The following is a 72,089-nucleotide window of genomic DNA, read 5'->3' as shown; positions in this document are numbered from 1 at the left end:
TTGGGCATTTTATCTTGTGCCCCACAAGATTTTTAAGGTCCCCAGCAATAGCGTCAGAAGATTTTGTTTTTCTGCTGGAGACCTTTCCCTGCAAAAGAGAGTTAAGCTTTCTTAACCACGCACATCTTCAAGGGTGGCTTAGAAGCAATAAGTCTAAGTGCAGCATCTGGGAATTTTGGCTTTGAAGCCTTAGCAAACAGTCTTGCAGGTGGACAATAATACTCATAAGAATAAGCAGAATAATGTTTGGTGATATGAGCATGACGGTTCGATGAACCGCTCTCATATTCATATGCCTGAATATGGTTTCCCTGCAAAACATTTGCGTTAGTGTGACTCAGGTGAGTCCTCTGTTTGTATGAAGCCTTTGGACCGTGTGAAGCCTTTGGTCTGAGGTTTGTTTTCTTCAAGTGAGGTGTCATAAAGACATTCACAGGAAGATTTTCCAGACACTTTTTCGGAACCCAGATCTTCTTCATAGGCGGTACATTCCTGCAGTTAGTACCAATGTACCTGGAAAACACTTCACCATTCTGATCCTTAAACAGTTTATAGTTTGCATCAAAGGATTCATCAATGATAATGGGGTTAGCACAAGTGAAGCCAGATAAATTGGATGAATCTGCTGAAAGTTCCTTTGCAGCAACCCATGTGGTTTTGGGGTACTGCTCAGGTTTCCAGTAAGAGCCATCTGCATTTATATTCCTTACAAACCCAACACCCTCTTTCCTAGGGTTTCGGTTCAGAATCTGCTTCTTGAGGACATCACATAGTGTCTGATGTCCTTTAAGACTTTTGTACATCCCTGTTTCAAGCAATGTCTTCAACCTGGCATTCTCATCAGCAATAGCAGTGGTATCCTCAGCAGATGGGTTAGTTACCACATCAACAGTTGAAGATATTGCAACAGCAGTAGCAGTGGAACATTCAGCAACAGAATTAGCATTATCACGCTCAATGCATTTAAGACATGGTGGTTCAAATCCTTCCTGGGCGGAACTGATCTGTTCGGCGTGAAATGACTCGTTTTCCTTTTGAAGATCTTCATGAGCCACTCTCAATTTCTCAAGTTCTTGCTTCCTTTGAAGATAATCATAGGAAAGCTTTTCATGAGTTGTTGAGAGAGTATCAAGACGATCTTCAAGTTCCTGATACTTAACGTGAAGATTTTTTATGTCTTCAATTAAGGATTCAGATCGAGTCATTTCAGCACCCTACAGATCATCGCTTCTGTCTAACAGTTTTTGAATATGTTCCATAGCTTTCTGTTGCTCAGTTGCAATTTTAGCAAGTGTTTTAGCTGGGTTTTGAATCACAGTCAGAGTCATCGTCACTAGATGTTTGATAGCGAGTAGTGCGTGTGTTTACCTTGGCACCGCGTGCCATGAAGCAGTAGGTAGGAGTGGAGTCGTTCTTGTCATTTGCATCGGTGTCGGTGATGAAGTCATTGTCTTGAGTGTTGAAGATGAACTTGGCGAAAAATGCTGTAGCCAGACTCGCAATGCCAGAATCAGACTCCTCCTCAGAATCCACCTCTGCCTCCTCAGAAGAGGACTCCTCCTCTGAATCCATTTCCTTGCCAACAAACGCACGTGCCTTGCCAGATGAGCTCTTCTTGTGTGATGAAGACTTTGAGGAAGACTTGGAAGAAGACTTTGAGTATTTCTTCTTCTTCTTGTCGTCAGAATCATATTCCTTGCTCTTCTTCTTTCTTCTGTTCTCATTGTCCCACTGTGGACACTCAGAGATGAAGTGTCCAGTTTTCTTGCACTTGTGACATGTTTTTTTCTTGTAGTCATGAGCAGAAGCTTCATTGTTTCTTGAGCTTGATCGTGAAGATTTTCTGAAGCCTTTCTTCTTGGTGAATTTTTGGAACTTCTTCACTAGCATTGCAAGTTCCCTTCCAATGTCTTCAGGATCATCAGAACTGCTGTCAGATTCTTCTTCAGATGAGGAAACAGCTTTTGCCTTCAAGGCACGAGTTCGCCCATAGTTTGGACCGTAGATATCTCTTTTCTCAGAAAGCTGAAACTCATGTGTGTTGAGCCTCTCAAGTATGTCAGACGGATCGAGTGTCTTGAAATCAGGACGTTCTTGAATCATCAGTGCTAGAATGTCAAATGAACTATCAAGTGATCTCAGCAGCGTCTTGACGATTTCATGTTTGGTGATCTCAGTGGCGCCGAGGGCTTGAAGCTCATTTGTGATGTCACTGAGCCGATCAAATGTGTGCTGGACATTCTCATTGTCATTTCGCTTGAAGCGGTTGAAGAGGTTGCGAAGAACACTGATTCTCTGATCTCTCTGGGTTGAGACGCCTTCATTGACCTTGGAGAGCCAGTCCCAGACAAGCTTGGATGTCTTCAAGGCACTCACACGGCCATACTGTCCTTTTGTCAGATGACCACAGATGATATTTTTGGCAGTAGAGTCCAGTTGAGTGAACTTCTTGACATCAGCAGCAGTGACACCTTCTCCAGCCTTGGGAACGCCGTTCTCGATGACATACCATAGGTCGACGTCAATAGCTTCAAGATGCATGCGCATCTTATTCTACCAGTAGGGATATTCAGTTCCATCGAAGACGGGGCACGCAGCGGAGACTTTGATTATCCCTGCAGTCGACATAGCTAAAACTCCAGGTGGTTAAACCGAATCACACAGAACAAGGGAGCACCTTGCTCTGATACCAATTGAAAGTGCGTTATATCGACTAGAGGGGGGTGAATAGGCGATTTTTATGAAAGTCTTCAAAACATGGAAGTTATGAAGACAAACAGCGAAGATTATGCCTATTACTATGCAGCGGAAGTTAGATTACACTAGGCCAGCCATGGTCAAGTATTCAATAGAGTGAAAGCACAATGACAAACATCTGCAGTGTAATAAGGATCAGGTAGGAAGAAGTTATGAAGCCAAACAGATCATGCATACACGTTGTGAAGACAAAAGATAGAGCAAGCATGCAATGGCTTCACAATGAGTAACAGTAAGAAGAGGGAATGAAGATGAAACTAGTGACTCATTGAAGACAATGATATGTTGGACCAGTTCGAGTTGCTGTGACAACTGTATGTCTGGTTGGAGCGGCTAGGTATTTAAACCTTAGGACACACAGTCCCGGACACCCAGTCCTGAACACACAGTTCAGGACACCAAGTCCTCACCGTATTCTCCCTTGATCTAAGGTCACTTAGTCCTTGCCCAATCACTCTGGTAAGTCTTCAAGGTAGACTCCCAAACCTTCACATACTTCGTTCACTGGCAATCCACAATGTCTCTTGGATGCTCTGAACGCGACGCCTAACCGTCTAGAGGATTCACAGTCCTCAAGTGTAATAAGTCTTCAGATCACACAGACAAGAAGACTTAAGTGATGCCCAATTTACTCTAGCTCTGGGTGGTTAGGGCTTTTCTCCTCACTAGGAATTTTCTCTCAAGGGCTTCGAGGTGGGTTGCTCTCAAACGACAAAAGCCGTGTACTAAAATCTGAGCAGCCAACCATTTAAGGTTGTAGGGGGTGGGCTATTTATAGCCACTTGGCAACCCGACCTGATTTGTCCGAAATGACCCTGGGTCACTAAGGAACTGACACGTGTCTCAACGGTCAGATTTCAAACTCTCATGGCAACTTTACTTGGGCTACAAGCAAAGCTGACTTGTCCGGCTCTGGACAAGATTCGCTCTCATTGTCTTCACTCGAAGACATAGGTTTTTGATTAGGCATCACTTCAGTCATTCTGACTTGTTCTCCTGGACCCCACTTAACAGTAAGGTGGTTCCTATGACTCAACACAAAATAAAAAGAACTACGAAAGATCTAAGTCTTCGAGCTCCATAGGCTTCATAACGTGTCTTCTGTTGTCATAGTCTTCAATGTGAATATCTTCATGTACCACCTTTGTCTTCAATGTCTTCATACATTTTTAGGGGTCATCTCTGGTAGTAAAACCGAATCAATGAGGGACTTCTACCTGTGTTTTCCTGCAATTCTCACAAACACATTAGTCCCTCAACTAGGTTTGTCGTCAATACTCCAAAACCAACTAGGGGTGGCACTAGATGCACTTACAATCTCCCCCTTTTTGGTGATTGATGACAAACTAGTTGAAGTTTTCAACGGGGAATATAATGTGTGAAATTTGTAAAGGATAGGGAATTGTCTTCATAAGTTGCAAGGGCACCCCCTGAAGATTTGCATATAAGTTAATTTGCTTTTGGAATGCAAATGCACATGGCAGGTTGTACTTGTGGAGATCCACTTCAGCTTATGATGACAATCCACAATGCATGTGAAAGTATATGAAGATAATGACATGCATAATGGAAAATGGACGTCTGCAGAATGAGATAAGTGCGGAATTTATCGTCGCACATGCGGAATTTATCTTCGCAATATATAAACCGGAGGGTTTTAGTCCGTAGGACAACATACAATCATACCATAGGCTAGCTTCTAGGGTTTACCCTCTCCGATCTCGTGGTAGATCAACCCTTGTAATACTCATATCATGAAGAATAAATCAAGCAGGATGTAGGGTTTTACCTCCATCAAGAGGGCCCGAACCTGGGTAAAACATCGTGTCCCTTGCCTCCTCTTACCATCCGCCTTAGACGCACAGTTCGGGACCCCTAACCGAGATCCGTCGGTTTTGACACCGACATTGGTGCTTTCATTGAGAGTTCCTTTGTGTCATCGTCATTAGGCTTGATGGCTCCTACGATCATCGATAGCGATGCAGTCCAGGGTGAAACTTTTCTCCCCGGACAAATCTTTTTGTTCGACGGCTTCGCACTACGGGCCAACTCGCTTGGCCATCTGGAGCAGATTGAAAGTTACACCCCTGGCCACCAGGTCAGGTTTGGAAGCTTAAACTACACGGACGATATCCACGGAGACCTGATCTTCGATGGATTCGAGCCCCTGCCTTGTGCGCCACGCGGTCACGATGAGTACGATTTAGCTCTACCATCGGACCATATTCAGGAGATCGCACCGGCAGCCGCTCTGACCCTCAATTCGGAGCCAGTTTCTCCATCCGTGGACGGGTGTATAGACGCCGTCACAGAGGCCGTATCCTCTGCGGCGATCGAGCCGAATATCGACCTTACCCTTCACGAGAGCCGTGTTGCCAAACTGTCGGATCCTTCTCCCGCCACGGACTCCGAACCGCCTGCGCCCGTTCCTATCGAATCCGATTGGGCACCGATCATGGAGTTTACCTCCGCAGATATTTTTCAGCACTCGCCAAGGTTGTCAGAATCGTGATTTTGAATTGGATCAGAGCTCTAATGGTAGAATCGTAAATCATAGAATCTTCACTACCAGGATCGTAGAAACATAGATTTTATGAACTAAAATCATAGAATCAGATGGGTAAGTTTGGATCGTAAAGTCATAGAATCGTATAACAAAACCGCGATTCTAACAACCTTGGCACTCACCCTTCGGCGACATATTGAACTCATTAAGGTCTCTCTCCTTGTCAGGAGGATCCTGGCCGAACTACATCCGGCATGAGTGGGATGTGGATGATGAAGAAATTCACCGCCCACCCACCACCCACTTAGTAGCCATTGTCGATGACTTAACCGACATGCTCGACTTCGACTCCGAAGACATCAATGGTATGGACGACGATGCGGGAGTCGAAGGGGAACCACTACCCACAGGGCACTGGACAGCCACCTCATCATACGATATATACATGGTGGACACACCCAAAGAAGGCAATGGCGACGAGACAATGGAGGATGACCCCTCCAAGAAGCACACCCAAAGAAGGCAATGGCAACGAGACAATGGAGGATGAACCCTCCAAGAAGCAACCCAAGCGCCGGCGTCAGTGGTGCCGCTCTAAGTCTTGCCAAGGCAAAAATGGTGATACCAGCAACGGAGATAATAGCACTCTGGATAGTGCCGAAGACAACAACAATCCCCTCCAGTAAGATTTAGAGAAGGAGGATGGAGGAGCCAGCCCTCCTGAGAGAGCGGCAGATGGAGAGACGGAGGATGATAATTACATGCCTCCCTCTGAAGACGAGGCAAGCCTCGGCGATGACGAATTCATCATGCCAGAGGATCCCGTCAAACAAGAGCGCTTCAAGTGCCGGCTTATAGCCACGGCAAATAGCCTTAAGAAAAAGCGGCAGCAGCTTCAAGCTGATCAAGATTTGCTAGCTGACAGATGGACTGAAGTCCTGGTGGCCGAGGAGTATAAACTCGAACGCCCCTCCCAAGAGTTACCCAAAGTGCAGGTTGCTACCCCGACTGGAGGAGGAAGCACCGAAACCTACATCCCCGGTGTATGACGCGGCTGATCGGCCACCTCGTGGCCGCAACAGAGAAACATTCCAGCCAAAAGCTCAGCCTGCACCCCGACGCCATTCAAATAAAAAGGCATGGGGAAATACGCCAAACCTGCGAGACATATTGGAGGACAAAGCAAAATATGCAAGATCGATCTACGGATCACGAGGGCGCGCGAGACGATAATCGTCACACCAGATACAGTAAAAGTAAGTCCGGCCGGGCTGAACACAGCGGGCAAGACTCATTTGAGTTGCGTCGTGACATAGCCCAGTACAGAGGCGCCGCACACCCCCTATGCTTCACAGACGAAGTAATGGATTATCAAATCCCAGAGGGTTTCAAACCCGTAAATATTGAATTATACGATGGCACAACAGATCCTGCAGTATGGATCGAGGCTTTCCTCCTGCATATCCACATGGCCCACGGTGATGATCTACACGCCATTAAATACCTCCCACTCAAGCTCAAAGGACCAGCTCGTCATTGGCTCAACATCATGCCAGCAGAGTCCATTGGCTATTGGGAAGATCTAGAAGCCGCATTCCTCGACAACTTTCAGGGCACTTATGTGCGACCACAAGATGCCGATGACTTGAGCCACATAATTCAGTAGCCAGAAGAATCGGCCAGGCAATTCTGGACACGGTTCCTAACAAAGAAAAATCAAATCGTCGACTGTCCGGATGCAGAGGCCCTAGCAGCTTTCAAGCACAACATCTACGTCGAGTGGCTAGCCCGGCACCTTGGTCAGGAAAAGCCGAAATCTATGGCAGCCCTCACGACACTCATGACCCGCTTTTGCGCGGGAGAAGACAGCTGGCTGGCTCGCAGTAATAACATATCAAAGAACCATGGTACTTCGAATAGCAAGGACGGCAATGGCAGGTCACGTCGCAACAAGCATAAGCGCCGCATTAACAGCAACAATACCGAGGATACGGCAGTCAATGCCGGATTCAAAGGCTCTAAACCCGGTCAGCGGAAAAAACCATTCAAAAGAAGCACTCCGGGCCGGTCCAGTTTGGACCGTATACTGGATCGCTTGTGTCAAATACACGGCACCCCCGACAAGCCAGCCAACCACACCAACAGGGATTGTTGGGTGTTCAAGCAGGCCGGCAAGTTAAATGCCAAAAACAAAGATAAGGGGTCACATAGCGATGACGAGGAGGAGCCCCGGCAGCCGAACACCGGAGGACAGAAGAGGTTCCCCCCACAAGTGCGGACGGTGAACATGATATACGCAACCCACATCCCCAAGAGGGAGCGGAAGCATGCGCTCAAGGACATATATGCGTTGGAGCCAGTCGCCCCCCAAGTTCATCCCATGGTCCTCCTGTCCGATCACCTTCGATCGCAGGGACCACCCCACTAGTACCCGTCATGGCGGACTCGCCACACTGGTCCTAGACCCAATCATTGACGGATTTCACCTCACTCGAGTCCTAATGGACGGCGGCAGCAGCCTGAACCTGCTTTATCAGGACACAGTGCGCAAAATGGTATATACCCCTCAAGGATCAAACCCACTAAAACGACCTTTAAAGGCGTCATACCAGGTGTAGAGGCCCATTGCACAGGCTCAGTAACACTAGAAGTGGTCTTCGGATCTTCGGATAACTTTTGAAGCGAAGAGTTAATCTTCGACATAGTCTCGTTCCGCAGTGGCTACCATGCACTGCTCGGGCGAACCGCATTTGCAAGATTCAATGCGGTACCGCATTATGCATATCTCAAGCTCAAGATGCCAGGACCCCGGGGGGTCATCACAGTCAATGTAAACATAGAGCGCTCTTTCCGCATGGAGGAGCACACTGCGGCCCTCGCAGCAGAAGCGCAAAGCAGCCTCTTAAGGCAATCCACTAGTTCGGCGACTAAGGACCCGGACACCTTCAAACGCGCCCGGAGAAATCGGCAACAGGACCGCCTGGCACGTCCCGAGCTCGCATAGCAATGCGGCCCCCTCCCCGGTCCCAGCCAAGCGGTGAAATCCGTGCCACGCGTACATAATTACGCATTAAAAATACCATGGGCACAGGCGGGGAGGGGGCACGACTGCGGCACGCTCCAAATCGCAGCTTAAACCGCACTAGGGGCTACCTGCTTTGTTATTTTTCTCTTTCAGGACTTTAATCTCTGGAAACCTTGTCCGGTAGCATGATTGCCGAACACATGATGCAGCAACCAAGGAGGCAGAAAGCTACGTCACACCACGGAACTCCCAGATGGATTACGTTAACAAGTGAAATATTTGATTTAATACTATTCCTCAGCTTGCCCTTGGAAGGGACATGTTAAACAGTCCCACTTTTTGCTTATCGCACTACTTGTATCATTCTGCTTTAACGCACCTTTTTGAATAAATAATGCATAGCATTAAGACTATTATTGCATTCTTCCTTTTTTATATATATGTTCATTCACGACATCTAGCACCCGTACACTCTGGCACGGCCAATACGCTAGGGGCTTAAACATACCCCATAATACGGCGTGATAAGTCTGAACACTTTCGACAGTGCGGCACCCCGAACATATAGCATTATATGCACCAGCTCCGAATCATGTCTTGGGTCAATAGTTGGGTTTGCCCGGCTCCCATGTTTTGGTACCTTACGTTCCGCTATATCGGCTAAGGTAGCACTGGGAGAACTACTGCGATTGTGCCCCGGTTCTGCCGGGCTAAGCACCTCAGTAGAGAAAGCTAAAACTGACTGTCATGAGACGGCGAGAGACTGATCGCTGTTCGAGAGGTTTCAAGTCCCTAAAGACTTATGCCTCTTAGAGCGAGGAGTCGGCCCTGTCTGGCTTAAGGCGTGTATCGCGCCCCGAATTCGGCCTTCCGAATACTAGGGGCTTCGCCAAAATTTAAAATTATAGAATTCAATGGCTAAGTGAGAGTGATAACGCATTATAGTCCAATTGCCTTGTTCGTTATGCTGAGCACCTCCCTCGAAGGACCCAACAATGGGAACAAGAGTGCTCAGGTTTATGCCGAACACCCCAGCACTCGTGGCGTGGGGGCAGAAGCCGACGACTAGCCATCTCTCAGATTTGATAAACAACCAAACAGAAGGTAATATTTTAAATTCAGACAAGCGTTGCATAGCGCATATGAACAAGTTTTCATAATACAGGATTACACGAGCAAGTTCATTCAAATGTTACATATTTTGCACACTCGTCCGCTACGAGACGGGCACCCTTCAGGACACCCTCATAGTACATCTCGGGGTGGCGATGCTCCTTGCCCTACGGCGGCCCTTCCTTCACCATCTTTACGGCGTCCATCTTGGCCCATTGCACCTTCACACGGGCGAAAGCCCGGCGTGCACCTTCGATGCAGACGGACCACTTGATGACTTCCAGCCATGGGCAGGCATCCACAAGCCGCCTCACTAGGCCGAAGTAGCTATTGGGAAGGGCGTCGCCAGGCCACATCCGGACTATAAAGCCCTTCATGGCCTGTTCAGCCGCCTTGTGGAGCTCGACCAGTTGCTTCAGCTGGTCGCTCAGAGGCATCGGGTGTTCGGTCCCAGTATACTGAGACCAGAACAGCTTCTCCATTGAGCTTCCCTCCTCGGCCTGGTAAAACTGTGTGGCATCCGACATGCTGCGGGGAAAATCTGCGAATCCTCCTGGAGAGCTCCGGATTCGGGTAAGTAACAAGTAATTTACTTTCACATGATTGCTTTGCATATAGAATGCCTTACCCGCCGCTATCTTCTTCATCGCATCAATCTCCTGGAGGGCCTTTTGGGCTTCGGCCTTGGCACTCTTTGCACTCTCAAGGGCCGTGGCAAGCTCGGACTCTCGCGTCTTCAAGTCAAGCTCCAACGCCTCGTGCTTCGTCACGAGAGCGTGGAGCTCTTGCTGCACCTCGCCCACCCGTGCCTCATGCCTTTCCCACTCGGTGCGCTCCTTGGCCGCTTTGTTTTCGGCCTCGGATAGCGCTTGCTTCAGGGTCGCCACCTCGGTCGTGGCCCCTGGAAAATTTACGATGATCCTGTCATTTTGCAATCGCATTCTTTTTATATATATCCATAGACTAGGTACTACTTACCTTTGTTCTCCTCGAGACGCCTCTTGGCAAGGCCGAGCTCTTCCTTGGACCCTTCGAGGTCCTGCTTCAGTGCGGCAACCTCCGCCGTCAGTGCGGCAGAGGCCAGCAGCGAAGCTTGCATAAGCATATAGACATACTTATATTAGACTCCTGCGATATTGTTTGATCCTCTGTTCAGCTTTTCTTTGTGAACACCGAACAAAGCATCAGGGGCTACTGTCTATGCGGTAATATTTTTCCTATATTTCAAAAACCTACCTCAAAGCCTATTAGAAGGCTGGCACAAGCTTCAGTCAGTCCGCTCTTGGTGGACTGAACCTTCTGGACCACCGCACTCATAATAGTGCGGTGCTCTTCGTCGATGGAAGCGCTCCGAAGCGCTCCCAACAGACTGTCCGGTTCCTCTGGATGGACAGAGCTCACCGGCGCAAGTGTCTTGCCCCTTTTGGAAGGAGGCCGCCTGCCTGAGTCCGGAACCACTGGAGGTTCCGGCGCGGTGCTCGGCTGAGGGCCGAACTCGGAGCCCTCGGGAGCCTTGCTCCATCTGCTCCCGGAATCCGGAAGGTCGGCTTGAGGAGCCTCTGGGACTGTCTCCCCTCGACCCGGTGCCTCTTGAGACAATATCTTGGTGTTGTGTGTAGGGCAAGGGGAGGTGGCGGTCGAAAGTGGATCGCTATCCATATCCGACGAGCCCAGGGAGCCGTCCGAAGATACGTTGATACGGGCTCGTGGTGGTCTGCATAATCATAATTCGGCGTTAGGAGAAACAGTGCGACAAAGGTATGCTATGAGTTATTCTGGCATCCGAATACTTATGACTTCGCCAGGGGCTTGGCCCTGAGCAGCCACTCATGTTCGCCTTCGGCGGCGGTGGTGGAGTAGTCCGGAAGGAGAGTCCTTCCCATCTTGGACCCTTCGCCCCCCCCCCCCCGGTTGGGGCGGCCTTCCTTTTCTTGTCTCCCCCGACTGGAGGGGGAGCATCTTCATCTTCCTCCTTGTCTTCGGGGGAGGAGTGCGTCGCGGAGTTATCGGACGATGAGTCCGATAACACCTGGCGTCGGGAACTCTTTCGGGTTCCCATGGTCTTCTTGGTCTTCTCCGGCACCTTGTAAGGAGCCAGAGTCAGCATCTCCGTCAGGAGAGCGTCCACAGTGTCTTTGGGTAGAGGGGCCGGACAGTTAATCTGCTCCAATGTCTCCACCCAGTCCTGTCAAAGGCGTGGAGCTCAGACCCCGCACATGGTTAAGCTAGGGGAAATAAATATCCTACCGGATGTATAAAACTCACCGAATGTGCTCGGCGCTTCGCGCTTAGCCCGCGGTCCTCGGTGAGAGAGGGAGGGACCTCGGCGCCCTTGAACAGCACCCTCCAGACGCCCTTGTGCGTCATACCGAAGAGCTCGCTCAGAGTCTGGTGTTGGGCCAGGTCGAACTCCCACAAGTTGAAATCCTGTTGTTGACATGGGAGGATCCAGCGGATGAGCATGACCTGCACTATGTTGACAAGCTTGCGCTTCTTGCTTCCCATATTCTGGATACATTTCTGGAGTCCGTCCAGCTCCACCGATGAACCCCAAGATAGGCCCATCTCTTTCCAGGAGGCGAGCCGCGTGGGGATTCCGGGTCGAAACTCGGGGGCCGCCACCCAGTTGGTGTCGCACGGCTCGGTGATGTAGAACCACACCGATTGCCACCCCTCTATGGTCTCCACGAAGGAGCCTTCAAGCCATATAACATTGGGCATCTTTCCCACCATGGCTCCTCCGCATTCTGCTTGTTGGCCTCCCACCACCTTCGGCTTGATATTGAAGGTCTTTAGCCACAGGCCGAAGTGGGGCTGGATGCGGGGGAAAGCCTCACACACGCTGATGAACGCCGAAATGTTGAGGATGAAGTTCGGGGCGAGATCATGGAAGTCTTGCCCATAGTAGAACATGAGACCACGGACGAATGGATGGAGGGGAAACCCCAGTCCGCGGAGGAAGTGGTGGAGGAAAACTACCCTCTCGTGAGGTTCCGGGGTAGGGACGATCTGCCCCGCAGCGGGCAGCCGATGCGTGATATTCACAGTTAAGTATCCGGCTCCGCGCAGCTTCTTGATGTGTCCCTCCATAACGGAGGAATCCATCCATTTGCCTCCCGCTCCGGACATGTTTGGAGGAGGTTGAGGGGAAGGATGTGGACTTGGGTGTTGGAGCTCGAGTGCGCAAGAATGGATGAGCAAGGAGGAAGAAGGCGTGGGTAGAAAAAGGATAAACCTTGTACCTTTATAAGGGCGGCCGAAACTATGCGCCCCACTAGCCTGGTAAAACTCGCTTATCCTCCTTTGTAACCGACCTTGTGTAACCCTAGCCCCCTCCGGTGTCTATATAAACCGAAGGGTTTTAGTCCGTAGGACAACATACAATCATACCATAGGCTAGCTTTTAGGGTTTAGCCTCTCCGATCTCGTGGTAGATCAACTCTTGTAATACTCATATCATCAAGAATAAATCAAGCAGGACGTAGGGTTTTACCTCCATCAAGAGGGCCCGAACCTAGGTAAAACATCGTGTCCCTTGCCTCCTATTACCATCTGCCTTCGACGCATAGTTCGGGACCCCCTACCCAAGATCCGCTGGTTTTGACACCGACACCTTCCTTGCCTAGTTCAAAAATAACTCAACAATATTCATTTTCCTATTCTGTTTAGAGCAGAACTTTGTGAAGGAAGTACCACTTTGGCATGTCCAAATGGTATCCATTTTCTACAGTGCTTTCCTATGCCCAAATAACCATCCTCCACCAAATGCCAGCTCAATCCATTCATTGTTTTGAGCCCAGCTTTAACATTCGTATTTATGTCCAGTATGGTACTTTGCAAGGAAAGTACCACCTAGGCTCCTCCTTTTGAGCTGAAAATTTGTGAAGACGGTGCTCTTAGTAACTGTTCATCCTCATCCAAAACTCACGCCCATTAGCCATGTGCATTTCCCGTACCGCTAATCAAACACTTGGCTGCTTATTCATGTTTGAGCATCGATCGTTTTCCTCGTGAGAATCTTATGTTGTGATTTTATTCCTAGCACCTACCTGGGGAGCGCAACCCACTAGACATGCCTAGGCCGCCCAGAACACATGGCAACGCCATAGTCACGCGGTGACCACACGGCGGGTATGCGAGTTTACGCGCTCTAGAGTTGGGACCCTCGGCCACCGTCCAAACCTCGATGTATCACCACCAGACCATGTATTTATGATTAAATAGGTACTTATGTAACTAAAAATGATTTTTGGAAAACTATGAGGCAGCTGCAGTTCAAATTTGACCCAAGATACTGAATCGGCAGGAATTTGTCTTTTTCACCAGAGGTGGATCAAAACTTTGGACACCCAACCATTTTGTCAATTGTGCATTAAATATGGCCTAGTATTTTATAAAATTGATTTGGTCCAATTTTGTAACAAATATATGGTAGGACCTTCACAAAAAACCTCATTTCGGGCACTCAAAAAATGGAAAATGAATTTTCCGTGCAAAGAAAATGAAAACTCCCTTTGGCAACATTGTTTGGAATTCCAAGATGCACCCTTGTGAACAATATGAGATCATTTGAACAAACTATGCCATGAATGTGGCCATAGGATTGATCATTTCGCTTGAAAGCCATGAATCTTCACGCATGATAGCTCATTTCTGAGAACACTTTTTTAAAATAATTTCTTTATTACAAGTTTATAATTTTTGCTGGTAACTTGGCCACATATGATGAAACAATGCTAAGGTTTTCCAATTTTTTGATTTTTTTGAATTTTTATGCCCGTTTCAAAATGCAGTCAAAACGGCGGGAATGACCTTTCCTAGCTAGTGGTTGAGTCTTGGATTTTTTTGGTGTTTCTCTGATCAAATAGATACTTATGTACCTAGAAATGATTTTTGGAAAAAATAAAGAGCAAACTACGAGGTAGTTGTAGTTCAAATTTGACCCGCTTCCTACTGAATCGGCGGGAATTTGTCTTTTTCACCAGAGGTGGATCAAAACTTTTGGCACCCAAGCATTTGGTCAATTGTGCATTAAATATGTCCTAGTATTTTATAAAATTTATTTGGTACAATTTTTCAACAAATATATGGTAGGTCCTTCACAAAAAACCTCATTTCGGGCACTCGAAAAATGGAAAATGAACATTCAATGCAAAGAAAATGAAAACTCCCTTTGGCAACATTGTTTGGAATTCCAAGATGCACCCTTGTGCACAATATGAGATCATTTGAACAAACTATGCCATGAATGTGGCCATAAGATTGATCATTTGGCTTGAAAGCCATGAATCTTCACGCATGATAGCTCATTTCTGAGAACACTTTTTTAAAATAATTGCCGTATTACAAGTTTATAATTTTTTCTGGTAACTTGGCCACATATTATGAAACAATGCGAAGGTTTTCAATTTTTTTGATTTTTTGAATTTTTTATGCCTGTTTCAAAATGCGGTCAAAACGACGGGAATGACTGTTCCTAGCTAGTGGTTGAGTCTTGGATTTTTTTTGGTGTTTCTATGATTAAATAGATACTTATGTACCTAGAAATGATTTTTGGAAAAATAAAAGAGCAAACTACGAGGTAGCTACAGTTCAAATTTGATCCGCTTCCAACTGAATCGGCGGGAATTTGTCTTTTTCACGAGAGGTGGATCAAAACTTTTGGCACCCAACCATTTGGTCAATTGTGCATTAAATATGTCCTAGTATTTTATAAAATTGATTTGGTACAATTTCGCAACAAATATTTGGTAGGTTAGCTCATTTTGGGCACTAAAAAATGAAAAATGATTTTTTCGTGGATCAAAAGCATTTTACATAAAATCATTTGGTCAATTATACATAAAATTTGGTCTAATACATAGAGTTGGTAGGTTTGTCACAACAAAACTATTTTTTATACTTCAACATTGAAAAATGCTTTTCTCCTGCAAAAGAACTTATTTTTAATCTATTATGACCTATTTATATGGTCATAAAGTCATCAAGGCCTTTATTGCATTCTAATTGGTCCACGAGCACCTCACGCGGATCATGCCCGACCACCGTTGGATAGGCCCGGATCCGAAGGCAGCCCTCTTCCCCCACCCCCTCTACCCCTCATCCCTCTCATCCCCCTCCTGAATCAGCGCAGCTCCCTCTCACCCCTCGTCCAAAGTCCAAACCCTAGCCACGCCATCCTCTGTGCGCCGCCGCCCCCATCGATTCCGCCCAACACCGCCGTCCACCTCCACTCGCTCTCCTCCATGAGCCGGATCCCCACCTCCTCCATGAGCCATTTCAGGAGGCTTGAGGCAGCCAGATCCGCCGCGTTGCTTCCGGATCCGCGCCCTCCCCACCAGTGATTCATCTCCAATCGGCGCCCTCCTCGCAACCAGCTCCGTCCTCGCCTCTGGCCAGATCCGCCCACCCGCAACCCAACCATCCCCCATGGTGTCTCTGGTTCGTTCTTCCACAACCCACCTCCGGGATCCACCACGTCTCCTCACCTCCTCACCTCGTCTCTTCTCCTTCCAAGATCCACCACGCCACGGTCGCCATGGGCCTGGATGGCGCGCCGGCCTGCTCCATCCCTACTCAAAATCTCGAGAGTTTGTGCGTGGGGAGACGGCGGCCAGAAAGACACGTGGGGAAACCCTAGCCGCCGTCATCTTGCTCGTCCAGATCTGCTTGGGTTGGAGGAGGTATGGCTATGGCGTTGCGCACCATGGCCACGAAGCTAAAGCAGAAGATCCCCGCCACTGTCCAGCGGGTTCGCGTCTCTTCTCGTGCTCCGGTTCATTCCCCATCTCGATTTTCTCCCCCCCCCCCGTCTGAGTGTTTGATTGATGCAATTGAATCGATTGATAAAGACATGTTGCGATGCACGATTAGTCGGATCCATCCGTCTCCCTCCCCTCCCCTCCCCTCCCCTCCCCTCCGACGGGATTTTGCTGCATATTCTTCTAGTAGTGATGGAGGCACGATAGGCCCTGCTGCTTAGGCTGTTGGGTTAAATAAATTTGATGATATTAGCAAACGGAATCAACGTGCGCAATCCATCATCTTTCTGTTACCAAAGGCACCAGCCAGATGTTCTTAGCTATTTTGATTGATTATTAAATTAGCAATGTAGTTTCAATTGCCAGAATCTCTCTGTTGCCCTAGACAGATGCAGTATGTGTGTTTAGATGTCATTTTACTTTCAGCAGCCTGCATTAGCTGCCATCCCAGTTTTAACAATTCAAACTCAACTGCATGCAAGCACATGCTGATGCTGACCTCGACCCCTTTGGCCCAGAGTTTCTGTAAGTCACTTAAAGCATGCAAGATTGTCGTTTGATTGATTCCTTCATTGTGCAACACGTCCTGACATTCATTCTCCTTCCTCTTTGGAAGCTGGGCACTGGAGAAGATTGTAGAGAAACACAGGAAGAGGCGCAGGAACGAGGCCTTGGCCTGTGGTGCTGGCTTCAGTCTTGGAGCACTCACCTTTTTACTTGGGGTCACTTTTGAGCTCAGCAAGCTAAACTTGTTTCAAACATTTAGATAGCTCAGCTAGCTAGTTTAGTCTGCTATTGTTTGGGGGTGCTTTGGGTTTCAATTCACTACAGCAGAAGCACCATTCTTTTGCCTTTTTCAGTTAGATGCGCATAACTACTCTAGCACACCTAATTAACTGATGTGTAATTGAGAAGCTTAATCTAGTGAACCGATGTGACATTGCAGCAATAATTGAACTAATGCTATATGTAGGCTTAACAAACTGAGCAAGGGAAACCATTATATCCCATTGCTTGTTTTATGATTTAGCTTTTAATTCTTCTGGCCAAACATGTGCTTTAGCCTTTTGCCTTTTCTTATCAATAGTTGTTTTGCTTGTTTTTGAGCTACTGCCACTTTGAGCTATTGTAGATTATCTGGTGTACATTTTGTGGTCTGGAAACAAAATTACTAAGCAAGGTGAAGCCCTGAGCTTGACTTCATCGTTGTGCTCTATGTATATTTATTTACTTCTATAACATGGATATATATTCAGCTTTAATGTTAGTTGTAGCGCTAACACATCCATATGTGAAAAAAAGGGTTCAGACAGAACTATGCTTGCTAGTACTATCTCTCTAAAACATGTGGAATTTGAATCCCAACAATCCAACTTGGTAGTGGCAGATTTTGCCTTCTTAGAGTTGTATTGCGATTTAATTTAGTGCTACATGGTTTTAGATTTCTTTGTTAACTTGAGCAGGAAAACTAAGTAAGATGCGTATTTGACACATGGTATCGACAAGGACAGAATGGCTTCTGATGTGTTGTGCTTATGTATTATGATTGCAGCTGCCGACCTCTTCCTGGGTTTCGCAACCAGCTTCCAGCAGGTCTACGCGCTGGCGCAGTGCGACGTTTACTGCAGCAACTACGTCACCCAGGCCGTGCAGTGTATCGTGGTCGAGTGCGGCGGCGCCCCCTCCGGCCAGGTCTACCTCGATAAGTGCTACATTACCTACAGCTACTACCCCCACTATTTCATGAATGGTTCATTACAATAGTTCTTTCTGCAGTAATTTCAGTGTTTCATAGATTAAGATTACAGATGTATGTTCATGAATGATGAGTAGTTTCAGTTATTTCCCAACATGAAAGAAACCGGAATAGGCAGTAGTAGGACAATGAGTCATCCTGCACTAGTACAAGTACATGAACAAGTAGTATTATATGAGTTAGTGTTGATTTTGAAATTTGATGCTCTCTAATGATTGCTCACGTGCCCTTAGGAATTTGTTATTCCTTTTTCATCATCAGGATGACAACAAGTCTTCTTAGTGGGATCAGACGGCACATTGTTGTTGCCAAAAACACTGTGATGTCATTTCGCTTGTATGCCATACTCTCGCACCAAGTCTTGGTATATATGCTGATCCCATGTTGAACCTGAGCTCAATTATTTTGGGAAATACTGAGACATCAGATGGCCTATCATTATCTTTACGTAGTTGTTAGTTGACTTATTGTTATGTATTAGCAGCTCATCTGGCGGCAGTAATATTAGTTATTATTTATAAGAAGTCATACTGATCATGAAAAATATGCCACAGTAAACTTTGAAACAATGCTGATAACAGTTTCACACAGTTGTGCCCCTTTATATTGCTTGCTCTCACTCAATAGGCACCATTTGTGCATTTCTGCTCCATATCTCTAACCCTGATGTTGAAAAAGTAATTAATTCTTAAACTACTTGAATCATTGATGTGCTGTAAATCTATGCTCGGTTCTATATGCGAAGGTAGACACTATCTTTGCTGCTTGTGTCTTGAATAAATAAATAAAATTTTGTAATGATGATCTGAAATGTCACACAGGTGACCATTTGTGATGTCGCCGCCGTCGTGCTGGTTGGAGGTGCTGTTGCTGCATCTGGCGGAGCTGCAGCTGCCGCCCCAAAGGGCAACCTTCATCAAACACAACCCCATAACAGGGCCTCAAAGTTCTGTGCCCCATTGCCCCTCTTTCTAAATTACTGATGTGCCTCTTGTATCTGTTGTTGGATTTGTTATGATTTGATTCACCAAGAGTGATTCTTCTACAGTCTTGTAGTATGGTTAAATGGAACAACGAGGGATGTTTCTAATTTGGTTATTGCTAGAATAATTCATCGACTTGAGATATGCTGGGATGTTTTGCCTGTCCTTACTGAAGAAGATGAGAATGGAATTTAATTGGATGGTCCCTTTCATCGTGCTTAATTATGTTCTGCTTGAGTTTACTGCCTTATTATGTTCTGCTTGAGTTGACACTATTTATGTCCAAACCTGGGTTTATACTCTTTGCTTGTCGTCATCACTCATCGGTTGGGCTGTTTACTTAATGTATTTGTTGTCCGACTGCTCCATCATATATCCTGATCTAGTTCTACATATATATGTTGGTTGTAATCTGCTTGAACGATCCAAGTACTTGATATTCCATTCTGTTCTTGTAGGTGAATGGAGCTTGTGTTGTTGATAGAACACCGTTGATGACTTCTGCCTATGTTGAAGAGCATGTTCCGTGGTATCCAAGAGTAGCTAGCTTTAACTTGGCAGAGCGTTTTATTTTTCAATCGCAATATTTGTGATTGTGTGGAATATTGTATGGTTATGTACGTGAAGTTTTAAGTTCCTGGGCATGCAATATTTGTAGGTTGAACTGGTTGTTGTGATGTGAACGAGTGTATGGAGTTTCACATGTTCTGTTCTATACAGAATATATTGTAATAACCCTATTTTGGTTGTTATTTGAAAATTTTCATATTCTTTTCTTCTTTCTGTTTGATACATACTGCTTAAAAAGCGATGTGGATCCACTGCCAGGAAAAATCTGACAATTGGGACCCATCTAAAAACTGGACCACAAAAAACCCTCAAAAATAAAAATGAAATGGACCGCAAAAGGCCATGCCTAGAAAATAAAAAGGCCAAATTGTTGGGCCAGGCCCATGTAGCTAGAGAAAATTAATAGAGAAAATATATAGTAAAAAGGCCGAATTGTTGGGCTAGGCCCATGTAGAAAACCAAATTGGACCGGGCTGAATCTTGTGCCACATCAGCTTGCCACGCTGGATGCCTACGTGGCATGGGGAGGTTGCTAGTGACCAAAACAAACCAGTAGGCATATTTTGGTCATAAACGTCAGGTCGTTAATTTTAGTTTATGACCGCCAGCTTTTGACCTTCTGTTTTTGGTCACAAAAAGATCGCAAATGAAAAACAATGACCTTTCAGTGACCAATAGTCAAGGTCACAAGTTGACATATTTCTTGTAGTGGTGAGTAATTCCATCGTAGGCTTGCTGGACGGTGATGGGTTGGATGAGATTTATCATGTAATCGAGTTAGTTTTGTTAGGGTTTGATCCCTAGTATCCATTATGTTCTGAGATTGATGTTGCTATGACTTTGATATGCTTAATTCTTGTCAATATGGCCCGAGTGCCATGATATCAGATCTAAACCTATTATGTTTTCATGAATATATGTGATTTTTTCATCCTATCTTGCAAATCAATAGTCACCTATTATGTGTTATGATCCGTTAACCCCGAACTGACAATGATTGGGATACTTACCGGTGATGGCCGTACTTTGAGGAGTTCTTGTGTTCACTAAGTGTTAATGCTTTGGTCCGGTACTCTATTAAAAGGAGGCCTTAATATCCCTTAGTTTCCAATATAACCCCACTGCATGGTAGGACAAATGATGGCATGCAAGTTCTTTTCCATAAGCATGTATGACTATATTCGGAATACATGCCTACATTACATTGATGAACTGGAGCTAGTTCTGCGTCACCCTATGTTATAATTATTGCATGAGGAATCACATCCGACATAATTATCCATCACTGATCCATTACCTACAAGCTTTTCACATATTGATCGTCGCTTAGTTACTTTTCCGTTGCCACTGTTACAATTACTACAAAACTGCTATGGTTACTTTTGCTACGGTTACCGCTACTATCATATTACTTTGTTACTAAATACTTTGCTGCAGATATTAAGTCTTTCAGGTGTGGTTGAATTGACAACTCGACTGTTAATACTTGAGAATATTCTTTGGCTCCCCTTGTGTCGAATCAATAAATTTGGGTTGAATACTCTACCCTCGAAAACTGTTGCGATCCCTATACTTGTGGGTTATCAGGGCGCAGCGGCGAGGGCCGGCGAGGTTGAGGGCGGGCGGGGGCGAGGGCCGGCAAGGTCGAGGGCGGGTGTAGGGGGGAGGGCCGGCGAAGTCGAGGGCGGGTGCAGGGCGACGGCGAGGTCGAGGGTGTCGACGGCGGGCGCACGGGCGAGGTGGAGATGGGGGGAATAGAACTTGGTGAAATTTTGAGCCCCCCCCCCCCCGCGCCCCTGTGCCGTGGAGATGGGGGGTTCGCACAGTAGCGCTAGCGCTGGTTTGGAAACAAGCGCTATAGCTAACTTAGCTATAGCGCTTGTTTCCAAACCAGCGCTATTGCTAACTGTTCCAATTTTTATTTTTTTTAAATTCTAAAATACTTAGCTATAACACTGGTCCACAAACAAGCGCTACTGCTATTTTTCTATTTTATTTTTTATTTTCCTTTTCTAGATTTTAGTTTTCTTTTCTTTTATTATTTTCCTTTTCCTTCCTATTTACTTTCCTTTTTCTTATGTACTGCTTTCTCCCTTTTGTTTTTGTTGTTTTTTTGTTTTTCTCCGGCCAACGGCGTCTCCCTCTCCCCCGCAATGCGCGAATATCACTGGAACCTTGCATGTGGTGGTAACATATCAGTTGACCGATAACAGTTACTTAAGTGCATACACAAAATAGATACATCTATATAAATGTAGGTTTCTTATCAGCTGCGTCGACGACGTTTCACATTGAGCTTCTTCCCTTTCTTTTTCGTTGCCGAGTAATTGAGCCCCTCCTTGTGACTCAAAGATTTTGTAGGTTCTTCATAGAAAACCGATTTTGGCACTAGAAACAAGAAAATGATTTTTTAATGAAAACCCCACAAATCGACATTGTTTGTCATCAGAAGATACACACATGTGCACTATATTGGGTCATTTGAAAAAACTATAAGTGGATAATATGTCAAATGTTTACCGAGAATAAGAGCGTACAAAATATAAGAAAACCGAAGAAAAACAAAATTACACAAGCTGAATTATGATTGGTGGAATCTGTTGTGGCATGGATCAGTGACATGGCAAACATCCATCCATCCATCCGTCCTTCCATTCATCCATCCATCCTACGGCCCACACCCCCTCACCCTCTCACTCCCCGTCCCACCCGCAGCCCAACTGCCCAAACCCTAACTCAGATCCAGTTGCTGCCATCCTGCCCCTTCTCCCTCCCAGATCGAATCCAAGCCAGAACCCCTCGCCCTCCCACCCCGGTCTCCATCTCCATTCCTGCGCGCGGCGGCCACCTCCCTCCGGCGGAGCTCCACCCCCACCGCCAAGCGCCGCTGCTCCAACCTCTCTCGAGCCCATCTACAGATCGAGCCTCCATGCCTATTGCCTCCTTTCTTTCTTTCTTTATTTCTTTCTTTCTTTCTCACCTAAGCCGATCCCATGCACGAGCCGCGTCCTCCTCCCTTTTCCTCTCCATGCCGCGCGGCCGGCGGCCGCCTGCTCCCGGCGCTGAGTAGGGCCTAGCTGACAAAGAGGCCAACTACTACGAAAAGGGCTATAGATGGAATTGACACTAATGGCACACTAGACATGTGGTGCGCCATTACTATATACTAATGGCACACCATGTGTTGGTGCGCCATTAGTGTCCAAATACTAATGGCGCACCACTCCCACGGTGCGCCACTAATGGCGCACCGTGGGAGTGGTGCGCCATTACTAGTTGAACTAGTAATGGCGCACCGTGCCACGGTGCGCCATTAGTAACTTGCCCACCACTTCCACCGAATGCACCCCCCCCCCCCGGTGGACCGCCTTTTCAGTTTTTTAAAAAAATAAAAAAATGATGGAAATGTCAAAAAATAAAAGAAAATAAGTTTCTCATGTGATATGTGGTCTAGTTGTTGTGAAAATTTACAAATATGAATTTCGAATATATTTGCGAAATCTCTCGAGAATTTGTAAAATGGGCATAACTTTTGCGTACAAACTCGGATGAAAAAGTTTTTTATATGAAAAATCATCTACTCGAAAAGTTCCATCCGAATTTAACCAGGGGAACCCCGTTAAACATTTTCAAAATCCTCAAAAACCTAACAAAAAAAGATACGGGGCTTTTAAGATCTGGAGAGGCAAAAAATTCAAAAAAATTCAAACTTACTAATGGCGCACCTACCCATGGTACGCCATTACTATCTTCCCGCCTTCAAAATTCAAAATAAGTCAAAAAAATAAAAAAAGTTACTAATGGCGCACCTGCCCATGGTGCGCCATTAGTATCTTCCCTCCTTCAAAATTCAAAATAAATAAAAAAATAAAAAAAAAGTTAGTAATGGCGCACCTGCCCGCGGTGCGCCATTACTATGCCGTATATATGGCTGGGCGTGGTCCTCTCCTCCTTACCTCTCCATTCTTCTCCTCCACTCCATCTCCTCCTATCCTCCACTCCATCTTCCCTTCTCTCCTCCACCATACTACCCTCCTCCTCTCCGGCGACCTCCTCCTCCTCCTCTCCGGCGACCTCCTCCTCCTCTCCAGCGACCTCCTCCTCCCTCCTCTCCTCCCCTCCCCTCCCCTCACGGTTTCTCCTCCCTCCTCTCCGGTGAGCTCCTCCTCCCTCCTCTCCGGTGAGCTCCTCCTCCCTCCTCTCCTCCCATCCCCTCATGGTTTCTCCTTCCTCCTCTCCGATGCTCCGGTGAACTCCTCTCCGGCGACCTCCTCCTCCTCCTCTCCGGCGATGTAGGTGAGCGCCTCTCCGGTGACCTCCTCCTCTCCGGCGAACTCCTCTCTGGCAAAAGAACACGGCAAAAGAACATACAAGATCCAAAAACAGGAACAAAATTTGAAATAATATCGTGCCAAAAAACGAGCAAAAAAACAAGCAAAAAATGGGCAAAAAATCACGATCCAGATCCAAATTCAAAATTCAAAAATAGCAATGGCGCACAGTGGGGGTTAGACAGTGCACCACTACTATTTTCCCGCCTTCAAAATTCAAAAATACTAATGGCGCACCACTGGCCTATACTAATGGTTAACCAGTGGCCTATACTAATGGCGCACCGTGGGCTTTTACTAATGGCGCACCAGTAATACTAGTGGCGTGATACTAATGGCGCACCAGTGATGCGCCATTAGTAGGCAAAACTGGTGCGCCATTAGTAGCCCTTTTCCTAGTAGTGAGGGGTCTGGCTAAACCCGGCCCGGGCGTCGCTGGACAGCACTGCGGTGCTCCTCGACGCCGGCGGGGACGGGGTACTCACAGGTGAGCTTCTACACCTCGTTGGGGTCTTCGTGTTGTCCGTGCCGGGGCTCTGGTCGCTCATCAAGCCCCCTGCTCCGTCGCGTCCTCGCCTACCCGACCCTCCGCGCCGCCATGATCTCCGGCCCGGCCGCGCCCCCCGACGTGCCCGCGGCCACGGGCCCCCAGCCACCGTCGCCGTACGCGGGCCTCTGCGCGAGGTCCATGCACTAGTGCAGAACCGGGCAATAGCACCGGTTCGTAAGGCCCTTTAGTGTCGGTTAAGTAATCGGCACTAAAGTGTGGGCACTAAAGGTCCCCCCCTTTAGTACCGGTTCAGCACGAACCAGTGCTAAAGGCCAACCATGTGGCACGAGCCAGCTCCGGGGGCAGGGAGCCCTTTAGTACCGGTTGGTGACACCAACCGGTATTAAAAGGTTGGGGGGTTTTGGGTTGATGATTTCTTTTTCATTTAATTTTGTGTTTTCCATTTAATTCTTTTTTGTTTGCTGGTATTTTACGATACTGCATATTGTACACGTTATGCATATATATAAATAGAATTTCTAGTAGAACCGATCATATATATATATATATATATATATATATATATATATATATATATATATATATATATCATCGAATGTCTCACAACCACCATTGATTAATTCACACATATATACACACATGTATATAATATATATATATATATATATATATATATATATATATAATTTCTCCTAATTGGTGCCTTCAAAGCCAGTGGCATTAGCCTAATTGGTGCCTTCGGACCACGATAACAATTGGAAGTGGTTCATGGGGGCGGTAGCGGGTAAAAGTATTCTCCTTTGGGATCTATGCCCTGGTCGAGCAAAAATCCCGCTATTTCCTCTTGAATTGCTTCTATGCGGTCCTCTGGTAGGAGCTTCTCCCGCACCTCTTTGAACTATTAAGAAGGAGATCAATGTGCATGTGTATTAGTTGTGTGACTAGATATCGATAATGGTGTAAAAATTGCGAATAGTGTTCTGACAAACGTACCCACTCCTGTATTTGAGATCTGCTCCTTTCGGACGCCATCATGTGAATGTTCTCGCAAACATAGTATGCACACAGATTATTCCCCAGCGCCTGCTTCAGGGCCTTTACGAGAATGGAATTTGATCAGATAATAATTAATCAAGCATGATAATTGAAGAGATGGCAGCTAGCTAGCTAGTACTACTTAATTACTTACATGGGGTCGATACCATTTCAGATTTCGTTTCCATTGGCCTGGAGTGACGTTGATGAACTTTTCCCAAGCCCTTCCCGCCGACAAAGAAGATGAATAAATGGGTTATTAAATAGTTGTTATCAGGAAATGACGAACTAATTGAATAGGCCGAGATATAGTTAATAATGATTGAAATTACCTGTTGACTATCCCCTTCACGATGGTGTAGTCAGTTGGTTTCTTAAGTAGTGAGTCTAGTACTTCAACTGTTCCTTCATCAACTTTAATGATTAACAAGATCCAGTGAAATCTGCATGCACACACGTTTGCATGTCTTAATTAAGAGGGCATATGTAAGCAAAAACATGTAGCTAGCTAGTAGGCAAAAACAGAATTTGTAGTACAAGACAGTGTGACTCACTCGAAGTTGTAAGGAAGTAGTATATCATCATTGTATTTGAGGCGCTTGAAGAACTCTAGCATTCTTTCCTCTACACTTTTTTCGTAATATGGATCTAATTTCCATGTGTATTCATTAATGGTATTTGGGTCAACGAACCCAATGCCATAGCGTCCACCTTTTTTCATTTCATAAATCTTCATCCTGCATAATACCACAGAAAAGAATATAGTGAGGATAATTACAGGTAATGATTGATCAAAATGATCACTACAGCTAGCTTGAGACTTAAATTACAGAAAGAAATCACTTACAGACAATAGCAACTGACGATAGATTTGTCGAGTGCGTCTTGATTGTATAACTGAAATAGTTCTGAATAATCAACGGACACAGCTTTCTCATGATAGTAATGATCCTTCTTGACATTCACCATGAGGGACTCTCGATTGGAATTCTTGGTAATGTCCATCTACCATTGATGCAATTCATACATTCTCGTTCGGAGCTTCTTGACCTCGTCTGGCTCGACCAAAGGTTGGCCCCGGACATATTTCCGTTTTATTTCCTCCTCTCTAGTCGGAGACATGGGCTCGATATCGAGGAGTTGTCCAACAGTGATCATGAGGCTTTTAGCCTGCTCAATATGCTCCTCGGTTATTACCATATCACCCAGCCCGGGAACATTAACGATTTGCCCACAATAATATTTGGCGCGCCTACTCTCATGTGTTGTTGGCACAACAAGCGGGGGGATTGATTGCGCCGCCTGTTCTCCCAGCTGGGGAAAGGTTTTACCGCATGTTTGCCAGCTGATTTGCTCGAGCTTGAGCTCGCCTCTTTCTATAGACGTGCTCGATTTAACTTCCTGAGGTGGCGCTCATAGTCTGTGTCAACAGGCTTGGGAGATGGTGCTCTAGCCATACGAATGAAGTGGTCAATCTTTTCCTCAGGCACTTTCTCCCTTGGCGGCGGTGGCGGTTTTGGTGCAAAATGGGCTTCCACCTCGGCCTTCGATATGGCGGCGTTTTCCTCCTCAGACTTTTTGTAAGGCCTCTGAGGAAGAGGCGCGAGTCTTGGACCATATTAAAAATCTCTTGCCTCCGCCTGTACCTCCAGTACTACCTCGACTTGTACCGCTACACCCCATAGTTGAGGCGGCTCTCTTCCGTGATTGCTGAGGCGGCGAAGCCGGCTGACGTGGCTGAGTTGGAGGAGGAGGAGTGGACTGAAGCTATGCCAGACTTGGAGGAGGAGTGGCCTGATGCTTTGCCGGACTTGGAGGAGGAGGAGTGGCCTGAAGCTGTGCCGGACTTGGAGGAGGAGTGGCCTGACACGTTGGTGGACTTGGAGGAGCGGGAGTCTGCTGACTCGGTGGCGGACTTCGATGAGGAGTCGGATGATGCGGTGTGGGTGGCCTTCGAAAGATGATGCAATCCTTTCTCCATAGGATGATACGATGGTTGGCCTCTCCCAGTGTGTGCTCATCGTCACCTCCAGGAATGTCAAGCTCTAGCCCCAAATATTGGTCCACCACCTCATCAACCAAGACACGAGCATAGCCAGCTGGAATCGGGTTGCAATGGAAGGTTGCCTCGGGGGGATTTGTAAAAGCAAGGGCGTCTGCCACCTTCATGGATATGTTCTTCATTTTGAAGTGTAGCTCGCAGTTAGTGTTCTCCATGATGTCATCCACTGGGTAGCTATCTAGGAATGTGTTGCTCGGGGTGGAACCCACGCTGCTTCTCGGCATGGATGGGACGGTGCTATCCAATGCCGGATCATCCGCTAGATGTTGCAGCTGCTGAGACCCCCTTTGCTGGATAAGTGAGTCGATCTGCTCCTGCTACCGCTGGAATTTGACTGCCAAGTCCGCATGTGCTGCATCCTCCATCTCTTTCTCAGACTTATCCCACTTAGGCATTCCCACCGCATAACCACCTGGCCCCAGCTTATGGAACTTATCCTTTTTTTGCGGCATTGGCCTTGTTTATTCTCGACCGTTCCTTAGATAATTCCGAATCCTTGAATTTCATGAAATCGTCCCAATGAGCACTTTGCTTCTCTAGTGTTCCCTCGAATACCGGAGTCTTCCTTCCTCCCTTGACATACTTGGCCCATTCACGATTCTTGTGGTTGTTGAATGCAACCGCCATCTTCCTAAGAGCAGCGTCCTTGACTTTCTCCACATCTGCATCTATGAAATGATCTGGTAGGGTGAAATGTTCCATAAGCATTTCCCAAAGCAGAAGTTTTTGTCTGTCATCAACAAAAGTAGCTCCTGGACGTGGCTTTCCTGGCTCTCTCCATTCTTGAAGGGAGATCGGGAGTTGGTCCTTCACAAGAACTCCGCACTGACGAATGAACTTGTCCGCGATCTTCTTAGGCGCTAATGGTTCGCCATTAGATTTGATGGCCTCGATATTGTACTTTATGCCCTCCTTTAACTTTTTGTTCGGGCCTCGTTTCCTGTTGCCTGAAGATTTGCTCGATCCGGATGGCTGAAAGAAGAAAGATCGATTCATTAATATATCTTCAAGTCATTTAAAACATGTGATGATCACTAGATGCCTGCTTATATAAATATATATACCTTGCCGGTCTTTGTTGTTTCAAGATCAACATTTTCTTCGTCATGTTCATAGTTCATGACTTCATCAATTCGATCGTCGCGATCGAATATCATATCACCCTCCCCGGTGTTGTTTAGATATTCAGAGCCGTCATAATCTTCTTCATTCTGATCATCATCTGGCCCGCGAGGATTGCGTATGATATTGAACAGGGACTCTTCTCCCTCTCTGCCGGTATTGTCCGCCATAGGTTCTATTTAACTAATCCAAAAGAAATATATTCAAATTACAATGCATGGATGCAATCAATTAATAAGGAAAAACCGAATCAATCATAGTACATAATAAGCATCATCGAATATAATCTCGAATACGTCGTCTCGAATAATAGATATAATCTCGAATACATCGTCTTGAATAATATATATAATCTCAAATAAATCATCTCGAATATTATATATCGAATACATCACTAGCTAGCTAGCTAGCTAATAAAGATCGAATACTAGAGAGTAATCTAGGCGGTGGACAACCAAAGTGAAGGAACCATTACTGGATCATAGCTCGGGTGATCTCCCCAAAGAACCTGCCAGGTATTGGAGAACCTGACATCCATAGCAGCCATGTAGCGATGGACATGCTCGTCCTCCTCCCTGACACGGCGACCTACCACCTCCGGCGGGGCCGGCTCCCTCTGTACCGAAAGTGGCCCACGCAAACGCCACCAAAGGAGATGAGGGTCGACGACGAGACCCGGGGCCGGGTTCCTCACCAAGCGTCGTGCCCCTGAAGGTAGCACCTCCCAGTGCCATCCCGGCAGAGCCCAGTCCCGGACATGGGTCCTCTGAAGTAGGACGTCATCGTGAACGGGTCGACGGCGAGGATGCGGGCCGGGCATCGTCGACAACAAATACTATATGCCGCGAAAGTAAAGTAACATTTTTTAAATGATGGATTGTGATTTCATAAATGGAAATTCTAAATTTTATAACTAAAACTAACATTTCTAATATTTCTATAACTGAAACTAACATTTCTAATATTTCTGTAACTGAAAAATATTTCTATATAACTAACATTTCTATATAACTAACATTTCTAATATAACTAACATTTCTATATAACTAACATTTCTAATGTTTCTATATAACTAACATTTCTAATATTTCTATAACTAAAAAACATTTCTATATAACTAACATTTCTAATAATTTTATAACTAAAAAACAGAAAGATTGTGTGTGTGTGTGTGTGTGGTACATGGCGGCCGGGGTAGGAGCTCACCGGCGAGGCGCAACGACGGGGGGCGGCGACGGGGACGGGGAGGGAGACGGCGACGGGGACGGGGCGGCGACGACGGGGACGGGCCGGGCGGGGACGAAGGGAGGACGGGGCGGCGGGCGGCGACGGGGCGCGGCGCGGCGACGGGGACGACGGGGACGAGGACGGCGACGGGGGCGGCGACGACGGGGCGGCGACGACGGGGCGGAGGAGAAATAAGCAGGGGGAGAGACGAGAAACTGACAATTTTTTTGAAGTGGTTTCTTATATAGAACAACCTTTAGTACCGGTTGGAGCCACCAACCGGTACTAAAGGTCTGTTTTGGCCAGGCCAAGCGGCGGGAATGGCACCCCTTTAGTACCGGGTGGTGGCTCCAACCGGTAATAAAGACCCCCCCTTTAGTAATGGTTTGAGCCACCACCCGGTACTAAAGGGTGCGCTGGCCCAACAACGGGTTGGGTTTCTAGTCGTATGCAGGCTGCTGTGGCGCAGTAGGTGGGCTTTTTTTCTTATTTTTTTGCTTTATTTGTTTTTGAGTTTTTTTTGCTGTATTTAGAGTTTCTTTGTGAATATTTTTGCTTTAGGTACAAAAAATTACAAACTTTCTGTTAGTACCGGTAGTTTACAAATTTGAATAGTTTAAATTTTGAATTATTTAAAATTTGTGTGAATCACTAGTTTGTGAATAACTTAACTTTGAAAATAGATTTTTCAGTGACTCTTCTTTATTATGTTTAATATTAGTGTGTTTTATCATTATATTCAATTTGGTAATGCTTAGGTTATTTAAAAGATGAAATGCCTTTGTAACGGATGAGTTTTCGTCCGAAACCCTGATACTTCGAAAGAGACTGTCCATTTTGTACACGAAGTGCATCCAGTTTTTGCGGTAACCCTCTCTAGTTTTTTGCACATGCTATGTCGGTGATATTATGATACCATGCCAACTTTAAATCTTTTCTGAGTTCATTTGAAATGCTTTTCAATTTCAGGGTCATTTAGCTGAAAAAATCAGTAAATGCATGAAAGAATTGGCTTGCACATAAAATTTCTTCGCGTTTCAAATGCCAAAACACATAACTAGCTACCCTAACTATTACAGAGATTCCCTCCTGGGTGTGAAACACAGAAGAAAGTGATGATAGTGAAGCCGATCACATCCCAGATCTTTGGGTGTGAAACTTTTTCTTCGCGTGTGTCCCTTTGCGCCGTAGCCATGGAAAATCTTCATCATTTAACTGGATGCTCGGGTCAATATTCACTGTGAATGGAGCAATTTCATCAAACTTTTCATAATCTCCTGACATGTTTGTCTTGTCATCCACTCCCACGATGTTTCTCTTCCTAGAAAGAACTATATGCCGCTTTGGCTCATCGTATGATGCATTCGCTTCCTTATGTTTTCTTTTTCTCGGCTTGGTAGACATGAACTTCACATAGAAAACCTGTGCCACATCATTGGCTAGGACGAATGGTTCGTCTACATACGCAAGATTGTTGAGATCCACAGTTGTCATTCCGTCCTGCGGGTCTTCCGTTACCCCGCCTCGTGTCATATTGACCCATTTGCACCGAAACAAAGGGACCTTCAAACCACATCGATAGTCAAGTTCCCATATGTTCTGTATATGACCATAATATGTTTCTTTGCTGTCTTGGTTTCTGCATCAAAGCGGACACCACTGTTTTGGTTGGTGCTCTTCTTATCTTGGGCGATCGTGTAAAATGTATTACCATTTATCTCGTACCCTTTGAAAGTCATTATATTCGAAGATGGTAACTGGGAAAGCAAGTACATGTCATCTTCAATAGAGGCGTCATGCATGGTACGTGTCTGCAACCAGCTGGCGAAACTCCTGGTTTGTTCATGTGTAATCCAGTGATCAGACCGCTCCGGGTGTTTGGAGCGTAGCAAATTCTTGTGTTCATCCATATACGGAGCCACCAAGGCGGAATTCTGTAGAACTGTGTACTGTGCTTCAGTGACAGAATGTCCGTCCATACATATTATTTGTTCCCCTCCTAGCATGCCTTTTCCATCCAGCCTGCCCTTATGCCGCGATTCAGGAACACCAATCGGCTTAAGGTCAGGAATAAAGTCAATACAAAACTCAATGACCTCCTCATTTTCATGGCCATTGGAGATGCTTCCTTCTGGCCTATCACGGTTATGAACATATTTCTTTACGACTCCCATGAACCTCTCAAAGGGGAACATATTGTGTAGAAATACAGGACCCAAAACGTTAATCTCTTCGTATAGGTGAACTAGGACGTGCGTCATGATGTTGAAGAAGGATGGTGGGAACACCAACTCGAAACTGACAAGACATTGCACCAAATCATTCTCTAACGTTGGTATGATTTCTGGATCGATTACCTTCTAAGAGATTGCATTGAGGAATGCACATAGCTTCACAATGGCTAATCGAACGTTTTCTGGTAGAAGCCCCCTCAATGCAACCGGAAGCAGTTGCGTCATAATCACGTGGCAGTCATGAGACTTTAGGTTCTGGAACTTTTTCTCTGCCATGTTTATTATTCCCTTTATATTCGACGAGAAGCCAGATGGTACCTTAATACTGAGCAGGCATTCAAAGAAGATTTCCTTCTCTTCTTTGGTAAGAGCATAGCTTGCATGACCCTGATGTATGCCGTCTTTTCCATGCATACGTTGTTGGTCCATCTGTGCCTCAGGTGTATCTTTTGTCTTCCCATACACGCCCAAGAAGCCAAGCAGGGTCACACAAAGATTCTTCGTCACGTGCATCACGTTGATTGCGGAGCGGACCTCTAGGTCTTTCCAATAGGGCAAGTCCCAAAATATAGATTTCTTCTTCCACATGGGTGCACGTCCATCAGCGTCATTCGGAACAGGTTGTCCACCAGGACCCTTTCCAAAGACCACCTTCAAATCCTTGACCATATCATGTACATCAGCACTAGTACGGTGGCGAGGCTTCGTCCGGTGATCCGCCTCACCTTTGAAATGCTTGCCTTTCTTTCTTACTTGATGCCTGCTCAGAAGAAATCGACGATGTCTCAGGTACACATTCTTCTTACAATTAACCAAATATATACTATCGGTATCATCCAAACAGTGCGTGCATGCGCGGTATCCCTTGTTTGTCTGTCCTGGAAGGTTACTGAGAGCAGACCAATCATTGATGGTCACGAACAGCAACGCCTTTAGGTCAAATTCTTCCCCCATGTGCTCATCCCACGCACGTACACCTGTTCCATTCCACAGTTGTAAGAGTTCTTCAACTAATGGCCTTAGGTACACATCAATGTCGTTGCCGGGTTGCTTAGGGCCTTGGATGAGCACTGGCATCATAATGAACTTCCGCTTCATGCACAACCAAGGAGGAAAGTTATACAAACATAGAGTCACAGACCAGGTGCTATGGTTGCTGCTCTACTCCCCAAAAGGATCAATGCCATCTACGCTTAGACCAAATCATATGTTCCTTGCGTCATCTGCAAACTCCTTCCCATACTTTCTTTCGATTTTTCTCCACTGCGACCCGTCAGCGGGTACTCTCAACTTTCTGTCTTTCTTAAGGTCTTCTCTGTGCCATGCATCGCCTTGGCATGCTATTTGTTTTGGAACAAGCGTTTCAACCATGGTATTATAAGAGCATACCACATCACCTTGGCAGAAATCTTCTTCCTGGGGCGCTCGCCCTCGACATCACCAGGGTCATCGTGGCTGATCTTATAGCGCAATGCACCGCATATCGGGCAAGCGTTCAAATCCTCGTACTCACCGTGGTAGAGGATGCAATCATTAGGGCATGCATGTATCTTCTGCACCTCTAACCCTAGAGGGCAGACAACCTTCTTTGCTTCCTATGTACTCTCGGGAAATTCGTTGTCCTTTGGAAGCATATTCTTTATCATTACCAGCAACTTTCCAAATCCCTTGTCAGATACACCATTCTCTGCCTTCCATTGTAGCAATTCCAGTGTGGTGCCCAGCTTTTTCTTGTCACCTACGCAATTTGGGTACAACAATTTTTTGTGATCCTCTAACATGCGTTGCAACTTCTTCTTCTCCAAATCACTTGCGCAGTTTCTCTTTGCATCGGCAATGGCCCGACCTAGATCATCAACGGGCTCATCCGATGCCTCTTCTTCAGCTTCTTCCCGCGTTGCGGGCTCAGCTTATTCCCGCATTACCGGCTCAGCTTCTTCCCTCATTGTTGTATCATCGTATTCAGGGAACCCATGGCCAGGATAGCTGTCATCGTCCTCTTCTTCTTCATTGTCTTCCATCATAACCCCTCTTTCTCCATGCTTGGTCCAAACATTATAGTAGGGCATAAAACCGGACTCAAACAGGTGGACGTGAATGGTTCTTGACATAGAGTAATTGTGACCATTCTTACAGCCAGCACATGGACAAGGCATAAAACCATCCGCCCGCTTGTCTGCCTCAGCCGCAGGCAGAAAAGTACGCACGCCATTAATGAACTCGGGAGAGCATCAGTCATCGTACATCCATTGCCGACTCATCTTCAATACACAGCACTGAAAACACCAAATTAATACAATACATAAATATCATACAACACTTAAATGCAACAAACAAATAAGTCTCTAGCTAAAGAATTTAAATGCAACAACAAATGTGATCAAGATCGCAACTAAGGTAACAATTGATACAACAGCATAATGATACCAAGCCTCACTATGAATGGCATATTTTCTAATCTTTCTAATCTTCAAGCGCATTTTCTCCATCTTAATCTTGTGATCATCAACGACATCGGCAACATGCAACTCCAATTCCATCTTCTCCCCCTCAATTCTTTTCAATTTTTCCTTCAAATCCTCGTTTTCTCTTTCAACTAAATTTAACCTCTCGACAATAGGGTCGGTTGGAATTTCCGGTTCAACTACCTCCTACATACAAATATCTATGTCAACTTGATGGGCATAATTTGTCATAAACACGAAATGCAATGAATAGTTTTAGAAGAGAATATACCACATCCAAATAATAACCCGGACGAGGGCCGACGGGGACGGATATCAAAACCATGGCACTATGTATAACAAACAATGTATGGGTAAGATAATTATACGAGTAACTATATATCCAAATCACACAAACATCAATTTTTTATATAAAACTTCATGAACAAGAGGCTCACCACAAGGTGGTGCCGGCGACGGGACGTTGCGGGCGATCGACGGTGGTTACGACGGAGATTTAGAAGGCACTAAGTAAACCACACCTACATATGCAAACTAAGTGTTATTTTTGACCTCAAATTGCATATAAATCAAATACTAGCACATATATATAATTCCTCCCAAATTACTAAACTCAAAAATCAATCACTATATAAAGCATTGCACGAGCTAATCTAGCAATGACAGATGAAAGGACAATGTTGCTAGCCTTTGTGATCATTTGAATGGATGGGGGCCTTCAAATCTTAACAAATTTTGGGAAAAATGTGTGATCAGCTAGAGAGGAAGAGGGAAAAGAACAGAGAGGAGAGGGGAAAGGGGAAGAACAGAGCGAGCTCGGGTGGACGAAGGGTCTATGTAGGACTACCTTTAGTACCGGTTCATGATACGACCCGGTACTAAAGGTGCTGGAGGGGCCCCGGACTGACAACATCCTTCCACCACTCACTTTAGTACCGGTTCGTGGCACGAACCGGTGCTAAAGGTTCACCATGAACCGGTACTAATGAGAGCGGCCAGCTAGCCGTTGGAACCGGCACTAATGCACACATTAGTGCCGCCTCAAATTCAAACCGGCACTAATGTGCTTCACATTTGACCCTTTTTCTACTAGTGATGTCCACCTTCACCCGCACGTGAGCTCGCGAGATCCGTCACCGTTGTTGTCTGGTAGGCCCTTCCCCTCCTTCCTCGCCCAGATCCACCTGCTCCTCCTCACCTTCTCCTCCTATTCGTCCCTTTGCTGCAGGTCATCATGGCGTGGAGATGGCGACGACGGCAGGAGGGCGCCGACCTTGCCCTGCTCTGCTCGAGGAGGAGGGGCAGGAGGAGAGGTTCCATTCCATCGAGGTAGGTACCGTCCATTCCTTGTTCCCCCATCCCTCGCCCGGTTCTTGTTCTTATGTACTTGTCGATGTGACGAGTCCCGTTCGATGACTCCTCTTGAGTTGTGCAATAGGAGGCTTTGTGAGGTTCTTTCGGCAAGTTTTCCTAATTCTAGATCTAGTTTTCGCATGGTAAATGACCCCTGATTAGAACTGGGATGCAGTAGAATACGGTGATTATCTAATTTAGCACACTACTGATCTTATAATGCTACTCTACATACTTATCTGGCTGCCTGGTAGGTGTTCCCCTTGAAGGATTAATTTAGCACTTGTAGCACTATCAAGTTTGTGCTGATTGCAGATAGAAAACCTTGTAATTTTGTTTCCGTAAGCTGAACTTTGTGATTTAATTTCTGGAAGCTAAACATTGCAACTCTATTAAGAAACTTGAGCAAAATCAGTCCAGAAGTTAGTTGAAGTCACAAGTGCTTTGTATTGATAGAGTCTTCTGCCAGGGCGAATGTTATATTCAAAACCACTTCTGATCACTTTGTGTTTTCTTTTTTAATATTTTGTTGTGTCTTGCTTGGTGGGAATTGATTCAATTAAGTGGCTGGGCATATACTAGTGCAAAATCAACCTTTCATTTCTAGGAGATTAGTGCCCATGTTCAATCCATTTCACTAGTTCTCCTAGGTTTATACTAGCTATGCATTTCCATTTCTTTAATGCTGACATGCTTCTGTCTAAAACTCCATTTTCTCTGATGTGATGTTGATTGATGTTTGCCAAATGGAGATCCTTGATGACAATGCTCAGCAAATCATGACGAATGTAGACAAGTTTGTGAAGGTGACGACTTCTCTTGCCTCTTCCTCTCTCTCTCTCTGTTTGTTTCAACAAGCTGTCCTCAGTTTCAACACACAAATTTCCTATGCTAAATTTCTCGGGACAAATCATGACAGACTATGAGTGTACTATTTGATGATACTTGCTTCAGAAAAATAAATCATGGATATATCGCGTAGGGAAATAGTGGGCTTCCTTTCAAGTTAAATTAACTAATCATCATTTGGCTCATCAATTTTTCATTTCTTGTGTGACATTTGTACCCTGTTAATAATCATCTATTCCCTTCTATTATGAATTGAATGCACATGATTGGGTTGTGCTTCCTCTGTTACATTCAGAATAGTTTGATGTTAATGTTGATGATATACTAGGAGCATTGCTTTCACCTACAATAATTGCCTGAAATGTGTTTATCATTCTATAAAGAATTGTCCTTTACTCCTTTACTCCTTTTTTGAATGGAATGTTCATAATATATTGGCTCCAGTTTTTCTAATTCTTCTAAGCTAATTCATGTAACAGGGCGATCATGGAAGGCATGCAGTCGTTCTGTTAGCCCAGTCTTGACTATGGCCATCCAGTGAGTCCGGCATTTGATCTCTATCAAAGGAGCTCCATGCTGAAGAAGAAAACACTTGTAGAGCTTGTAACATTACTTGGAGAGCTTGTAAAGTACTCTAGAGCTTGTAAAGCATTGTATATGTTAGAGCTTGTATTATGTGTCATTTGTAGAGCTTGTACTGAATCTGGCTATTTTTATTTGAATTATTATGTGTGTTTTCTGCTTGCCTATTTAAATAATTGTTATTTCCTTACTATCAAATTCAAATATGATGTCAAATTGAAATATGAAGGATCTGAGCCTAATAGCTGGGACCCACTTATCAGAACCTAACAAGTGGGACCTATTTGACTAATGGACCCATTTTATAAAAAAAGAAAACAAAAACTGTTGGTGCAAAAAGGCCATGGCCCAGAAAATAAAAGGCTGAATTGTAGGGCTTGGCCCGTGTAGTTCACCAAAATTATCAGGGAAAATAAAATAAATGGACTGAATTAATGGGCTCGGCCCATATAAATACCGAATTGGACCGAGCTAAATCTTAACCACGTCAGCTTGCCACGCTGGATCCTACGTTGCCTGGGGAGGCTGTCGGTGATCAAAAATTTGGTCATGGAACCAATGACCTTTTACATATCACAGAGAAAGTTGTTAATTTCAGTTTATGACCGCGAGCTTTTGACCATCTATTTTTGGTCTCATAATGGTCGCAAATGAAAAACAATGACCATTCAGCGACCAATAGTGATGGTCGCAAGTTGACATATTTCTTGTAGTGGCAAACTCGAGAATCTTGACGGCTTTCTCCTCATAGGTTAGGTTACTCTTCAACTGAATTGCTTCTAGGGGCACTGTATCTCTTAGAGTAATATCGGCCATCTCTGCATGGCACTTCTTTAACTGGGAAACGTGAAACACATCATGAACTCCTGACAATCCTTCAGCTAACTCCAACTTGTAGGCCACTTCTCCCAGACGTTCCAAAAATCTGTATGGTCCTACAAATCTTGGTGCTAACTTTCCTGTGACTCCAAATCATTTAACTCCTCGAAGTGGTGATACACAGAGATAGGCTCCGTCTCCGATTTCATAGGCTACCTCCTTGCGTTTAGTGTCAGGATAACTCTTCTGCCTGGACTGAGCTACCTTCAGTCTATCCCGAATCAATTTAACTTTCTCTTCCGACTCTTTGATTAAATCTAGTCCGAACAATTGACGGTCTCCAACTTCATCCCACATCAATGGTGTCCTTCACCTCCTTCCATACAAAGCTTCGAAAGGGGCCATCTTCAAACTAGCCTGGTAAATGTTGTTATACGAGAACTGTGCGTCAGGCAAATTATCGTCCCAACTAGATCCATAATCTAGCACACAAGCTCTCAACATGTCCTCCAGAATCTGATTGACTCTCTCGGTCTGTCCATCTGTCTGCCGATGAAAGGCTGTACTGAACTCTAGCCTGGTACCCAAAGTCTGGTGCAATTGATTCCAAAACTTCGAGGGAAACTATGTTCCTCTATCTGATATGATGGTCATCGGAACTCCATGCAGACATATGATCCTGGTCATATATATCTTGGCCAACTTCGCGCTTGTATAAGTGGTTTTCACGGGGATAAAGTGAGCCACTTTGGTCAAGCGATCAACTACTAACTAGATGGAATCGTAGCCTGATCGTGTCCTGGGTAATCCGGTGATGAAATCCATGCCAAGTTTGTCCCACTTCCATTCGGGTATCGGCATAGGCTGAAGTAATCCTGCTGGCTTCTGGTGTTTTGCCTTAACTTGCTGACATACATCGCATACTACTACATGCTCGGCAATATCCTTTTTCATACCTGTCCACCAGAAACGTTCCTTCAAATCCAAATACATCATGGTGTTTTCCAAGGTGAATCGGGTATGGCGAGTCATGAGCTTCGTGAAGTATTAACTTCATGATCTCTGAATCATTGGGCACATAAATACAGTCCTCAAACCATAAAGTTTCATGCTCATCCTCACGAAAACCTTTGGCTTTTCCTTTACACATCTTTTCCTTTATCTCCGCAATCTCCTTATCAGTCTTATGGGCTTCTTGAATCTTTCCAAACAACGTGGACTGAACTTCCAATGCTGCACCAATACCTCTCGGGACTATCTCCAAATGAAGTTCTCTGAGTTCTTCGGTTAACTCTTGTGGTAATCCTCCGGTCACAAGAGTATTTACATAACTCCTGCGGCTCAAGGCGTTTGCTACAACATTGGCCTTTCCTAGATGATAATGCAGCTTCATATCATAATCCTTTATGAGCTCCAACCATCTCCTCTGCCTGAGGCTCAACTCCTTCTGTGTGAAGATGTACTTCAAGCTCTTATGATCCGTGTATACATCACAATGGTTTTAAATAAGAAAATGTCTCCAGGTCTTGAGCGCATGCACTACGACCGCTAAGTCCAAATCATGTGTGGCATAATTCAACTCATGAGGTCGAAGCTGACATGAGGCATATGAAACAACTCTTCCGTCTTGCATAAGTACACCTCCAAGTCCCTGGCGAGAAGCGTCGCAATATACTTGGATGTCCTTGCGTATATCCGGAAGAATTATTACTGGGGTTGTAACTAAACGTTTCTTCAACTCCTGAAAACTGGCCTCACATTCTTTAGTCCATTTGAATTTGGCGTCCTTCTTTAATAACTCCGTCATGGGCTTCGAAATCTTGGAAAATTCTCAATGAATCTCTGATAATATCCTAGGAGTCCAAGAAAAATGTGTATCTCTCCAACTGAGGTGGGTGCCAACCACTCAGTGACAGACTGACCCTTGGAAGGGTCTACTGCTAAACCTTCTCCTGATATAACATGTCAGAGAAATCCAACTTCCTTCAACCAAAACTCACATTTGCTGAACTTGGAATATAGCTGATGTTCCCTGAGCTTCTCGAGAACCAAGCGCAAATGTTCCTTGTGTTCTTCTTCATTCTTCGAGTATACCAGTATATCATCAATGAACACTACAAAAAACTTATCCAAGAACTCCATGAACACCTTATTCATAAAGTAGGCAGGGGCGTTAGTCAAACAAAAAGACATGACCGTGTACTCATATAGCCCGTACCTTGTGGTAAAAGCTGTCTTAGGTATATCCTGCTCTTGGATCTTCAGGTGGTGGTATCCTGATCGAAGATCGATCTTGGAGAATACTTTAGCTCCTTACAGCTGGTCAAACAAATCATTGATCATCGGTAGTGGGTATTTGTTCTTGATCATCACCTCATTCAATGCACAGTAATACACAACCATTCTCAAAAATCCATCCTTCTTCTCAACTAAGAGCACTGGGGCTCCCCGCGGTGATGAACTTGGTCGAATGTAACCTTTCTCCAATATGGGCATCCGATACGGTCTCTTCGATATTATTCCGGTGCCTGGTAACAACTCTACCAAAAACTCTATATCTTGATCTGGTGGCATGCTTGGTAATTCCTCTGAGAATACATCTGGATAATCCTTCACAACTGGCACTTCCTCCTGAACAACTCCCGAAAGTAAATTCACTTGAGTCCTCCTTGGCGCATGCCTAGACACATACTTGATCCTTTTACCTTCCGGGGTGGTGAGAAGAATTGACTTACTAGCACAATCGAAATTTCCTCCATACATCAATAGCCAATCCATGCCTAGTATCACATCCAATCCTTGTGACTCCACAATTATTAGGTCTGAGGGGAAAACATGCCTACCTATGGTCAATGGCAACTGAAAACATCCTCTGTTAGCCATATACTCCGCTCTAGGTGAGCTTACTAACATAGTTGTCTTAAGGGCTACGGTGGGTAACTTAAACTTATCCACAAATCCCCTTGATATGTATGAATGTGATGCACTAGTGTAAAAAGGACAATAGTTGTAAATGACTTAATAAAAAATTTACCAATAACTGCATCGGGCTGCTCTTCAACTTCCTCCATGTTGACGTGGTTCACCTGCCCTCTGGTGAAAGGGTTGGGCTTCCTTCCAGAGCTTCCATTTCCGTTACCATTCTTTAACTCAGAATAATCGTTGGCGCAGTGTCCAGTCTTCCCGCACTTGAAATAGGTAACATGGCTCAAATCCTTCTTCGTGGGTGTTGACGGGATGGAATGGCTCTGACTGTTGTTTCCTCCATTCCAATTCCCATTCTTAGGGCCACTGTGGTTTTGAGAACTTCCTCCATTGTGGGAATGGCCTCCATGGTTATGATGGGTGTGTCCTCCCGAGTTCGGCGTAAAACGTGGCTTCTGCTGAGCTCTAGAGTTGTACTTACCCTGTCCATACTTTCGTTTGCGGTTTTCTATCTGCTGCTGCTTGTCTTCAATCATAAGAGCCCTGTCTACCAGCTCCTGGTAGTTGGCGAATGTTGCCACCATCAACTGCATACTCAGCTCATCATTCAGCTCGTCCATAAACTTCTCCTGCTTCGCGGTATCTGTGGCCACATCATCTGGGGCGTAGCAAGCTAGCTTGCTGAACTCATCTACGTACTGCGCCACAGTATGGTTTCCCTGGCGTAAGTTGCAAAACTCATGCTTCTTCATGCTCATAGCTCCTGCTAAGACATGTGCAGTGCAGAATGCTTGCTGAAACTGATCTTGGGTGACATTGGCCACGAGGAAAGTGACTATGTAGTTCTCCCACCATGAGGCTACGGGTCCATCCAGTTGATGTGTGGCCAAGCGCACCTTCTCAGCATCTGTGCAACCTGTGGTGGTCAGCTCCCTTCCAATCTAGCGGAGCCAGTCATCGGCAACAATCGGCTCGGTGCTGCTAGAGAACATTGACGGATTCAACCTTAGAAAATAGGCTAAGTTATCCACTAGAGGTGGTGGCGGTGGGTTGTTGTTGTTGTTGTTGTTGTTGCCTTGGTTCTGGACTAGCAACTACATCAAGGCATTCTGCTATTGGATGAACTGATGAGCTCCGGTGGGAAGGCGAATGCGGGGTCACGTCTCGGAGGCATCCGATAGGTTTAGAGGGGTGAGAACAGAATAGAGTGAGGTCTAACGAGAGATTTCACTACCCATATGCACATGAGACAAATACATTCATTTCACACCACTCAATTCAAACAAGATTCATACAATCGATCTAAACTACTATTACAAAAGGCTCGTGGACTATTACTATATTACATGGGAGAATACTAATGGTAATATGGTGGTCGACTTGAAATTTTGATCAGTGGAAGACTCCATGATATCTGCTCCAGCTTCGTCTTCACAATCATCATCTCTGTTGGGGTCGGAGTCAGTGTCGTCTAGTATGATGTAATCTTTCAAACAAATGTCCACTCCAGGTTCAGGATTCCCCATGAATATTCCTAGCTTCTTCTTCAGGTCTTCATTCTTCTCCATTAGTACAGTAATTTCTTCTTCATATCCATCGCATGTAGACTTGAGTTCCTCTTCTAGGTCAATGTTCCGGGTCATCACCTTCTTCGTGTCTATCATGTTGGCATACATCTGGTTCTCGTAGCATCGAATGTGCTGGTTCAACTCATGTATGTAGGCTGCAATGGATCTATCCTTCCTAGTGTGAATCATCTCCCATTGCTCATGTCTGCGTCCACATATCTGATAGATGGTATCCTTAAGATCCTTATTGTACACCTCGCCTATGCGTCCAACGGTGATGTGGGCGGCCTAAACTCTAGGTTGGTGCATCAAAGGAAAACTCGATGGGCTTGGTAACTGACGTGAATGTCCTTCCTGGAACACGAACTTGAATTGTCCAGCGCTCCTCTTCTCGTAAAGTGGTGGTGTAGGTCCCAGTGAAACTTGCTATACTGATGTTCATGTACCTAGTGACTTCCTTCAAGTGCCATCCGAAAGGGGTGTCATCATCCAGTTGAGTGAACTTGTTCCTTGGGTCCACCATCTATAGAGTGGAAATGGAGAAGAGTTAGAAATGAGTAGAGAAGAGAAGAGTATACTAGTGGTCGCATCCTACAGTGAGCGTGTGCTCTGATACCATCTTGTAGCGACCCGATCCCAATGGACCGTAGTCTTTGTGCTTAAGTGTCATCCCTGGATTAGTATTGCTGACACACACACAGTACTCAAGGATTTATTGTAGAGTTCAATCACACACTTATTACACGAGTGTCTCAAAAAGAGTACTCATTACAATAATATGGTTGAAGGCCATCTAAATAAGATAACCACGGAACCTTCGAAGATAAGTGATTCCATCCAACTCCACGGCAAAAATGAGTGCATGACAACGACCTATCGCACCTTACTCTTCGTCTGAAAATTCTGCAACATGATACGTTGCAGCCATGTAGGTCAGCACATGGAATATGCTGGCAAGATAACACCATACAGCAATGAAAAAAATAACAGCTATCACTACATGCATATTTGGCTGGTGGAGACTCTACGGTTATCATTTGCATAAAGCTAATTTTCCCCTACAACAAAGGAATATATTTTTATTTAAGTACAAAGTTTGACGAAATTATTGAGAAGGTACCCCCAACTCAATCCCAAAATAACATTTAATAACTCGACAAATTCATTAAGTAGAGTGATGAGATCAAAATAATAATTCAAGTGTCAGATACTCAAGATGTCCATAACCGAGGACACGGCTAACCATGATTAGTTTATATACTCTACAGAGGTTTGCGCACTTTTCCCCACAAGTCTCGATCACCTCTGTCTTATTTCTCGCACTGCATGATGTTTGAGAAACGGATGACCGAGACACAGTCTTTCCGAAGAGGCCACCTTAACCGATAGATAGGCCGGTACACCTACAATTCCCCTGCATCTGCTAGCCCATCATGGAAAGGATTCCCACAACTTACTCAACTATGCCAGAGCCCATAATGGCTTGTGGATGCACATGGAAGTTTCTAGCATGAATCATCTTATGATCCCTTTGATCCTGGATGGCATTCCATAGGAGGATCACGTGGGTGCCCCGGGATCTCCTTGGACAACACTGGATTCCCTAGGTGCCCACAACCAATCCACCTAGATGTGTATTAATGTAGCCACCTTAAGTTTCCCTTAGTTATATATAACTCTCATATCTTTCATGAATCTCACAAACCAACCCACGCCTATGAGCATAGCAAAGTAATATAGGCATAACGTATAGCAATACCCAGGGTTTGACATAAGACAATAGGTTCCTACCTCACCAACTGCTTCCCCAATACCCACATGTTATCAAAATCCTACTCATGCAATGTTTGAAGGTTGAAACTAACGCATAAAAATTGTGTAATAAGGGATATGATCAAAGTGTTACTTGCCTTGCTGACGATTGAAAAACCCTAGAGGTTCGTAGTAGCAAGCCTCGCACTCTAGAAACTCTATCGTGAAAAAACAATAGCATACATAAGCACTCAAGCATAAGATGCAAAGGTAAAACCGAAAGAAAAGATCTAAACTGAAAGTTCAAGTGAAGAGCTTCGATTTGCAAAAAGAAACTATCGAATCGGAGTTACGAAACACAAACTACGATCAAAAGAAGTTCGAATTCAAATCTTCTTGAAACCAAATTTTAAATTTCCAAACTCATGTTCAAGTTGATTATCTAGACAGAGGGGAACAAGACGAAGATTTTGGCATTGGTTTCACTGGATTTGGATAAGCGAGCAAAAAGTAGTGAGGGTTTGAAGATCAGGGACTAATGTGTAAGAAAACTATTCACAGATAGGTCCCTAGCCGAACATAAAACTAAAAAAGAAAAAATCTATCGGACGAACGCCCCTAACAGAGACTAACCAACGAATCCGTTCGTTAACAGATCTAAACAGGTGAACGTTCGCTAAATAACGAAATAAAATAAATACAACCGATCTAATAAAAAACAAAAAACCGTAGAAAAACGATCGGTTTTTACCGGTTCTCGGGGTTCGGCTGGCGGCGATGACGGTGTTCTCCGGCAAGGTCGGTGAGTCGGGACGGCGGCTACGATGGCGGGGAGCGGCACGCAATGGGCGGCGGCGGCGGCAGTGGCACGATCGGCTTGGGGCAGCGGCTTGGGAGAGAGGGGGCCTCGGCCTCGGCCTTATAAAGTGTCGGGGGAGGAGCAAGGCGGCTTGGTGGAGGGGGCACCGAGGTGTGTCCCGCTCGGACACGGCGGCGGCGCGGCGTGGTGGAGGTGGACTCCGGTGGCGACTCGGAAAGGCGGCGACAGCCTGAGCCGGCTGGGCTTTGGCCTAGTCGGTTTGAAACTTTTTTAAAAAATAATTTCACCGAAAAGCAACAATCCGAAATAAAAATAAATAAAAACCAAAAATCTCAAAAATAATTTTCACGGTCCTCTACTAATATTTAGGACCAGGTGAACATTTTTTTGGGCTAAAATGCAGTTTTTTCAAAAATGCAATATTTCCTAATTTACCCGAATAAAAACTCAAATAAAAATCAAAATAAAATATATCTTTTTATTCAAAGTTAAATTTCCATTATTTCTTCTGTTTTGAAGAAGTCATATTATCTTCTCTCATTATTTTATTTATTTTGAAATAACTAGAAAAATAATTTCAAATAAAAATCACCTTGATCCAATTTACCAATTTTGACAAATTCAAAATGGAATATTATAAAAACCTCCAACTCTCTCACATGGTCCTTGAGTTGCTTAAGGTCTCGTGGATTAAAATGTCCAAATAAAACCAATTCAAAATGCAAGAATCATGGATGCATATGATGACCTATTGATTAACATCCAAATTGAAAATTGGGATGTTACAACAATGAACTACCAAAAAAACTTGATGAAGCGCCTGAGAAATAAATTAATAGTACAGACTACTTTTAAATTAGGATGTACATACGTAACATGTAAACGTTGTGCGTCCAAAAATTATATGTACTAAAGATCTATACTAATTTATTCACTCTTGCAAGCACTCATCAGTACTCACCTAGCATACCTAGTTACCTACAAGCATCTACATGATCACCAGCTATACATATATGAGTTTGGAATTTTGGGCTACTTGGTAGTGTAGTGTGTGCTAACAAAATACAAAATTAAGAAGATATGCTGGAATATACTCTGTTCTGGTCACCAATCGACATCACTGTCAGCTATTGCATGTTCTGTCCACCAATCTACAATATACTAATAGGCCTGTAGATCAACCAAGAATGTAGGCGATAAATGCATGTACGGAGGATACATGCATGTCATGAGTAGAGTTATATCTAAACTCATTTCTTTCCCTTAGGAAAAAGTTGAAGTTATATATTAAATCTAAAGGGATAAACTGTAAGGAGCAACTCTTGCAGAATTCTCGACTCCCTGGAAAAAACAACATACAACAGTTGCTAATGTTACTGTTAGTCATACACATGAATGTATCTCTAATGCATAGCACTATAATTCAGGACCTTTAATCTTTGTCCTAGAGGATATGTTGCTTGGCATGGATCTGGGTCTTGCTAGTACGAAACATTGCTATCTCATCAAGGTTAATTCGTGCCAATAAATACGTCGAAAGAGATGAACTATAGGTTGCCAAAGCAACCAAAGCGAGTTGAGAGGAAGAGAGGTTGCAGACATATTTGAAGCAACAAACTGTAGGTTGCCAGAGAACCAGAAATCATGATTTCAAGCCTACTTGTCCACATACCTTAAGTGTAAAACTGGCTGACAAAGTTCCGGCAAACTGTGGAACACTATCGGACGCCGGATTGTTTTCCATCGAAGTCTGATGAGGCGACATTGGGCAGTCTTTCGGCGAAGTAGTCAAAGGAGAAATTGAACAGATTCTATTGGACGTCGTCTTGTTTCCCGACGAAGTCGGTGAAGGCGACATTGGGCGAAGTTTCGATGAAGTCGGCCGGGGGCGAGAATACTTGCAGCCCTGCGAATTTATGATGCAATTTAGCTCGATTTCTAATCGTTCCTTTCTTTTTATTGCATAAATTCTTTGTGGAATCCGGATGGGGGCATCCATTGCTCCGTATTTGTGTAATTCTCCTATGTGGATCCGATCGAAAACAGCACGACACAGGCAAGAAGCCAGCTGCGGCGATGTTGTATGCACGTTGTACACCGTGGGTTCTATCTATCTGTCCTCGATCGAGCGACGAAGCGTCCTCAGTACAATATGGGCTGGCAACTAAAATAGACATATGGACCGGCCGCCCCGATTTCCTTTAGATGTACGTCCTCGGCCCTTTGTTTCTTGTTTCCTTTGCATCTACATCATACGTTCGTCAAACAGACTCCCAATCAAACAAAAAAATGTACGTAAAAATCATCAAAACAGGACGAAACAAAAAGAAATCAAACCAAGAATATCTACTCCCTATAATAGTAGGTATAGATACCCATATCTGCTCAAATCATCTGTGAAGGTCAGAAAATAATGATACCCGCCATGAGCCTCAACACTCATTGGACCGCATAAATCGGTATGTAAGTCATTAACTCGCTCCCTTGTTCCGGAGAGCGGAGTTTTAGTCATCTTTCCCATGAGGCATGGTTCGCAAGTATCAAATGATTCATAATCAAGTGATTCCAAAAGCCCATCTGCATGGAGTTTCATCATGTGTGTTACACCAATATGACCTAAACGATAGTACCACAAATATGTTGCACTATCATTATTAACTTTGCATATTTTGGCATCAATATTATGAATATGTGTATCACCAAAATCGATATTCAACAAAAATAGACCACTCTTCAAGGGTGCATGACCATAAAAGATATTACTCATAGAAACAGAACAATCATTGTTCTCTAATTTAAATGAATAACCATCTCGCATCAAACAAGATCCAGATATAATGTTCATGCTCAACGCTAGCACCAAATAATAGTTATTCAGGTCTAAAACTAATCCCAAAGGTAGATGTAGAGGTAGCGTGCTGACGGCGATCACATCGACCTTGGAACCATTCCCAGCGCGCATCGTCACCTCGTCCTCAGCCAATCTTCGTTTAATCCATAGCCCCTGTTTCGAGTTACAAATATGAGCAACCGAACCAGTATCAAATACCCAGGCGCTACTACGAGCATTATTAAGGTACACATCAATAACATGTATATCAAATATACCTTTGTTCACTTTTCCATCCTTCTTATCCGCCAAATACTTGGGGCAGTCCCTTTCTAGTAGAAGCACTCAGTTTCAAGCTTGGGTCCATACTTGCACTTCTTCCCGGGAGTGGCAACTTGTTTGCCATTCTTCTTGAAGTTCCCCTTCTTTCCCTTGCCCTTTTTCTTAAAACTAGTGGTCTTGTTAACCATCAACACTTGATGCTCCTTCTTGATTTCTACCTCTACGGCTTTGAGCATAGTGAAGAGCTCGTGAATTGTCTTATCCATCCCTTGCATATTATAGTTCATCACGAAGCCTTTGTAGCTTGGTGGCAGTGATTGAAAAACTATGTCAATAACACTATCAGCTGGAAGATTACACTACTAGAAAAATAGCTATAGCCAATATGGACACTAATGGCACACTATACATGTGGTGCGCCATTACTAAATAGTAATGACGCACCATGTGTAGGTGCGCCATTAGTAATCAAAACAGTAATGGCGCACCAGGTGAAAAGTGCGTCATTACTAAGTTTGACCAAGGTTTGACCCATTCATATACATAGTAATTGCGCACTTTGTATAAGTGCGTCATTACTACGTTCACATAGTAATGGCGCACCTTTACAAAGTGTGCCATAACTATATGTATGACTGGGTCAAAGCTTGGTCAAACTTAATAATGACGCACTTTGCATAGGTGCGCCATTACTATGTCAAACTTAGTAATGGCGCACCTATACAAAGTGCGTCATTACTAACTTTGACCAAGGTTTGACCAAGTCATACACATAGTAACGGCGCAATTTGTGAAGGTGCGCCATTACTAAATGCACCCCCTGGACTGCCTTTTCAGTTTAAAAAAATAAAAGAAAATGATGGAAATGTCAAAAAAATAAGTTTCCCATGTGATATGTGGTCTAGTTGTTGGGAAAAATTACAAATATGAATTTCGACTTTATTTGCAAAATCTCTCTGGAATTTAGTAAAATTGGCATAACTTTTGCATATGAACTCAGATTAAAAAGTTTTTTATATGAAAAAATCGTCTACTCGAAAAGTTGCATCCGAATTCAACCGGGGGAACACTATTAAAGATTTTTAGAATCCCAAAAATCTTAACAGAATAAAAGATACAAGGCTTTTTAGATCTAGAGGGGGGAAATGGAAAAAAATCAAACTTAGTAATGACGCACCATTTGCTAGGTGCGCCACTAGTAACAAAAATTGGTTTCAAATTTTTTTTGGAAAAAATGTTCAAAATATGATACGTAATATGACCGGGAAGTTTGAAATATTTTTTCAAAATTTCATCACACTCATGAACATCAACAAAGTCCTAGACATCAACAAGGTTTAATAGGATTGATATGATTGATATATCAACAAGTGCCTGTTAAGTGAGCTGGTGTTGGGGTTGTATAGAACTGAGAAGTTAAGCGTGCTCTGACTAGAGTAGTGTGAGGATGGGTGACCTTCTGGGAAGTTTGACCACGGAGTGCGATTTGACTTGAGATTAAGCATATTGACCTGAGATTAAGCCATAGTGACCCGAGATTAAGAAAAAAAACAAAACAAAAAATTAGGAAAAAATTCTAAAAAAAATTTGTTAGTAATGGCGCACTTCTATGTGGTGTGCCATTACTAAGTCCGATAGTAATGACGCACTTCTATGTGGTGCGCCATTACTAAGTCAGATAGTAATGGCGCACTTCTAGGCATAGTAATGGCGCACTATGTGGTGCGCCACTATTATCTGCCATACTAATGGCGCACCTCTAAGAGCCTTTTTTCTAGTAGTGTTAACTCCCAGCTGAGTCAAGTGATTATGATACCCATACATTTTGAGTATGTGTTCACTGACAGAACTGTTCTCCTCCATCTTGCAGCTATAGAACTTGTTGGAGACTTGATATCTCTCAGCTCGGGCATCTGCTTGAAATATTAACTTCAACTCCTGGAAACCCGAGATTAAGAAAAAAACAAAACAAAAAATTAGGAAAAAAATTCTAAAATTTTTTTGTTAGTAATGGCGCACTTCTATGTGGTGTCCCATTACTAAGTCCGATAGTAATGGCGCACTTCTATGTGGTGCGCCATTACTAAGTCAGATAGTAATGGCGCACTTCTAGGCATAGTAATGGCGCACTATGTGGTGCGCCACTATTATCTGCCATACTAATGGCGCACCTCTAAGAGCCTTTTTTCTAGTAGTGTTAACTCCCAGCTGAGTCAAGTGATTATGATACCCATACATTTTGAGTATGTGTTCACTGACAGAACTGTTTTCCTCCATCTTGCAGCTATAGAACCTTTTGGAGACTTGATATCTCTCAACTCGGGCATATGCTTGAAATATTAACTTCAACTCCTGGAACATCTCATGGTCCATGACGTTCAAAACGTCTTTGATGTCCCGATTATAAACCGTAAAGCATGGCACACTGAACTATCGAGTAGTCATCAGATCGAGCTTGCCAGACGTTCATAACATCAGCATCTGCTCGTGCAGTACGCCTTTCACCTAGTGGTGCATCAAGAACATAATTTGTCTGTGCGGTAAAGAGGATCATCCTCAAGTTACGAACCCACTCCGTGTAGTTGCTACCATCATCTTTCAACTTACCTTTCTCTAGGAACGCATTAAAATTCAAGGGAACGGTAGCACGGGCCATTGATCTACAACATACATATGCAAAAAACTATCAAGACTAAGTTCATGATAAATTAAGTTCGATTAATCATATTAGTTAAGAACTCCCACTTAGATAGACATCCCTCAAGTCATCTAAATGATATGTGATTCAAATCAACTAAACCATGTCCGATCATCACGTGAGATGGAAGAGTCATTAATGGTGAACATCTCTATGTTGATCATATCTACTCTATGATTCATGTTCGACCTTTCGGTCTTCAGTGTTCATAGGCCATGTATGTACATGCCAGGCTTGTCAATTTTAACCCGAGTATTATGCATGTGCAAAACTATCTTGCACCCATTGTATGTGAATGTAGAGTCTATCACACCCGATCGTCATGTGGTGTCTCAACATGACGAACTGTCGCAACGGTGCATACTTGGGGAGAACACTTATATCTTGAAATTTTAGTGAGGGGTCATCTTATAATGCTACCGCCGTACTAAGAAAAATAAGATGCATAAAAGAAAAACATCACATGCAATCAAAATATGTGACATGACATGGCTATCATAACTTGTGCTTTTGATCTCCATCTCTAAAGCATCGTCATGATCTCCATCGTCACTGGCCCGACACCTTGATCTCCATCGTAGCATCATGGTCGTCTCGCCAACTATTGCTTCTACAACTATCGCTAACACATAGTGATAAAGTAAAGAAATTACATGGCATTTGCATTTCATACAGTTAAGAGACAACCATAAGGCTCCTGCCGGTTGCTAGTAACTTTTACAAAACATGATCATCTCATACAATAACGTATATCACATCATGTCTTCACCATATCACATGAAAAACATGACCTGTAAAAACAAGTTAGACGTCCTCTACTTTGTTGTTGCAAGTTTTACATGGCTGCTACGGGCTTCTAGGAAGAACCATTCTTACCTATGCATCAAAACCATAACGGTGATTTGTCAAGTTTGTTGTGTTAACCTTCAACAAGGACTGGCCCCAGTCAAATTTGATTCAACTAAAGTAGGAGAAACAGACACCCGCCACCAACCTTTGTGCAAAACTAGTTGCATGTCCGTCGGTGGAACCGGTCCCATGAATGTGGTCATGTAAGGTTGGTCCGGGACGCTTCATCCAATAATATCACCGAATCAAAATAAGACATTGGTGGTAAGAAGTATGACGATCACTGCCCGCAACTCTTTGTGTTCTACTCGTGCATATCATTTATGCATAGACCTGGCTTGGATGCCACTGTTGGGGAACGTAGCATGCAATTTCAAAAAAAATCATACGCTCACGCAAGATCTATCTAGGATATGCATAGCAACGAGAGGGGGAGAGTGTGTCTACATACCCTCGTAGACCGAAAGCGGAAGCATTTGACAACGCGGTTGATGTAGTCGTACTTCTTCTCATTCCGACCGATCAAGTACCAAACGTACGCCACCTCTGAGTTTTGCACACGTTTAGCTCGATGACATCCCTCGAACTCTTGATCCAGCAAAGTGTCCAGGAAATAGATGAGTTCCGTTAGCACGACGGTGTGGTGACGGTGATGGTGAAGTGATCCGCTCACTTAACTATGGAGGGTGGCGCCACACACAGCTAACAATTGTTGGTGTGTCTTTTAGGTGCCCCCTCCAAGTAGGAGGAAGGGGAGCAGCCATGCCCCAAGTAGGAGAATCCTACTTGGGGCCTAATCCAATTCGCCCCCTTACCATATTTTTCGGAGAGGGAAGGAAGGGTGAGGCCAAGTCCCTCCCCTTCCGAGTCCCTCCCCTTCCTTCTCTCTTCCCCTCTTTCCTTCTCCTCTGGTGCAACCCATATGGGGTGCAGTAACCCCTGCTGGCTGATGTGTTTCCCCTCTTAGCCCATTAGGCCGATATCTTTTGTCGGGGGTGCCCGGAACCCCTTCCGGTGACCCGATATGTACCCGGTACCCTCCGGAACACCCGGTGTCCGAGTACTATCATCCTATATATCAATATTTACCTCTCAGCCATTTCGAGACTCCTCGTCATGTCCGAGTTCTCATCTGGGACTCCTAACAACATTCGGTCACCAAATCACATAACTCATATAATACAAAATCGTCATCAAACATTAAGTGTGCGGACCCTAAGGGTTCGAGAACTATGTAGACATGACTGAGACACCTCTCTGGTGAATAACCAATAGCGAAACCTAGATGCTCATATTGGCTCCAACATATTCTATGAAGATCTGTTATCGGTCGAACCGTTATGACAACATACACTATTCCTTTGTCCATCGGTATGTTACTTGCCCGAGATTCGATTGTCGGTATCTTCATACCTAGTTCAATATCATTACTGGCAAGTCTGTTTACTCATTCCGTAATACATCATCCCGCAACTAACTCATTAGTCACTTTTCTTGCAAGGCTTCTTATGATGTGCATTACCGAGAGGGCCTAGAGATACCTCGATCTATGCCAACCCAACAAACACCTTCGGAGATACTTTCAGAGCATCTTTATAATCACCCAGTTACGTTCTGACATTTGATTGCACACAAGGCATTCCTCTGGTGTTCGGGAGTTGCATAATCTCATAGTCAAAGGAATATATGTATATGACATGAAGAAATCAATAGCAATAAAACTGAACGATCAATATTCTAAGCTAACGGATGGGTCTTGTCCATCACATCATTCTCCTAATGATGTGATCACATTCATCAAATGACAACACATGTCTATGGTTAGGAAACTTAACTATCTTTGATTAACGAGCTAGCCTAGTAGAGGCTTACTAGGGACACAGTGTTTTGTGTATGTATCCACACATGTATCAAGTTTTCGGTTAATACAATTTTAGCATGAATAATAAACACTTATCATGATATAAGGAAATATAAAATAACAACTTTATTATCTCCTCTAGGGCATAGTTCCTTCAAATACATCTCTTTGACGGGTCTTCATGATACCGGTTAGTTCAGATTTTCGGTGGATCTCAGATAGGATTTCATGGTTTTTGAAGTTTCTACATGCCTTTATCAGTGTTATCTCCTCCAGGGTGGCAATTTAGTTCGCATCTGGCCATCTCTCGTATCTCCTAGTCTGCATCGACGACTTCTCGACCGCTGCTTATACAATCTCATGCGTTTAAAAAAGGTTTGCTCCGCCAAGGCAGAGGTCGAGAGGTGGCATTGAGTTATGCTCACGGCATGTTGCCTGCGGCTGTAGGAGGAAGGTGACTTTGGCACCCCGAACATTTTGAATGCAGTTTTATCTCTCTGGTTGGGTGTGTTTATAAGGACGTGTGATATTTAATATATGGCCTTTGGACTTTTTTCAAAAAGAAAGGTATACATGCAGATCTTTTTGTCAGGTAGTTGTCAGGGGTAAAGGTAGAGTGGAGGTGTGCATGGTGGGCTGGTGGCTGCATGCACACAAGACTCTCTCCAAACAAAAGACTTGCATTTTATTTTTGTTGTGACATTTTGAATTGCTCATAACTTTTGAACCAAATATCCGTTATTGATCCTTATTATGCATTTTGACTAATTACGGTGATAAGACCTTCAAAACAATACCAATGTTGGATACATTTTGACTAGTTTGTACTTATTTTTTATCACATTTCTATTTAATTTATTTATCAAACTAGTTTAACTTATTCCGAAAAATCACTCATATGAAAAAACTGATTTCACTAAATTTAAAAAAATCATTCATTTCAATTTCACTACATTAAAAAAACTCACTCATTTCAAATAATGATTTCACACATTTGAATATAGATATCACATAAACATTACATTGTTCCATTATTTAGATAACGAGATTTACATGGTTTCATAATTTCAAGACAATGATTTTGACTGTTTTAAAAGACTCATTTTAATTTTTTCACCGATTAATAATAATTCACTGGATTCAAAAAATTGATTTCACTTTTCAAAAAAGGAATCCAATTGGATTCACCCTTTTCAAATAATACATTTTAGTCATTTAAAACCTAATCACAACTATTACAAAAATGTAGTTTTTAACCCAAAAACTAGTTTCACTGATTTCAAAGAAGTGATTTCACTCATTTCAAAAAAGTAGGTTTCACTCATTTCAAACAAATAGATTTCAAAAAACTAATTTGACTCATCTAAAAATATTGATTTTACTCATTTCAAAAATGAAAAATATACTCATTTAAAAAAAGCTGATTTCAATCAAACTAATTTCACTCATTGCAAAAGGTGGATTACACTCATTTCAAGAAAACAAATTTTGACTTTAGTGAAACTATCAGATTCACTCTTCCATTGGTTTACGAAATATGAAAATAGTTAGCTTGGCTCTATTTAAATTGTTTATTTCACTTATGGAATATAGTTCCAAAAACACCAAAAATTGTCGTTAGTAACACCATGTAATATGCTCCATGTGGGAAATTAATGCGTTTCTCGGCATTTAACAAATATAATAATATTTGAATAGCATCTGCATTTAATATTTAGCAAAATGGGTTGAAAAAAATATTATTTGTGCTCTTGAGTACGTGTTTACACCCTATACGACAAATCATGATGATCTCTAGACTTCATGGTGCCACGACTTGACCCGACCATGGAGCTTATTTGTTTTCTAATTCTAAAAACTCGAACAAAGTGTTAAAAGCATGAAACCTAGCATGGTGTCAAGATATCAACTTTAGAGGCGGGTAAATTTTTAAGAATGTTTCACAAAATTTGTGACATACACTGCTTGGAAACCGAAGCATCTCCGAGGAATATCATGGTTTTGGGAGGAAACATGTCAGGTTTGAAGGCGAAGTGTCATTTACTTCATCTTTGACCTTCAGACATTTTCTACGCTCACCATACACCATAACAAGTTCATATAAATTTGGCATTTTCCAGTGCTCGTTTGCTATATTTAAGTCATTAAGTGTGTTTCTAGGCATTTAACCGATATAATTAAAATTTGAACTGCAAGTGTACGAAAAAGTTACCTTAAATGGGTTGAAATATTAATGAAACTTCTCATGGTATAATTATATTATCCCTAGAGGCTATGATAGAAAAAGAGAATACTTTGTAAAATTTGCAACGTAGGCTCCTGAGATCGAACCATTTCCAAGAGTTGTGATTTTGAGAGGGAACATATCTGGTTCAAAGGTGAAAAGTTGATTACTTCACTGTTAGATCTTGAAACATTCTCTAAACTCAACAGACACCATCACATGTTTCATGTCTAAATTTGGTATTTTTATGAGTTTGTTTGCTATATTTAAACCATTAAATGCATTTCTACTCATTTAACATGTATAAATCAAATTTGAACTATAAGTGTATGATTTTTATTTGAAAAAGGGTTGAAAAATCCTACTTGTGTTAGTGAGTCTATGTCTAGGCCTTATTCAAGAAAAGGAGAGGTATTCCAAACATCACTAGTAGAAAACAGGGCTTTGGTTCGGGCTTGGTCAGCCCATTAGTCCCGGTTCTTCACGAACCAGGACCCATGGGGGCATTAGTCCCGGTTCATGAGCCCAGGGGGCCGACCGGGGCCTCGTGGGCATTGGTCCCGGTTCGTCTGGATCCATTTGTTCTGATTCTAGGCACGAACCGGGACCAATGAGCCGCGCTCCTGGCCCACAGCCATTGGTACCGGTTCATGCCTAGAATCGGTACAGAAGGGGGGGCTTTAGTCCCGGTTCCTATCACAAACCGGGACAAATAAGTTGCCTATATATACCCATCGCCGCGGCAGAGCACTCCATAGTGCTCTGTTTTTTCTAGCCGGCGAGGGGAGGGCATTTGGGTGCTCTAGCTCACCTCCTATGGACATGAGGTGTTCGATGAAATGCCCAAGCCACACTAGTTAAGCTTTCTCCTCTCAAAGCTCGACCTCGGAGCTCCATTTTTCCCGAGATTTGTCTAGATTTAGCGGTCCGTCACGCCCCGTCCACGTTTTCACCGCCGTCGATCGTCCGCGCCGATCTCGTCGCCGGCACCACCGTGGTGAGCCTCTTGTTCTTATCTTCTTTCTAATTTTTTTACTTTAGATAGATACTTGTCTGATTTTCTTACTTTAGATAGATACTTGTCTGATTTTCTTACTTTTGACACACATAATTATATATTATGCACACAGATGAACCGGCAATGGATGTATGGTGACAGACACACCCCCGAGTACATTAAGGGCGTGCATAATTTTCTCGAAGTGGCTGAGGCAAACAAGCAGAATGTTTTTATGTGTTGTCCATGCCCTATATGTGGGAATACGAAGTCTTACTCTAATCGGAAAATCCTTCACACCCACCTGCTTTATAAGGGTTTCATGACACACTATAATGTTTGGACGAAGCACAGGGAAATAGGGGTTATGATGGAAGACAACGAAGTAGAAGAGGACGATGACAACTATGTGCCCCCTGAATACGGTGATGCTGCAACGGGGGGAGCTGCTAAAGATCAAGAGGAACCAGATGATGTGCCTGATGATGTTGTAACGGGGGAAGCTGCTGAAGATCAAGAGGAACCAGACGATGTGCCCGATGATGATGTTCTCCGCCGGGTCATTGTCAATGCAAGGACGCAATGCGAAAGTCAAAAGGAGAAGCTGAAGTTCGATCGCATGTTAGAGGATCACAAAAAAGGGTTGTACCCCAATTGCGAAGATGGCAACACAAAGCTCGGTACCGTACTGGAATTGTTGCAGTGGAAGGCAGAGAATGCTGTGCCTGAGAAAGGATTTGAGAAGCTACTGAAAATATTGAAGAAGAAGCTTCCAAAGGATAACGAATTTCCCAACAGTACGTACGCAGCAAAGAAGGTCGTATGCCCTCTAGGATTGGAGGTGCAGAAGATACATGCATGCCCTAATGACTGCATCCTCTACCGCGGTGCATACGAGGATTTGAATGCATGCCCGGTATCCAGTGCATTGCGGTATAAGATCAGACAGGATGACCCTGGTGATGTTGACGGCGAGCCCCGCAGGAAGAGGGTTCCTGTGAAGGTGATGTGGTATGCTCCTATAATACCACGGTTGAAACGACTATTCAGAAACAAAGAGCATGCCAAGTTGATGCAATGTCACAGTTGAGAGCACCCGCTGATAGGTCGCAGTGGAGAAAAATCGAGAGAGAGTACTGGGCTGAGTTTGCACCTGACGCAAGGAACGTATGGTTTGGTTTAAGCGTGGATGGCATTAATCCTTTCGGGGAGCAGAGCAGCAATCACAGCACCTGGCCCGTGACTCTATGTATGTATAACCTTCCTCCTTGGATGTGAATGAAGCGGAAGTTCATTATGATCCCAGTTCTCATCCAAGGCCCTAAGCAACCCGACAATGACATTGATGTGTACCTAAGGCCATTAGTTGAAGAACTTTTACAATTGTGGAATGGAAACGGTGTACGTGCGTGCGATGAGCACAAATAGGGGGAATTTAACCTGCACGCGTTGCTGTTTGTAACCATCAATGATTGCCCCGCTCTCAGTAACCTTTCAGGACAGACAAACACGGGATACCATGCATGCACACACTGTTTAGCTGACACCAAAAGTATATACCTAGACAAATGCAGGAAGAATGTGTACCTGGGCCATCGTCGATTTCTTCCGACCAACCATCAATGTCGAAAGAGAGGAAAGCATTTCAAAGGCGAGGCAGATCACCGGAAGAAGCCCGCCATGCGTACCGGTGATCACGTACTTGCTATAGTCAATGATTTACACGTAATCTTTGGAAAGGGTCCCGGCGGACTAGCTGTTCCGAATGACGCTGAGGGATGCGCACCCATGTGGAAGAAGAAATCTATATTTTGGGACCTACCCTACTGAAAAGACCTAGAGGTCCGCTCTTCGATCGACATGATTCACGTGATGAAGAACCTTTGCGTGAACCTGCTAGGCTTCTTGGGCGTGTATGGGAAGACAAAAGATACAACTGAGGCACGGGAGGACCTGCAAAGTTTGCACGAAAAAGATGGCATGCCTCCAAAGCAGTATGAAGGTCCTGCCAGCTACGCTCTTACCAAAGAAGAGAAGGGAATCTTCTTTGAATGCTGCTTAGTATGAAAGTCCCGACTGGCTTCTCGTCGAATATAAAGGGAATAATAAATATGCCAGAGAAAAAGTTCCAGAACCTAAAGTCTCATGACTGCCACGTGATTATGACGCAACTGCTTCCGGTTGCATTGAGGGGGCTTCTACCGGAAAACGTCCGATTAGCCATTGTGAAGCTATGTGCATTCCTCAATGCAATCTCTCAGAAGGTGATCGATCCAGAAATCATACCAAGGCTAAGGAGTGATGTGGTGCAATGTCTTGTCAGTTTCGAGCTGGTGTTCCCACCATCCTTCTTCAATATCATGACGCACGTCCTAGTTCATCTAGTTGACGAGATTGTCATTCTGGGCCCCGTATTTCTACACAATATGTACCCCTTTGAGAGGTTCATGGGAGTCCTAAAGAAATATGTCCGTAACCGCGCTAGGCCAGAAGGAAGCATCTCCATGGGCCATCAAACAGAGGATGTCATTGGGTTTTGTGTTGACTTCATTCCTGGCCTAAGAAGATAGGTCTCCCTAAATCGCGGTATGAGGGGAGACTGACTGGAAAAGGCACGCTTGGAGGGGACTCAATAATATGCAGGGACGGATATTCTTGGTCTCAAGCACACTACACAGTTCTACAGAACTCTATCTTGGTGAACCCGTATGTCGATGAACACAAGAACAGTCTGCACTCCAAACACCCGGAGCAGTGTGATGACTGGATTACATGTGAACACATCAGGACTTTCAGTAGTTGGTTGGAAACACGTCTCAGAGGTGACAACACTGTTTGTGATGAGTTGTACTCGTTGTCCAGGGGACCATCTTCGACTGTATTGACTTACAAAGGATACGAGATAAATGGGAATACATTTTACACGATCGCCCAAGATCAAAAAAGCACCAACCAAAACAGCGGTGTCCGTTTTGATGCAGCAACCAAGAGGGGAAAGGACACATATTATGGTTACATAGTGGACATATGGGAACTTGACTACGGACATGATTTTAAGGTCCCTTTGTTTAAGTGCAAATGGGTCAATCTATCAGGAGGCGGGGTACAGGTAGACCCACAGTACGGAATGACAACAGTGGATTTGAACAATCTTGGGTAAACTAACGAACCGTTCGTCCTAGCCAATGATGTGGCACAGGTTATCTATGTGAAGGACATGTCTACCAAACCGAGAAAAAGAAAAGATAAGGAAGCGAATACATCATACGATGAGCCAAAGCGCCACATAGTTCTTTCAGGAAAAAGGGACATCGTGGGAGTGGAGGGCAAGACAGACATGTCCGGATATTATGAAAAGTTTCATGAAATTCCTCCCTTCAAAGTCAAGGCTGACCCAAGCATCCTGATAAATGATGAAGATTATCCATGGTTACGGCGCAATAAGAAAAGGACACAAGCGAAGAAAAAGTGAAGAATTTCTCTCCACAACTATTATGATGATACCATGCCAACTTTCAACCTTTTCGTAGTTCATTTGAAATGCCTGCTGTAACAGACAAGTTTCCGTATGAAATCCTGATACTTCGAAAGAGATTGTCCGTTTTGTACACGAAGTGCATCCAGTTTTTGTCGTAACCCTCTCAACTTTCTTGCACATGCTATGTGGATGAAATGATGATACCATGCCAGCTTTCAACCTTTTTAGAGTTCATTTGAAATGTTTTTCAATTTCAGCGTCTTATACCTCAAAATAATCAGTAAATGCATGAAAAATAACAAATGAAGTCAGAAAGGGCTGAAAATTAATGATGTGGCTTTGAATGGTGCATTTTGAACACACAAAAAGTGAGGAGTTCACATAATTTTCATAAAGAACTTTTTTGTTACAAACTTTAATAGCAAAAAGAATTATCATAAAATAAAATAAGGAAGTAATTAGAAACAAAATAATATAAACTTTAATAAAATATATAAGTAGAATAAAATAAAATAAAATAAAATAAAATAAACTTTAATAACATAAATAAAATTTATGAAACTAAAATTATCAAAGTATTTTATGTTCAAAACATTATAAGCAACCTCTAGTATTATTGAAACTAAAATTATATAAAATTGATGCAACTAAAATTATCAAAGTATTTTCTGTTCAAAATCATTAAAAGCAAAAAGAACTTTCATAAAGAATTTTTTTGTTAGAAACTTTAATAGACAAAAGAATTATCATAAAGTAAAATAAATAAGTGATTAGAAACAAAATAAAATAAAATAAATAAGTTTTTTGTTGTAAGTAGAAACAAAACAAAATAAATAAAACAAAAATGAAAACGAAAAACAGGGAAAAAATAAAAAATATGCCACCTACTGGGACACCACGGCCTGAATACGACTAGAAACCCATCCATGGGCCAGGATTCTGGCCCGCAGAAGGCCCAGTAGGCCCATCAGGCATAGCACTCATAATTAGGCCCGTAAGCATACAATGGAGAGGAGCTCGAGAGGGGTGCGGTAGTGCGCCCCTCTAAACTAGCGAGGTGGGACTAAACTCCCAACACCACGCCGCTGTGCAAGGCCTTTGGTCCCGGTTGGTGGCACCAACCGAGACTAAAGGTGCACATTGGTACCAGCTCATGGGACCAACCGGTACCAATTCCGCCCTTTAGTCCCGGTTGGTGACACCAACCGGGACCAAAGGTCTCTTTTCAGCAGCCCAAAGGGCGGGAAGTAGAGGCCTTTGGTCCCGGTTGGTGGCACCAACCGAGACTAAAGGTAGCATTGGTCCCGTTTGGTGCCACGAACCGGGACCAATGCTTCGACTATATAAGAAACACTTGTGAAAATTTTTAGTTTTCATCGCCAGGCTACCCCGCCGTCGTCGCCGTCGCCCGTGCCCCTGAGCCCACGCCTCCGCCGTCCGCCGCCCACGCCGTCGCCCTCCGCCCCCCGCCGCCTTCGCCCTCCGCCGCCCCCGAGCCGCCCCCGTCACCGTCGTCGTCGCCCTCCACCCCCCGCCGCCGTCGCCCTCCGCCGCCCCCGCCGTCGCCCTCGCCGGCCGCCCCGATGTGAGCCGCCACCGCCATGGCTCTGTTCATTTTTTTCATATAATTTGTATTATTTTTTGGTTCATTGCATTTTTTCATATATATAATGTATATATGTATGTGGTAGTTATATGATGAATGGATGTGGCTATGTATGTATGAATATAATGTTCATAGCATTTTTTGTTTATACATGTTTTTTTCAGATATGTATTAAATTTTTATTTAGGTTGTTAGTAGATATGGATTTTAGGTTAGTGCATTTTAGGTTAGTGTAGAGGAAAAAGTAAAATAAGGAAAAGGAAGAAAAGATGAAGAAGGAAAGAAGGAAGAAGAAGAACAAAAAGAAGGAGAGGAAGAAGGAGAAGAAGAAGGAGAAGAAGAGGAAAAAAAGAGGAGAAATAAATAAGAAGAGGAAAAAAGAAGAAGAAAAAAGAGAAGAAGAAGAAAGGAATAGAGGAGAAGAAGAAAAAGTAGAATATATCGATCTTCTCCTCTATTAATCCTTTCTTCTTCTCTTTTTTTTCTTGTTCCGGACACCGCGGAGGTGGTTAATTAGTAGTTGAACTAGTTAAACTAGTTTATTTATAGTAAATGCTTAATTAGTAGTTGAACTAGTTGATTTAATAAAACTACTTTATTTATAGTAAGTGCTTAATTAGTAGTTGAACTAGTTGATTTAATAAAACTACTTTATTTTACTATATATAGAAGTAGTTTATTTTTAGTAAGTACTACTTTATTTTATTTATAGTAAGTGCTTAGTAGTTGAACTAGTTGATTTAATAAAACTACTTTATTTTACTATAGAAGTAGTTTATTTTTACCAAGAAAATTAATAGAAATAGTTTATTTTTTAGTTTAAGCAATTATTCCCGCATCGGCGTCGACGATGCCTATCCCGCATCCTCGTCGTCGACTCGATGGAGGAGGAAGGCTTGATTAGAGGGGCCATGTCCGGGACTGGGCTCCGTTAGGCTGGTATTGGGAGGTGCTACCTTCCGAGGGGCGTAGGTTGGTGAGGAGCTAGCCCGTCATTGACCCGATCCTTGTTTGGTGGCGGTCGCGTGGGCCAGTGACGGTGCCGAGGCTTCCGGACACCGCGGAGGTGGTACGTCACCGTGTTAGCGAGGAGGACAAGCACGCCCGTCGCTACATGCTTGCGTTGGAGGGAGGGTTCGACAATACCTGGCAGATTCTTCAGGGATCTCACTGGAGCTATAATCCTGTGATGGTTCCTTCTCTTTGGGTATCCACCGCCTGCGCCGATACCCGTCGAGCGCTACGGTTCTAGCTAGCTGTATTAGCGATGCTATCTGTATGATAGTATTTGAGGTGTATTAGTGAAATATTCGACGATGTACGGACGCTAGAGATGATGTAGTTTTGCTTATAATTGAGTGCATGCTAATTTGAATACTACTTTATTTTACGATTTGGTTTTGCTTATTGAATGCTCAAATTGGAAAAGTACTCCTACTTTGAATGCTAAAATTGCAGAACACTATGCAAGGCACATGCATTTTATTAGTTGATAGCTTATAGGATTTTTGTTTTTGCAGAAATCTAGGAGCCCCTCCATCATCCCCGCCATCGTCCCCGTCACCGACCCCCCTCCGACCTCGAGGTGAGACCAGCCAAATCTCCATGTCAATAAGTCCTATAAGATTTAATTGTAAGTTTAATATTTGAATTATGAACATAGGAAATGTTGTACTCGGACGATGAAAGTCTCCCGAGGGAGTGCGATTGGTGGCACGACGACCGAGGTCTGTGTGACAGGCCTCACCTGGACGCAGATCGGCGCTTCAACATTAAGCTGGAGGAGACCTTCGATGTTGAAACGGTATGCAACAACGACAAGTGTTTTTTTCGTAATTAAGCACGACTTCAACTATTTCAACATGTAATTTTCATCTTTTACATTTTGACTAGCTTATCCCATGCCATGCAATACGCTATGTCTTGGAGAGGATGTGTTTTGAAGACCATGAAAGTTTTGAAACAAAGAAAATTCACCTACGGACCCATCATGGTGTGGATTTTGAAGTAAAGTCTACAATTCTGAGAGCGTAACCCATTTTGGTTGCAGAAAATGGAAAGCACTTTGCAAGAGGTATGGTTTTCATGAGGATATGCTTGTCACCATGGATCTTGGTGATCCTGAAATCGAGCAAGACAATATGGACATTTGGGTCCTTGTTGATACGCCTCCAATTCTACCGCTATGTGAGTTTCTCAAACATAGTTATTAGCTAATTTATATTGTTCATTTCAAAATAGTTGACAGATTATTTCCATTGACAGCTTATTTTCATTCTTCAAAGAATGTGTGGAAGATGGTAGACAAAACCTACTACATCGAAGGCTCTGAATTAACTTATCAGGAGAAAAATCATCTGATCACATTTTGTACTGATCTTCAGAATTACAATATCTACAATCAAACTCCTCAACATTATGGTCAATACGTGCCACTAGTGCACATGTTGAACTACGGTAACTACTATGGAGATACCCTGGTAAGATTTTTTTACTATTATGACATCCGTGCATCTTTTGCATACTTATAAAACTAGTACATCATTTGCTAACTATGAAGTTATTACTATGTTTTTCAACAGATAATCCCAGAGAATTGTGTGCCTCATTTGATGTATCAGAAAGGTAGCCTTAATGTTTTGAACATACAGCCAGGTCATCCTACGAATCTCAACTGTCCATACCGGATTTCTAAAAGAAATGGAGACATGCAAATCAAAGGATGGAAAAAATGTATGGACAGTCGTAAGGAGGTTCTTGGAAGCAAAAGGAAGCGAAGAGCAAGAATTGGAGACAGGATGATCTCCATTCTCCATAATGGAGAGTCAGGGTCTATATTGTTTTATGCTATTTTACCTTAAAGAGAGTATTTAGGTCCTACCTAATACTGATGATCATGTGCTAATAACAATTAACTAGGGTTGGTTTGATGACTATGAGGATGATGATCGTATGACTTGTTATTAATAACAAGTAGAAGTTGTATGATGATGATTAGTAGGACTTGTTATTATATATGATGATGCATGATGCGAGCATGAAGAGTTATTATATATCAGCGGGTGAAATGAACATGGATTGGATTGAAGTGAAGGCAACATGCATGTGGTGCATGTCGAAAGTAGTACAATCCAAACTTGATCAAGTTAGGATTAGTATTACTTTCGACATGCACCACATGTTGCCTTCACTTGAATCTAAGCCATATTTAGGCATAGCAGTGGCGTTGGCAAATCAAGCACGGAGATATAAGAAAGGACACTTCTCTCTATTAGCTAGCTAATAACAATCTAAATTAATGCCCAAAACCCCTAAACCAGGCCCTTTCAAAAAAAACTCAGCTCGCCTTTTGGTCCCGGTTGGTGTCACCAACCGGGACCCCCCTGCCTGGGCTGGCCGCAGTGGCCACGTGGAGGCCCATCTGTCCCGGTTCGTGTAATAACCGAGGCTAAAGGCCAAAGGCATTAGTAACGACCTTTTAGTCCCGGTTCCAAAACCGGGACAGAAGGCCCTTACGAACCGGGACAAATGGCCCTTTTTCTACTAGTGCATCAGGGTGCCAAGACTCGACTGCGAAGATGGAGCATAATAGTTTTTTATTCTAGAAAATGCAAATGAAGTTTAAAACACATGAAACCCTCCATGGTATCATTATATAACATCAATGTGCATTGGTAATTTTTTTCGAAGTTCTGGCAAGTGGTATGTTATACACTGCATAGAAACAACGAACCATCTCCAAGGAAGAATTATGGATTTGAGAACGAACAACTCAGGTTTGAAGACAAAGCGATGGTTGCTTCATTGGTTGACCTTGAACTTTTTTTCTACACTCAACATAGGTTTCACATTTTCTGGGGTCGTTTTCTATATTTAAGTCATTAAATGAATTTCTAGGCATTTTAATACATTAAGTGAATTTGTAGCCCTTTTTGCCAGTATTTTTTCTCAGAGGGTGTGGGGGCCGGGCCCCCCTGCTTAACGGAGTTCTACCCTGGGGATGCAGGGGCAGAACACCCCGCTACAAAATATAGCACCAAAAACTAAAGAAAGAAGGGGAAAACATGCATGTCGAGTTCTTTGTAAGATACAATCGACAAAGGCCATGTGTTTTGATTAGTCGAACTCTAACATCTTGTTTGGTTGGGGGTAGTTAGAGTTAGGGAATGGAAATTAAAGGGGTACGAGACTTCAAATCCATTGCTTCATTAGGGGGATTGGGAATGCATGAGGGAACAGTCATGGGACTTGAGACTCTAACTGCCACCATTTTATTAAGAGGGTGGGGGTGGGACTTGGAAAGGAATTGGTTTAGTGAGTCAATCTTAGCCCTTCATCATAATTTATGTTAACTTCCCTTGTCTAATCCCTCGTCAATTCCCATGAACCAAATAAGGGAATATAATTGCTCCTCAAATTCTCACACATAATTCCTATCATACGCCAAATAAAGGATTGGGAATAAAATGACTCATCCCATGTCTAATCTCGATACAACTCCCTCCTCTAAACTCACATTCCCATTCCCAAATATTATCAAACACATTGTAAGTACCATGCATGGATCGTGCCTCCCCACAGTTAGACTCTCTAAGATCCAACAACCTCCATCCATCTCTCCTTACCCCTTCCTCCTGCTCGTCTCTCTCTCTCTCTCTATCTATCTATCTATCTATCTATCTATCTCTCTCCCATTACCCCGGCTCTCTTCTTATCATCGTAGCCAAAAACCTGGCCGCCTGACCACCCTCTTTCTTAATCGCTTGCCACCATTCCACCTCCCATGCACCTCCGTCACCCTTCGCTGTTGGTGAGGGCGTCCCGGATAGGGTGGGGGTCCTTGGACTACCGGACTATCTCTCATGGGACGGCTTGATGGGCCACTCCGGATTCTGTTAAGGAAGGCCGAGCTTCAGATAACTCCATATTATGGAACAAAATCTCTGAAGGCTTGGCGTCTTCTCCAAGGAAGATTTAGCATAACTGGCATATTTGTCTCCTGATGGCAACCGACATATGTAACCCTAGGTACCCCTGGTGTCAATATAAACCAGAGGGTTTAGTCTGTAGATGCTGGAACCATCATCCTACTCATCTATGGTTTAGTTCATCCGATCTCGAGATAGATCAAACTCTATAACCGTCATATACACATACCAATATATTCAAGCAGGACGTAGGTTACTTCTTCAAGAGGGCCCGAACCTGGGTAAATATTGTCTCTACGTTCATTGTTCCCCATCGATCCAAGACCCATAGCTCGAGACCCCCAACCCGAGACCCGTCAGTTTTGACACTGACAATTGGCCCACCACCTTGCGCCGCAGCCCCATTAGTTGCAGACTAGGAGGAGCTCTCCTTCTATCGAGCTCGCCCTATGACGCGGGACTCGGCCTGATGACGATGGATCCTCCCGCCACCCACCAGAACCATCACGCTGAAGCTCGATGGCAGGCCAGCCATCACCACACAATACTGTTGCGGAGGGCTGCCAGATGCAATGCGATGCTGGGTGGTGTCGGAGGCTTGATGGTCCTCCTCCACGCCAGCTAGGATGCATACTTTTTGGTCTTGTTCAACCGGTTGGCAAAGGTCAAGCTTTGCCAAGTGTTTACACTCGATACCGTTGTTTTTGGTTGGTCCTTTAACTTTTGGACTATGATATTTGGCACATGTGTGTCATATAAGCAAAACTGCCACACCTCTACTTCTTTCACTTTAAAGTACCACATGACCCCCCTTCCTTCGACCCTACATTCTCCCGAACGACCTTACAGGCTCGCCCGAGAAACCTGCTTCTCCCGCACATCTCGCATGCCCGCCCTCGAGAAAATTGTTACTTCTTCACGTCTACCACATGATAAAAAAATAATGCGCATGTGGGATTCAAACCCACACCTTCTTGGCACCAAAGCGCGCCACCACAACAACCTCACCCTTAGTATTTGTTGCTCAAACTAAAGAAACTAATCGTTTTGATCCCTTTTTTTACAGTTGTGTTACTACAAAAAAGTACAGAAAATTACCACGATTTTCCCTCAGGACAAAGTTACCATGGTATTCGCATGCAAGTTATCAGGCCTGTGTTGCGTAAGTTACCGTGCTATTTACATAGAACTTACCAGGTAATATGTTTCAACATCTACACCCCTTTCAAAGTTACCATTGTGTTATAAGGTCTTCAATGTGTAAAATGCCATGGTACTTACACATAAGTTATCAGGGTATGTGTACATCAACCTCGTCCCGGTCAAAGTTACCATGGGGAATTGTACATGAGTTACCGGGTCTACAGTTCGTATATTATCATGGTACTTACACCTAAAAACCTGGGTGCGTTTCGGTAACTTTTTCCATAGGTAAAAAATTTCCACGATATTTTTGCGTAACTTATCACGCCTATAGCGGATCAAAGTGGGTCGTTTTTCTGGGCCAACCCATGAGCATGTGTGCCTCCTCATGACACTAAACATTATGTGGCTTTTCCGTGGCACATCATGTGTTGTGTTCATCTAAGAGGCCCCGCGAGGCGAGTGTATGTTTTTAACAACTTGTTTTCCTTTGGTAAAAAGTTACCATCATGTTTATATTGTAAGTTATCAGTTATGCGGTGCTTATATTATCATGTTATTCACACAAAAATTAACGGGGATGTTTTGAACAACTTTTTTCCGGGACAAAAGGTTACCATGGTGATTCTAGGTAACCTATCAAGCCCGCAGTGCTTAAAATATCATGCTATTTACACAAAATTTATCAGGGGTATGTTTCAGCAAACTCCCCCCCCCCCACAGGTCAAAAACTTATCATGGTGTTTAGTTATCGCGGTGCATATGTTTTCATGCTATTTACACATGAAAATACCAGAGGAGGGAGGTATAGTACCGTGTTATGTACACAGAAGATACCGGAGTATCTTAAAAAAATCTTCCCTATGGTCAAAGTTACCATGGTGTTTCTATCTCAGTTATCAGATGTGCGCTGTGTATATTACCATCTGTTTACACATAAATTATCTGGTTTCTTTTCACATTTTTCTTCCCCAATGGTTAAAGTTACCATGATGTTTGTATCTAAATTATCAGGTCTATGGCGTGAATGTTATCGTGCTATTTACAGAAATTACCGGGGGCCGGGGTTCAACAAATTTCTTCCCAATGATCAAAGTTACCATGATGCTTTCACCAAAGTTATCACGCCTTCAATGCTTATGACCATGCTACTTACACATAATGTACCGCGCGGTATACAAAAGTTATCATGTTGGTGGTGCGTCATTTATCATGGTGGTGATGGAGAATTTACCACGGGAAAAGTTTATGTGCCAGGTTTGATAGGTGAAACAAAAGCTTTTCAGTGCTAAAATATGAAGGCAAAACATGTCAAAAACAATATTTTCCTTAGCTTGCTCAACAATGAGTGTCATAGGCGAGATGGTTAGCTCCCTTCGTTGATTACTTGTAGACCAGAGGTCAAATCCCAATTCAAGCATTATTTTTGCCCAAAAATCTGGAAGGCGTGTGGGGCCGTAACTGGTGATTGAAAGGAAGGAAATCAGGAGAGCGAGAAAGGAAGGAGATCGCGGGCGTGCGGGAAAGGAAGGAGATCGCGTGGCGTGCGGGAAAGGAAAGAGGAGATCACAAGGACATGCGGAAAAGGAAGGAGATCCGGGAGGGCGATGCGTGTGGCAGTTTTGCAATCTGCCACACGGTTGCCACTTACATATTTCGTTAACTTTTTTACCAAGTCAAATCTTTGCCGAGTGTCCGTAGAAAAACACTAAGCGCAACTCGCTTCGCTGACAGGGTGTATGTCAAATCTCGTGCTAAGTGTAACACTCGGCGAAGACTTTGCCAAGTCTTTTTGGGCACTGAGCAAACATTAGAATTTGCCCACATGGTTGATCACATCAAAACGACAAACACGCCCACACACAGAGTATAGCCTAGGGCTCTTGTCGTGTCCTTCTTTTAGCATCATCCGACTCTAACTTAGACTCCTACTAGCAATGTGCTTGTGCGTTGCAACAGATCCAAAGTAGAATAATACATATTCACAAATTTGAAAAAAAAACAGGCTAATTTTGATATACATATATCACTAAAAATATCTTATGTTTCACTCAAAATATATTTTTTGAGCTGTTTTGATGAGGTAAGGGAGGAATGTGGCTGGTTTCAAGATACTAAGGGGTTTTCTGTACATTGGAGCAGAGAAGTGGGATATTTTTGTAAAAAGGCCACAACTTACATCATAGTCGTTAGATGCAGATTTAGTGGTCAGAAATGATGGATGACAGACACATCATCATCATCAACTGAGTCTTTTGTAAAAATGGAGATAAGCCTACACGGACATGCACACTAGCATGGTGGGTCGATTAAAGAGGTGCTCGGCTCGTTAATCTCATGCTCGTTACAAGCAGAAGACCCTGCTCGGCTCGGTTCATTTGAAGCTCGCTAAGCTCGTGCGCGCTCGCGAGCGCTCGTTAATAAATTATGTTATGTTACAGTCTACAGGATGAGTGTGTAGGTATTCTTTTTATGAGGTGACTATAAAAGAAAATACACTACTTTGCTGCCTCCTATCGATTAGATTAAATCGATGGGCTGAAATGCTACAAAATTTCTGTCACAAGATGAAAATATGAGTTGTGTAGTTAGTAATGTGCTTAACGAGCTATTTGTGTTCGTTAAGCTTAAAGAGCTAAAGTTAATAATTAGCTCAATTCATTAAAAAATGAATTAAAAGCATAACGAGCCGAATTATCGAATACTCATTAAGCTCACGAACTTCAAGTTCCTGACCCAGTCCTATGAGACGGACTCAACCAAGAGACACGGTGTGCAAACCGATACTACTAGTAGACGAATAACCTAGACTCACGTACGCTATTATTTTTCCTAATCTAATCATCCGGCAACCTTGATCAACTTCACTTTCTCTCTCTAAATCTTGACATTTGTATTCCTGGTACTCTGGAAACTATATTTTTCCTGTAGTGGTACACGTGGAATTTTTTTCAAAAAAAGTTCTAAATTTGATGTTTTGAATATTCTTTTAAAAGCTCCATGAAACCTGAAACTTCAAAACAAATTACCCCTTGGAATGTTTTAGCACCTAGATTATCTTTGAAATTCCCTGAAATTACCATTGATAAAACAAACTACATAATATATTAAAAAAAATCTCGGGTTTCTGACGGGCTAACTAGGAGGAACATGAGGATCTAAGAGATCGTGAGTGAGCGTGTCCTACCTCGTGGCGACATTACTGCAATACTTGGTCGCATCCCAGCTGACAAGACTTTTATGCCGGTTAATTAACCAAATCCAAATTAGCTCTCTGCCCCACGCTTGACATGACATATGCAATAATAAAATCAAACAGTGCCTGCATAGAAGCATACTCTCTCCATTCCATAATGTAGTGCTTTCTCTATCTCCGTGCTTCAACTTTGATCGTAAATTTAACTATCAAGATCAATTGCGGCGGGGGCAAAAATTATATCAGCGAATTCGTATTCGAAAGAAGTTTTTATTATATAATTTTTTCTCCCGCCGCAGTTGGTCTCGTTGTTTAAATTTATGGTCAAAATTAAACCTCGGAAAGCGCGGGCGTACTATATTTTAGAATGGAGAGAGTAGTACACAAAGAAAGGCGATAAAAAACAATTGGGTACATGGCCAAATAAAAAAGTTACAACAAAAACAGGATCAAGATCTAACCATCCAAAGGCTATCCTTTTGCACCATGCAATATAAATGCATGCACCAACAGCATTTACTAGATTCTAGATCATGCACTGCAATATGTTAAAAAGGCTACGCTATTCACACATGACAATCATATGTGTGCATGCGTGCAATTGCTTCCCATGGCCTCACCACTACGGGCTCATTCGGTTTGGAGGAAATCAAAACATAGAAATTAAGAGTAGTATAAGAATATGATAGGATGGCACTTGCCATCCTAAGGAATTGACTTGCCTCGTTCCTACGCGTAAAATGAGCTTTGAGTGAATGTGTAGTTTCCTCCAAAAACACGGGAAGTGAGTAGTATTTCTACGAAATTTCTGCACGCATTTCCTACAAACCGAATGCATACATAGGAAATTTTCCTCTGAAATTCTTATTCC

The sequence above is a fragment of the Triticum aestivum genome, chromosome 7A, assembly GCF_018294505.1.
Source record: "Triticum aestivum cultivar Chinese Spring chromosome 7A, IWGSC CS RefSeq v2.1, whole genome shotgun sequence".
Classification (NCBI taxonomy): Eukaryota; Viridiplantae; Streptophyta; class Magnoliopsida; order Poales; family Poaceae; genus Triticum; species Triticum aestivum.
The sequence above is the reverse complement of the archived record's forward strand: the minus strand, read 5'-3'. Positions refer to the sequence as shown.